The following is a 72089-nucleotide window of genomic DNA, read 5'->3' on the forward strand; positions in this document are numbered from 1 at the left end:
ACTTATGAGGTTTTATTTTGTTTCTAGACTTAACTACTTAGAACTCTAGCAATTGATAATACAGCATATCCCGGCAAGAGTTCCTTCATCCTAGGTCAGGTAACTAAACAATGGCTCAGATAAAAAGGTAGCAACATTAAAAACAACATTCATTGTCAAATTGGTAGCTTCATATGGTCAAAGATTATTTCATTTCTCTAGATTACTTTCTTCTTAAGAAAGGCAACACAAAAGAAATATGCTTTCAGATTTATTTTCTTTCTCTCTTTTTATTAATTTATTTTTGTTACAGATGTTCCTCCCCCATTGACACCCTCCTCCTGACCTGCTCCCCCCCAGCATTGTTGTCTATGTCCATTGGTTACACATACATTATGCTTTCAGTTTTTATTTAAAACCACTCCTGATCCTTGCCCTGGCAGGTTTTGGCTCAGAGGTTGGAGTGTCGGCCCGTGGATGAAAGAGTCTCGGGTTCTATTCTGGTCAAGGGCACGTACCTCGGTTGCAGTTCGGTCTCTGGCCCTGGTCGGGGTTGTGTGCGAGGCTGCCAGTTGGTATGTCTCTCTCACGTTGATGTCTCTCCCTCTCTCTCTCTCCCCCTCTCCCATTCTATCTGAAGATAAATGGAAAAATATCCTCGGAGGAGGATTAAAAAAACAAAATAAGAAACAAAGAACCATTCCTGATCCATGCAACTTGGTCTTGATAGCAACAACTTCATTAGCAGCATGATCAAAAACATATATCCCTTTTCTGTGGGATAAGTTGGTTTGGAGCTTGATGGCAATTATTCAGATTTATGGTGTAATTGTTAACTGCATGGAATCTGGAACCATCTGCCTGAGGACAAATCCTGCTTATACGACTTACTTGATCTTAGTGACCTTGGTTGCGACTTAACTTTCTGGGCCTCAGTTTTACTGTCAGTACAATGGGGACAGAGAACTCTTTTAAATGACTGTTATGATGATTCAACCAAGTCAATACATAAAAAGTGCATTGACTAGTAACCAGGACATAGTCAGTGCTAGATTTAATGTTAACTGTTATTATTTCAAAGTGATTTCTTCACCAAAGAAAGGAAGCAGTAGAGAATGTTATTGGTTTCTGTTATGGATTCCATCTCAAACTCCTTCCTCTCTGCTTTTTTTTTTTCCAGAATATGTTGGAAATAATAAGCAAACATGCAAGTGATACATGTATATTTAGTTTCACATACAACCTCATTGTTACTTCCTGACATCCTTCCAAGATATCTTACAAGTTATCAATCCCACCAGGACAGAGTGTGTTTTCTGACCACTTCCCCTTTGCAATTAAGGACTGTGACCACTCGCTTACGCACAGACTGAGACCAGCAGCCTTAACCCCAAAGGAGGTCAGAAACTCCCAGCTCTTCCCGCCGAAGGGGCTAGCTGAGAACCTGATACCGTGTGTTTTAAGGCTGTGGCTAGACTGTGACCATAGGAACTGGGAACACCCACCAACACCCTGCTTCCCCCAGCCCCACTTCCTTCGCTTCAATGCCATTAAACATGGTTGCAGTGTGTTTGTGAATGTTTTGAGTAGAGTTAAGTTTCTGGTGTTTATTATTGAATTGCTAAAGATTTGAAGAGAAGACAAACAGACAAGCAAAGAAACAGACAGAAAACAGCCTTGGACAGACTCCAGTATGAGCAGTTGTGCTCTGGGAGTCCTGGGGTCCACGAAGGTCTGGGCTCCCACCAGAGCCCCAGGATTTGGTCAGTAGCCTGCAAATGAAACCTGCCTTATTTGCATAGGAAACCTGCCAGTCTGGCCTTGCAGATAGTAGGTCACAGTCAGGGTGGTGGTGAGTTTTCCTGTTTACCCTCTACCTTCATGGAAGCAGTGAATGGGGGCCCTGAAAGGGGAGGGGGAAGCCATCTTTGCTCCTCTTTCCAGATTTTGTGTCTCGTTTAAATCCAGGGCTTTGCCTCTGCTCTCTGGGATCACCTCTCCTTCACAGCATGAAACTCACAAAGACTTCTGCTCTGAGTGTGGGAGGACTTCGGAGTGGGGCTGGTTAGGCTGGGATTGAAAGGTCAGGTTCATTGACTTGTCCACAGGCTTCCCCGTCTGACTTCATGGTGTTTCTTACACATACTCGCTCACCCACATAAACTAAATGCCATGTGGGTGGAGGCTGTGACTATGCTGTTTGCCACGATATGCCCAACATCTACCAGTGCCTGGTACATGTCGACTCTTAGTGCATATTTGTTGAATAATAAATAACTCTGTTAAGAGACATAAATACATATTAATGGCATAGTCTGGATTTAAAATATTCAGTCCCATTGTCTTTGCATGTGTCCTTGTGTGCAATCATGCTAGCCTCTCGTTTAGTCAATATGATCCCTCTATCTGTCTTCTCTCTTATATTGTTGTGAGAGAGAGCAGTCTTCCAACATCTAGGGAGAGAATGCATCTGAGAGCCGTCTGTGCAGGCTGTGTGTGATTTCGGGGAGAATGGACTCCGAAGGCTCTTCCAACATATTTGAAGAGTCTTGTAGTATGCAAGCTTCTCCACCCAAGATAGATTATACATCCCTTGGGAGTCTAGAATCTTTTCACTTCTTCAAGAGGAGCTTAAAGTTTAAAGAAACTGAAGTTACTGGGTCTGGCGAGGAGGAAGTTAAATGGCTCACGTTAAGAATATGAGAGGTGCCCAGCCAATGTGGCTTAGAGGATTGAGTGTCGTCCCATGGACTGAGAGGTCCCGGGTTCAATTCTCGGTCAGGGCACATACCCAGGTTGTAGGCTTGATCCCCAGTAGGCGGCGTGCAGGAGGTGGCCAATCAATGTTTCTCTTTCACATAGATGTTTCTATCTCTCCCTTCCTCTCACTCTAAAAATTCAATAAAAACATATTTAAAAAAAGAATATGAGAGTTTATGCTCTTTGAAGATGATGGTTGCAAGAGTATAAATTATAGCTTATAATAAGAACCAAGAGTCTTAACCTTTTACCTTTTCATTGAATAATTTTTCTAGGAATATATCCTAAAGATCAAACATGGAATTAGCGAAAGTGAAAGTTCCACAGCCAATAAAGTTCAGCACATCAGTAGATACGAGAGCCAAAAGTTGGAAATAATTTCAATGTTCAGCAATAGGCAATGGCCAAGAAAATTATGGGGTGCAGCCATTAAAGTGGAAAATAGAACACTTTGTTGTGGCTGCTGTTATACCATGGATATTTTCTGTCCCTAAGAAACAAACCATTGAACTATAAGTTGAAAACATGATGTATTTAACCCGGTCCCCATCTTTCTACCTTGACCTTACCCCAAGAACTTCAGTGACTGAGTGGGTTTTAGAAAGAGGATGAGGTTATCTGATGTTTAAATAATTTGTAATATAAAGTCAAAAGCTTAATGATTTATTTTAAGTATTACCAAATAGCTGTGGATGTTAAAATAAACATGGCAACCAAAGAAAATGGTTCAAACCTTTACTTATGATGGTGGTATTTATGAAGGGTATTTATTGATGAGGAGGAATACTTATAACAATCTCAAGTAAATAAAATAGGGCACAGAAGTGCAGGTACAGTATGATCTAAGTAATGTAAACATATTTATATACATATATACAAATATTCACGCTAAATTATTTATATGGATTTCACCAGTGAGAGATTATGAGTGATTACTTTCTTCTTAATACTTTTTTCATATAGGTATATATTGCTTTTATTTTAAAGTAAAATTTTATAATAAAATATTGAAAATAATTAAAATGACAATGTGATGGATTTGGTCAACTATGAAGAAGAACTATTTTATAAGTAAACTTTATTTCTAGAACAATTTTAAATTTACAAAACAATTGAGAAGATATTACAGAGAGTGCCCATACATCTCTCTTCACCCAATTTGCCTTATTATTGACATCTTATATTAGTGTGGTACATTTGTTATAATTAGTGAACCAATATTAGTCCAATATTGTTAAGTACAGTGTATAGTTTATTCAGATTTACTTAATTTTTACCTAATGTCCTTCTTCTTTATGGGGTTCCGATCCAGGATTCCACACTGCAATTAGTGCCCTATCTCTATAGGATACTCTTTACTGTGACAGTTTCTCTGACTTGCCTTGTTTTTGATGACCTTGACAGTTTTTCAGAGTATTGGTCAGGTATTTTTTTAATTGACACATAATCGACATACAAGTTATATTAGTTTCATGTATACAACATAATGATTCGATATTTGTATACATTGTGAAATGATCACCTCAGTAAGTCTAGTAAACATCTGTCACCATACATAGTAAGAATTTATTGATGGAAAACGTTTCTAATTACTTCAAATGAGCTCCTTAGTAAATGTGTGGCTATTTCCTCCAGAAGAATTATGAGGAAAGAATGTCCACTTTTCTCCCTGAAGAGTTAATAAATTTGAGGGGTGGGCATGTGGGTGACTGAGTAGCTCTTGTGTTCTAATTATCTGTTAAATTATGGGGACAGAGCAAGGACAGTTCAATGCTGCAAGAAATGGCCAGGTTCTCTGGCAAGTGCTTTACTAGTGAGGTGGCTCAAACACTCGTCCCAAGGGCCCAGCTCTCGAAATAAGTTTCCTATTTTTCACTACCCTTCCCCATTCAAGTTCCCTTTCCATGTACCCCTCCCCCTATCATAGATGATGGGACCCCTGAGGGCTTGAACTACGTCTCCCGTGGTCTCCCATGCTTTGCTCAGTGCTAGATGCTGATGGATTCAATAACAAATGTAGACAAAGCCAGAAACAGTCTAAGCTGAATGTTTCCTTACCTTGCACTTGGTTCTGACCCCTACTCTTAATCCCTGAGGTCTGACTCTCTCAGGGATACAGATCTAGACGAAGGTAGGTCTCAGGAGAGACCAGGAGAGTCTACTGTGGTCTCTAGTGGCCTTTGGGATTCTCAAAATATGGCCAGCTCTGTCGTACAGTGGTAATAATAGGGCAATACTGAATAGCGAAAGGAATCACATACTAGTGATGGGAAAGAAAATAAAGACATCACATCTTCTGAGTAAAACTAAAAGCAACACAATTGATTTCATTAATAATTCTGATTATGATGCTGTTCCCACGGATCCTGACAAAGTACCGGTTGGATCAGAAGCATCTGGTAAGAGCCCCTTTCCATGGCAGCCGGGGTTTTCCTACGGCCACGTTGGGAAGAATTGGCCTGAACCCTGGAAACCCTCAGAGCTTCCCTGGTCTCCCTGGGGGCAGGCTGACCCTGGCGGTGCCTTTGGGGTCTCTAAAGGCTCAATCATTCTGGGAAATGGGGAAGGAGGGAGTAAAGGGAGCGAGATATCAAATTAATTGCTACAACTTACTTGCTACATTTTGGATAAAAGTGTGCGGGGGAAGAAAATAGCTCTAACCTGGAGCAGAGGAGCGTTTCTTCTGGCTACGTGTTCAAGAGGGTAAAAGGATTCACCAGGTCAAGAGATCCTACCCTTCCAAGAAGCCCGTGGCCCTCAGAGATGGGCTGCAGGAACCTGAGGGACACTTCCAGGGCAGCTGTAAGGAGTACCGTGGGGGCGGCTCAAACCCACGCACAGTCTGGAGGCTGCAAGTCTGAGACCAAGATGTTAACTTCCATTTGACCCAGTGATCCCGCTTCTAGGAATATACCCTAAGAAGCCTGAAACACCAATCAGAAAGAATATATGTACCCCCATGTTTGTAGCAGCACTATTTACAATAGCTAAGATCTGGAAACAGCGCAAGTGTCCATCAGTAGACGAATGGATAACAAAGCAGTGGTACATATACACAATGGAGTACTATGCAGCTGTAAGAAAGAAAGATCTCTTATCCTTTGAGACGACATGGAGGGACCTGGAAAGTATCATCCTAAGTGAAACAAGCCAAAGAGAGAAAGACAAGTTTCATATGATCACTTATCTGTGGAATATAATGAACATAACAGTCTGAGGAACGGGGTAGCCCCAGACACCTGGAAGTGGGGTACAGACTGACAATCCCCAGAAGAGGAGGGTGGTTGGGGAGAGATGAACCACAGAACTTATATGCATGTATGCATGAACAATGGACATGGACAACAAACTGGGGAAAGGGCAGGGAAGGAGGGGGAGGGGGAATCAGTGGGGGAAAAAGGAGAAACATCTGTAACAAAAATTAATTAATAAAATAAAATTAAAAAAAAGATGTTAGTAGGGTTTTTTTTTTTCTGACAGCGGCATGAGAAGGATCTCTCCTTGGTTTGTAGATGGTGGTCTTCTCCCTGTGTCTTCACATCATCTTTCCTTTGTATGTATCTGTGTCCAAATGTCCTCTTTGTATAAGGAGGCCAGTCACTTCGGATTAGGGCCCACCCTAAAGACCTTTTTTTAACTGAATTACTTTGTGAAGATCCTATCTCTAAATAGAGTCACATTCTCAGGTTAGGATTTCAAAACATAAATTTTGTTAAGCACACAATTCAACCCACAACAAAGCCCGTTCATTTCTGACTATGTAATCTCTGGAACAGGAGTATTTGCCCATCATTAGTGTCTGCAGATCTGGGGTCCTCAAATCTTTACACCAGTGACAGGGGTGAAGAAAACCAACCAGCAAACATTGCATGCAAGACTCTGCCCTTACAGCAGATACTGAAGAAACCACCTACTCAGTCCCAGCCTAGATCGGACCTGCTGTCCTTCTAAATGGAGCAGTTACTGAAAAAGCAAGTTCTATGCTCTATGGTGAATCCAAAATAGTCTGAAACTATGAAGTTGGGCAGTTTGGCTATGTGGTGGAGCCCATTAATTATAGTTTGTACTGATTATGTTTATTTGTCTAAGCTCTTTTTGGTATTGCAGAGCTGTCCCCCTAGGACATTAAACAACAGGAAAGTGAGAGCCCTGGGGCTCAGGTCTGTGGTGGGGAAGACAGGGAGACAGGGGGATCTCACTAGGAAGGGGCTCTGCAGGACATGGCTTCACCAGGTTCCATGGGGACGGACCTGCCTGAGCACAATGTGGGTGACTGCAGTGGTCCCTGGGTCACCTACTATCTCACTTAACATCAGCCAAACACTTTGCAGGTTAAACTGATGGGTGTGGAGCAAGAAGGATGGGCGATGAGGCAAGAGAAACACTCGCAAGTTCTTTCCTAAATGTCTTTGTCCCTGCCCCAGACTGTGGTAAAATAGAGCAGGGATCAGCTGGCCAGCCTTGTTTGTTTAAGCTGTTGACTAATCTCTGAGTTCATGTGCTGAGCTGGTTCAAGAAGTTCTTGAACTTTTATTATCCTTGGACATTTGGCACAGGGAAAATGAAATAAGAAACTGGTACTATCTTTAAAAGAAGCCTCTGTGATCGAGTGAACTGAATATTTGACTTTGAATTAAGAAACTCAAGGAATTCAAAGAAATCTGCATAAAGTTGGTTGGCGGCCGCTCTGTGCCTGGCACTGTGCTTCCTAGGTAGCCTCTGGGATCAGAGTGAAAGTAAACTTTCTTCTCTGCTCTATAAGAACTCGACTCTCCCGGGCTGTCTTTAGAGTTATTGCACAGTACTGATCCTGTTTCTGTGAATTCAAAATACGAATAAGCAGAGATAAATCAGAGAAAAAAGTGAATATAGACCTGTGTTCTCCAAGAAGGTATCACGGGCCTTAGCGACTGGTGAGAAATGAGGAAATTAAGTTCTTCACTTGCACTGACCACCTTTTAAGTGCCCCACAGCTACAGGAGCCTAACGGCTGCCACTTCTGACAGCACAAATACAGAACGTTTTCATCATGGCAGAATGTTTGTTCTACTGGACAGAGCAAATGTAGTTAAACAAATAAACATGAATTCCTACGGAGTATTTTTATTTCAAAACATTTTGTAAACTGCTGTCTGTAATACCTGGAAGGGCCAGTTAAGATTGCTGATTTATATCTCAGGACTGGAAACAAATATAAAGAATACCCAGATTCCATTTGATGATTAATCCACTCCACGGTATCACCATCCGGACTCATTCTATGCTGGGTTTGATAATGCCGACAATAGACATTTGCCTTTTACGACAATGGATTTTACTGGTGAATTCCCCTTAGTCCAATATGGTTGGCTCTTAGAAATGCTAGTTTTTCTTTGTAAGAATTCCATATTCTTACAAATGCCTTTACGGATGAGTCACACAATTTCCATTACAATTGTGTATAAAAAGTGTAAATGTCAAATGTAAATACAAATGTCAAAAATAAAATGAGGTTATCCCATTGTCTTCCCACTTGTTCTGTGGTATGCTAATATTATAAAAAATGCGTGTGAACATATTTGCATAGCCAAATGGATGACTTATTCCTCGCAGTTACTTTACACATGTCTCAATGATTTTCTTTCTCAAAAATATTTTACCATTGAAAAATGAGAGAATTTTCCAGATACAAAAATTCAGGTTATCTTTCATCACACCCACACCTTGAGCATGATGATCAACCACGACAGAAATGTTTCCGGGGACTGTCTCTGCTTGAGTGAGTGGGACAAACTGACGGACTCTAGCTCTGTCTCAAGGTCTTGATGTTGTCGGCTGGGTGGTGCTGCACGGGGCCCGGGTTCCACTGAGACACCGGCTGCGCAGCCCTCGGCTACTCTATTCCCTCTGTGTGTGTGCCCGGCCTGCTTGGTGATTCTCTGACTCCTCCCTGCTCTCACTGGTCATTGCTCACAGCAGCTGCTATTCTTTACTACAGAGGAGATTTCCTTGCTTCAATTCTTTGGTCTCTTTTCGTGCACACTGGATTTATGTTTAAAGATAAGAACCTGAAATGACTAGTCCTTGAAGATTCCTAATTATTGCCACTAAGTAAAATGCATAGACTTTGGGAAGTCTTTTTTTCAGTGTCCTCCCTCTTACTAGTGTCCTTCCTCTTACTTTCATACTGACGGATATTAACAGAAATCTAACTGGCTGATAAATGATGCTGTGTAGTTGTCATAGTAACAACAACAACGCCAACAAGATTGATAGGAGCAGTAATACGTATATATTATACACTATTCTAAAGATTTTGGATATGTTGAGTCATATTGTATTCATCACAGCCCCATAGGGTAAATATTGTTTTCTTTATTTTCAAATGAGTGAACTAAGGCAAAGAAACATGGGCCACACAACCAATAAATGGCAGAGCCTTGATTTAATCACAGGACTCATGGTCCCAGAGTCCCTGTTTTTAACCATTTTGTTTTAAGACAGATCTCTAAAGTGTTCACTCTGTAGGAGAATATGGACATATGCATGGTAAACAATCACTTATTTCTCTCTTTTATTTTGCATGGAGACTTTGGTAAAACCCAGGTACTATTTTATGAGGCAGGTACTATTTTATGGTACAAAAGAAAGAACATGAGATCTGTAATCAGACACAGCTGATCCAACATTTGTTCAGGCATTCAGTACATATTATTTTAAACAAAGTCTCATTTGAGTATGTTCAGAAATGAATTAAAGGCTTAAATGTAAGACTCAAAACCATAAAACTCCTGGGAGTAAACAGTTGGTAAACTAAAAAAAAATTATTATTAAGAGCAATGTGAGAAAGTTAACTGCCTGTTTTCTTCTAGGAGATTTATGGTTTCCAATATTACATTCAAGTCTTTAATCCATTTTGAGTTTATTCTTGTATATAGTGTAAGAAGGTGGTAGTTTCATTTTTTTTTTTTTGCATGTACCTGTCCAGTTTCCCCAACAGCATTTATTGAATGAACTGTCTTTACTTCATTGTATGTTCTTGCCTCCTTTGTCAAAGATTAATCAACCATATAGGTGTGGGTTTATTTCTTGGCTCTCTATTCTGTTTCATTGATTTAGGTGTCTGTTTTTATGCAGCTACCATGTTGTTTTGATTACTATAGCCTTATAGTATAGTTTAATATCAGGTAACATGATAGCTCCAACTTTGCTTCTTTCTCAAGATTATTGTGGCTGTTTGAGGTTTTTTGTGGTTCCATATAAATTTTAGAATTATTTGTTCTAGTTCTGTGAAAAATGTCATCTTGATAGATATTGCATTAAATCTCTAGATTGCTTTGGGCATATTGGCATTTTAATTACTTTAATTCTTTCTCTCCATGAGCATGGTATATGCCTCCATTTATTTATATTGTCTCTAATTTCTTTCTTCAATATTTATAACTTTCTGAGTACAAGTCTTTTACCTCCTTGGTTAAATTTATTCCTAGGTTATTTATTACTGTTGATGTAATTGTCAATGATATTCTTTTCCTAATTTCTCTTTCTGATAGTTCATTATTGATTCTTAAAATGCAACTTATTTCTGAATGTTAATTTTGTATCTTGCTAATTTATTGAATTCATTTATCAGGTCTAATAGTGTTTTGATGGAATCTTTAGAGTTCTGTCTATGTAGTATCATATCACCTGCAAATAATGACAACTTTACTTTTTTCTTTTCAATTTTATGCCTCTTTTTTTTCTTATCTAATTGCTGAGGCTAGAACTTCCAATACTATGTTGAATAAGAGTGATGAAAGTGGACTTCCCTGTCTTCTTCCTGATCTTAAGGAAAAAACTTTTAGCTCTTCCCTATTGAATAAGATGTTTGCTTGGGTTTGTCATATATGGCTTGGCATTACACCTTCAGTAATGCTATAACTAACCAAAAGTTTAATGTTGTGATTAAAATTCCATGTTAAATACGTTAAACATGGAGATATTGGATCCTTACTGGAAGTATCTTACAGAAACCTTCTTTATAGAGACATGGACCATAAGGAAAAATGTATTATGAAAATACTGACACATAATGAGAATTCTCATCATCAGAAGTTGGAGGAGAGGGAGGTCAGGGAATATTGTAATTTCAGTGAAGACCAGATCTAAAATATCTGAGTTTTTTCCACATATTATCAGAGAAAAATAAAGTGGCAAGATGTAGGAAGCTAAGTTTGGGACTTCTAGTAAAACGTGATTAACAGAATAATTCTAATAATCCAGCCAAAATAATCTCTGAAGGAAAAAACAAAAAAGAGTGTTCATGAAAGAAATTGAATTGGGGAGTAGCAGGTACTTCAAATTCAGAACATCCAAGATAAAACTCAATGTTCTTTGCACCAATCATCCTATACTCGATTTTTCTCTCGTGTTCTCTCTCTTTTAGACAGTGCCACTACTCAGTCATCCATCTAGAAACCTGAGTCACCCTTGACAGTTCTCTCTTTCTTACCCCCATCAAAGCTGCCTCTTCCTTCTAAATATCTCTGTGATCAGTTACCCCTTCCATTTTGTCCATTTATGCCTTAATTTATGCATCCATCATTCCAGCTTGGACAATTGCAGCTACCATCTAACTGACCTTCCTAGTTCTCCTTTCTTCCTCTTACATGCCACCATCCTCAATTATTCAAAATAAATTTTCTTTACATAGTCAACTGGTTGTGTTGTTCCCTTGCTTAAACCTTGTCAATGGACACCTGATGTTCACAAGATAAAATCCAACTCTCTCAAGAGTTCAAAAGGCTGTCCAAGATCTGGTCTCGACCTACCAAATCAGGTTACTCTCCCCTCAGAGGCTCCTTGCACTTTAGCTGCAGTTAAATTATGCTCTTTCCCAAATGTACAACACCCTTCTGGGCCACCAACCCTTTGCCCACACTACCAGAAATGCCAACTTCACTGTGTTGACTCCACAGGTTCCTATACATCTGTGAAGATCCAGACTCATTAGTACTTTTGTGAAAACATCCTGGACTCTGTTCCCCCAGCCTCCCTAACCCCACCCCCACCCCCCCAACCAACAGAGTTAATTGAACCTTCTTTGATTACTTGTAACATTTGCTTTGGACTTCTAAGACAGCACTTAAATATCTTAATTTGACTTAAATGTCTCTTACCTATTACATTGCGAGGGAAGGAACTGGTAGAAACTTTTGCAGGCTATTAAAAATGCTTATTTATTGAACAAATGTAAGAGATTCAATGTCTTTGGCATGGGGTTTCAATGCATTTTTATAGAAAGAGAAAATATATAAAGTCAGTGACCAAACAGTTACAGACTGCTTTGTTTAAATTGTCTAGTAAGAGGATATTGGGGTGAGACTTTTGTATCACTAAAATGAGATTATAAAATATTTGTTTACTCTTTATTACAAAGACAGTGTTTGTGAGTAAATATGTGGATATATATAAGATATAATTAAAATACTTGTTTACTGCAAAGATAGCAGATATATATTATATATGTATACATATGTACATATATAAGTGATGCAATAAGAAGGAAGATCAAAGACTTTTAAAAATGAGTTAACATTTAGAAGTAGCGAGATAAATTGACTAACCAGTACAAGTAAGATGACATTTGAAATGTTAAGTTTAAGTGTGAGCTTGATTCACAGTGACTCCATCCTTTAGCATCACCAAAACCTTCTATGTTCTATATTTGGATTCATGGTACCACCATCCACCCAGTCACCCAAGCCAGAGGTTCGGGCATTAACCCTCCCACTGGCCACCTCTTGTGTCCAGTCATTAAATTCTATCTATCTTCTCTCTTAGATATTTAAAAAATATAACCAGTAATATAGTGCCTACTCTCTGCTAGGCACTATTCTAAGCACTTTATCTAAACTAACTTATTTAACCCTACCCATAATCCTATGTTGTGGGCACTCTTATTACCATCCTTATTTTATAAATGAGGGTTCAGAGAGGTTAAGTAAATTGCCCATGGTTGCATAGACAGGAAGTAGTGAAGTTAATTGAACCCAGACAGACTAGCTCTAGTTAGTATGTTTAACTCAGCACTTGATTGCCTCTTCTCAGGCCTCTTGCCCCAATCAGTCAGGATTGGATCTTTCTTCCCTGTCCCAACTAATACTCACCATCCTTCACTTAGATGCCGACACCTTCTTCACACAGGTCTACCTACCTCCAATTAGTCACATTTCAAATCCAACCTCAACTGAGCCCCCAGAGTCAGATATATAAGTTGCCTATCCAATATCACTTTCACACTTAAAATACAACCGTGGCTTCTGATTTTATTTATTTATTAAAAAATTTTTTTCTTTTATTGATTTTACAGAAAGAAGAAATGAGAGGGAGAGAGAGACAGAAACATGGATAAGGGAGAACATCGATTGGCTGCCTCCTGCATGTCCCCCCTGGGGGTCGGGTCCACAACCTGGGCATGTGTCCTGACCAGGAATCGAACCGGCAATCTCTTGGTACATGGTCGATACTCTACCACTGAGACACACTGGCTGGACTTCCTATTTTAAACTTGTTTTGTTTTTGCTATTGCTGGAAATAGTATGCTTGTTCAAGTATACTTGTTGATTTTGATCACAGGATTTCTCTTCTAGTGAAAGTTTAACAGAAAACAATAAAATATTTAACTTGACCAGTTCTGATGGAAGCTCTAACCTTGTGATAGGCCGATGGTTCAAGAAGGGGCTCTAAGGAATCCCTAAATGGAGATTTGAAAGCAGCATGAGAGATCCTTGAGAAAGCCAGGCCACTAGTTCCTGCAGCAGCCAGCCAGCTGAGAAACGACCCTGCAGGTCTAAGCGGGTAACAGACACAGCAGGCTGCTGGGGACGTGGGGCTGAGCACAGCGGGATCCCCAGCAGCTCAAGGGTGTCTCCTTTCGTCTTCGCCTCTTTCCTTTCTCTGGGCCATGGGACTTTCTTCCTTGCATCATGATTCCCAAATCCTAATGTCCCCAGACCTTCTTTCACTGTCTGCCACGTCTAGTTGAAGTGGACCGCACTGTGCAGAGCCTCGCGAAGAGATGCTTCCCTTCGACAGACACTGATTCTCAAAGAGTGGTCCTCAGACCCCGGGGTCTCAGAGACCCGTTCAGGGGATCCTCAAGATTGAAGCTATCAACATAGTAATACTAAGATCATAATTTTATTTTTCACTCTGTAGAAATTTGCACCGATAGGTAAAATGCGGGAAGCATAGCATGGCTGGCGCCAAAGCAAACCCAGCTGATGTGAAAGCAGCATCGGCAGTCTCTGAATTCTCCACTGCTACACCCATCATGGTTTACAAAAAGCCATTTTACTTAAGACTGTCCTTGATGAAGCAGGACAAATTCTTGTTTTTATTACATCTTAACCCTGGATTATACATCTTTTCAATGTTACATGAAGTGCTCCTACATAACTATCTATGATTGTCATGAGGAAAAGCACTCGTGTGATTGTTTGAGTTGCAAGATGAATAAACACCATGCAGACTCTGATTTTCAGACTTGGGTATTTGTCTGGAAAACGAACAAAGTGAGCCTGTCAATTTAAGGGAAACAATTGGCAGCACTGGTTGCCAATGATATAATTCAAGCTTTCAAGGAAAAAAATAGAATTTTTCAAAACTCCTATCTAACACTGTGAACTTAGCTTTCCAATACTAAAGACTTTCCTGATAAAATCAGTGGTGATATTAATGAGTGCATGTTTTTCATGTTGTGTAATAAAAAATGTCAACATTTGGAAGATCTGTGGAACTCAGTGAAAAAATATTTTCTAAATGACCAATGTCTGATGCAAAATTATCTCTGGGTAAGAGAGCCATTCAAAGAAAAAGACAGACCAATGGATATTATTATAACAGAGGAAGAAAACTTCACTGATGGTTTTTGAATCCACAGTGCAACTAATGGTTAAGAAATGACCACTTGTTGTGTTTTGGTGTAATAGAAAAGGAGAACTCCACAATTATCTGGAAAGACTACTAAAGTATTCCTCCTTTCTCTAACCATATGTTTGTGGGAGGCTATATTTTCTTCATACAACTCAAGAAAAAACAATGTATCACATTGGAGTGGGTGCAGAGCAGAGGGGAGAATACAATTGTCTTCTATTAAAGACATTTGCAAAATTAAACAATGCAACTCTTTTCACTAATATTTTTATTTTTATAGTTATTTTTTACAAACTATATTACATCTTACTTCAAATGAGTAAAAAAATGTTCTGTTTGAATTTCTAATATGGTAAGTATTTGATAGATATAACCCACATTTGAAAAGCTTTTGGGAGTCTTTGATTTTTAAGAGAATATAAAGGTCCTGAGACTAAAAAGTTTGAGAATTGCTACCCTGTAGATAATTATGTAAAATCTGAAAAACACTCAAGTCCAAGTTTCCTAAATTCTATAAGCCTGTTATTGGCACTAAAAATACATATATTTTCCCCTCCATATTGTCTGAACATATTATGCCCTTAAGTTTGCTGTATGCTTTCCTAGTTTAATTAGATCATCAATACATTTGGAGAGTGATATTATTTGGGAAACTTTCCTCTCTCACACTTAGCTTTCTGCTCAGCTCAGCCCTGTATTACTGAAATACCAGAAACATTGGTATATTCTTTTCTTTTACTTGTTTATTTTTTTTAAAAATCCATTAAGCACAGTGTTAAGACAATAGTACAAAGATAGCGAGTTCCTGCATGGAGTTTGCAGCCCAGTGGGTGAGACAGAGAAATACATTAAAGATGATCAAAAGAAGTGTCAGAGCTGTGATCACCACACACACACATTCAGTAACGAAGCAGAGAGCCAACCTAGGAGCAGCGGGGTAAGGCTCTTCATGAATGAAGATAAACCAGTGACCAGATGAAAAAGTCAAGGGAGGGCAATCCTGGCAGAATAGGCTGGATGGCCAGAGATACAGAGGTAAGAAATGGGAAGGTACAAGTGGTTTTGTGTTGCTGGGCATAAAGTGTGAGACTTGAGGGGACAAAATGAGGCAACAAAGGAAGCAGGGACCAGAAGGTGACATGAGCCACGATAAGGAGGTTGAGAGTAATCTGATTGACTAGTGGTTTTGAAGGGGGCTCCACGAAGCGTTAGCACAGACTGAAAACTGCAGGTCTGTGGAAATGCTTTATGGCCAAGCATGATGCTTAAAGTAGATGTGAATACATTTCTCCAGTTCACCACCGTCTTCAACATTCTCCACGGTCTTGCCTCTTCCTCTCCTCTTCCTGTTCCTTCAGTCCCCATACGTCCCCTAATTACTATTTTCCTGACACTTAGGCCATCCATGTCGTGCTGTCCATATATATCCTACAGGTGTCTCTCATCTAGTTTTTACAAATCTTGTTTAAACCCTTGATATATGAAGCCTCCCCTCCCCCAAAGATTAAATATTTTTGGACAACAGTAAATACCAAACCTCCTTTCAGGAGATTTACAATATATATTTGTACATTAATTCCATTGGTAAGATCTTCATTAAATATAGAACAACTAATGTTGCTTAACGCAGTATTTTCCAAGTTGATCTGGCCATGGGATTGCCCCTTTTATAAAGTGAATGTCAACTAACATCTCAAACAGCCCTTGTCCCAGGGTGGTCTGGGAATGTATGACCAGAGATATAGAGGTAAGAAATGGGAAGGTACAAGTGGTTTTGTGTTGCTGGGGCATAAAGTGTGAGACTTGAGGGGACATAATGAGGCCACAAAGGAAGCAGGACCAGAACGTGAGACCCTTGCAGGGGTTCTGTGCAGTCAAAGCATTTCTTAACACTAAGGAGTTATTTCCCCTTTTCACTCTCATTCTGTCAAGAGTGCACAGTGGAATGTTCTGGAGGCTGCATGATGTCCAATATTATAACATTAAATACAGAAGTGGATATGAGAATCTATTAAGCCAAATATTAAAGAGATTGTAAAAACATGTAAAACAATGTCACTTTTCTCCCTACTTAAAAAAAAAACCACACACACACACAAAAAACAAAAAACAAAAACACCAAAAAATTGTACTATGTTAACATGTTAAAAGGTTAAAAAATAATTTCTCAGTTGGGATTTCTAATATGCCAAATATTTACAAATACAACTCACATACACAGAAGCTTTTTGGGGTCCTCATTAACTTTTAAGACTGTAAATGAGTTTGAGACCAAAGAGATTGAACACTGCTGACCTAGCAGAATTACTACTAGTGAACTATTATTTATTTATTTTATTTTTTATCCTCACCCGAGGACATTTTTCCATTTTTTGTTCAGATAGAGTGGGAGGTAGAGAGAGGAAGAGAGAGAGAGAGAAACATCGATGTGAAGGGACACATCGAGTGGCTGCTACCCTCACGACCAACCAGGGCCGGGGACAAACTGCAACCGAGGTACATACCCTTAGCGGGAACCGAACCCGGGTCTCTCTGGCCGACGCTCCAACCGCTGAGCCAAACCGGCCAGGGCTGAACTATTATTTTTGCCTGCCAGCAGAACAGCATTAACTTCTTACCTTTTTTATATCTGCACTTTAATTTCCTTGGGGAATGATCTCTCCCCTCCTCTCAGCCCCCGAGGTTCAGGTTGGGTTAACTCAATCCTCTGTCTCAATCCTCCTGCCATACCTGAATCTAGACCTAACCCTACATTTCCAAATACATGAACCAACAAATATCGTCACTTGACTCCAAAGGAATCTCATCTTAATACACCAGGGCACCAGGAAATACAATTTGAGAAATGTTAATCTAATTATGTGTTGTTTGTAGCTGAGTAGTGATTAAAAACTTCACTCTTTCATTGTGTTCTTGGTCTTGTCTTATTATCTCTTTAAAATAATTTTTTTCATTTATATTGATTTTAGAGAGAGAGGGAGAGGGAGAAAGATAGAAACATCGATGAGAGAGAACATCGATTGGCCACCTCCTGCATGCTCCCCACAGGGGATCGGGCCCACAGCCTGGGCATGTGCCCTGACCCAAAATCTAACCAGTGACCTCCTGGTGCATGGGTTGATGCTCAACCACTGAGTCACACTGGCCGGGCTTTAATACATATACTAGTTTACTAGGGTCATGATTTAATTATTTTGATTTTGGTAACAAATTAACTGATAAGTTGATATATTATTATAATGATATATATATTAATGAATTCACAGTAAGACATACAAGTCCAACAGGGAACATATATATTAAACCAATGATTACAATAGCACAACCATCCTCTGTTTAAGATAGCCCCCTGGTCACTTTCTCCTTGGGTGGCTATTACTTAGGTGTTAGTTTTAATCATTATCTTTGCCCAAGAAGCCTTTTCTGACTTTCCAGAGTAGGGTAGGCCCCCATTATTTTCAAAATGTTTTCATTATTCTTGCACTTTGCCTTCAAAACAGTTATCATGATTTTAGCTCATTCTTTGTTACATGATTTGTTCAATATAATTTTCTTCCCACTGTAGTGTAAACCCTATGTTCTAGGGTCCAGCTTAGAGCTTGGTATATTGTGGGTTCCCACTAATGTATCGGTAGAGTGAGTGAATGAGTCCCTGAGTGTCATGAGAGGAGAAGTGAAGGGTGCTATTAAAACAGGGAGCCAGCCCGGGCTGAGGGAACAGGGAAGGGCTGAGAGGAGGGGTGGTAGGGAAGTCACCCAGAGTGGGGGATGGGAGAGAGGTGGACAACAGCTCAGCAGAGTCTTTGAAGCTGATGTAGAAAAGAGTCTTGAGCCAGATTGTGAAGGGCCATTTGAGGTATTTATCTCAAATTTAGACTTTATACTTAGAAGTCACTGAAAGATTGGAAATAGAGAAATGATAGACCTTTTTGCTTTAATAGGAAATCTTGATCAGTGTGTACAAAACGGTTCAGGGGCAAACAAGGCTGGAGGCAGTGGGCCGGTTGGGTGATGTGATTAATTCAGGTGCGAAAAGGTGTGGCTTTGACTGGGGTAGTGGCAGAGGCTCTGTGGGTCCCTTCGGTCCTTTTTTATTCCACATGTATTTACTGTGCACCTACTATGTACCACACAACAGTCCATGAAATGGGTATATAGTGGTGAGTAATACAGATAAAGTCCTTGAAGACATGGGGTTTATATATTAACTGGGGAGTGGAATGCTGACAAATGAGTATATAAATAAATAGACAGAAAGAAAGGTTCATTACCTTTGAAGGAGCAACAGGTAGACTGAAAGTGCAGTTTCCAAGGAGCCTGTGGGTGTCAGAATGCAGGGGGGCGGCAACTTTGGGGTAATAAAGGCATGCAACTACTCAGCAGTAGGAACGTCACATGAGGGACTGTAGCAATGTAACATATGGTCCCATACATGAAGTTTCTGGACCAAACATACCTGAACATGATTCAGAGATCTGAGGAGCCTTCTTGCAGTCTGAGTATCAAGATGTGAAGGAATAAAAACTGTGGATAAAACACTGAGGAAAAATGGAAGGGGCTGCAGTAAAGTCATTGTGGGTTAGTTAAAACACATTTTATTTATTTTATTTTATCCTCACCCAAGGACATTTTTTGCATTTATCTTCAGATAGGGCAGGAAGGAGAGAGGGAGGAAGAGAGAGAGAGAAACATTGATGTGAGAGAGACACATCGAGTGACTGCCACCCACATGACCCCAACCTGGGCCGGGGACAAACTGCAACCAAGGTGTGTGCCCTTAGCGAGAACCGAACCCAGGACTCTCCGGTTCGCAGGCCAACGCTCCAATCTCTAAGCCAAACTGGCCAAGGCTATAACATATTTTCAAAATCTATATTCCTGCCTGGCCAGTGTGGCTTGGTGGTTGAGCACTGACCCATGAACCAAGAGGTCACCGGTTCAATTCCCAGTCAGGGCCCAGGCCCAGGATGTGGGCCAAATCCCCAGTGGAGGGCATGCAGGAGGCGGCCAATTGATGTTCTCTTTCTATCGCTCTCTCCCTCTCCCTTTCTACCTCTCTAAAATCAGTAAAGAAAAAACATTTAAAAAAAAATTTTGTTCTTGATAAATGTTTAGATAAAATTTGAAATGTAGAATTGTTTACCTAAAGGAGAACAAGGAGGAGAGGAAAACAACCCCTACTTCCTAAAGTTAACAGGAGGTAGGAAGAAGACCAGGATTGCAAGGAGCAGAAGATTAATGTGAATTGTTTCTATATTAGAGTTTGAAAAATTTCCCCTCTCTTTCCCTATGAAACTGATATACACACACAATAAATGCTAAAAACACTTTTGAATTTGAACAAATCATTCCATTGGTACGAGTGCTTTTTTTATCCAACCTGGCTGATCTTCCTTCGTGTGTGCCGAGTTCTAAGTGTTCAGCTGAGGTCGCAGATGTGTCATTTGTGACAAATTTTGCCTATAGAAGTGCCCGTTAGAGAACTATGCAGAAAGAGGACACAACATTAAGAAGCATTAATGAAAAGTGGAAACATCTGAAGTTTTTATAGGTGTTTAAATTGGCCAGAACCTCCTTTACGTCCTGCTGAAGATGTATCAGAATTTGTGAGCAATGGTCATATTTTCATTTTCTCACCAAGGGGCACAATTCTGAATAGAGGCTTTAAAAAAACAGGGAAAGTTTTCTTTAGCGATGACAGTAACATTTAACTACACCACCAGCTTTGTGTAACATCCCATTTTCCTGATTGACAGTTGGATGAGCACCCCTGGGGTTGCTTACATTGGGTGTAGACCGCTCTTACCTTTAAAGTACTGAAGGAAAATAACTGCCAAGCAGTAGGGTAGCATATGGCGAACTCTGTAAGAACGTAATACATGATTTTATATAAGAAGCTACTGGGTCTTATCCCTCTCTCTGTACTCTTGCTTTTAAAAGTCAGAGTTGGTGCCTATAGGCTCTCTGCTGCCACATTCAAAACCTGCCTCACCCTGGCCAGTTTGGCTCAGTGATTAGAGCGTCAACCTGCAGTCCAGAGAGACCTGGGTTTGGTTCCCGCTAAGGGCAAGAACCTCGGTTGCATTTTGTCCCCAGCCCTGGTTGGGTCCTGCGGGAGGCAGCCACTTGATGTGTCTCTTTCACGTCGATGTTTCTCTCTCTCTCTCTCTTCCTCTCTCTAATGGAAAAAAGTCCTCAGGTGAGGATTAAAAAACAACAACAACAACAAAAACCTGCCTCGCTCAAAGCCACTTAAAGGGTGCAGAAACGGGGATTTGGGAAGAAGGATTCTGGTTTTCTAAGTCTGCCAAAATACTAATTCAGAACCTATGTTTGGAACCATGAGAGAGACTGCATTCTCAGGATCCCTGAGGATGGTCCTTGCTGATTTATGTTTTGGGGTGGGGTGGGAGGGGCGGGGAGGAAAAAGATAGGAAGGGCCTTCAGAGATCTCCAAGTCCAACTGTCAAAATCTTGTAGGAGACACTGAGGTTCAGGAATGCAAAGTGCCTGAGGAATATCTGATGTCACCTTTATCCTTAACCAAGACATGGCATCTGCATCTCCCCTGGCCCATCGCTTGGACCTCCAAAATGGCAGAGGATGGACAAGAGGTGTCTGTAACCACTGTGACAACCCACAGACTCCTCCTCGGAGGGCCCGACGGGGGAGGAGACCTTTCAGCCAGGGACTAAGAAAGAAGGGAGGCGAAAGGAAGGAAGGGGAGCCAGAGGTGGGAGTGGAAGAGGCAGCCTCGCCCAGGGCTGATTGGCTCCCGAGGCCAGCCCTCTCGAAGCGGTTTATAAGAGTTGGGGCGGCCGGGCGGCCCGCCCGCTCGCCCGCGCGCCCAGGAGCAGCGCCCGGCTCTGAGCGCTCCACGTCGAGGCCCGCCTGGCCCCGCGCCGGCCCCCGGCCTTGGAGTGGGCGAGCGCCGACTGGCAGGGAAGACGCGGGAAGAGGCGAGCGCCCGAGAGAGTGGGCGGAGCGCCATGCGCCGCGCCAGCCGCGACTACACCAAGTACCTGCGCGGCTCCGAGGAGATGGGCAGCGGCGGCTCCGGCGCCCCGCACGAGGGCCCCCTGCACGCCCCGCCGCCGCCCGCGCCGCCCGCCCCGCACCAGCCCGCCGCCTCCCGGTTCATGTTCGTGGCCCTGCTGGGGCTGGGGCTGGGCCAGGTCGTCTGCAGCGTCGCCCTGTTCCTCTACTTCCGAGCGCAGGTGAGTGCTCGCTCCCCAGGGGCGCGCGCGCCGGGCGCACCCACCTTGTTCCTGCCTCCCGCACTGGTGGGAAACGGAGTCCGGCCGTCCGGCGAGGCTCACCAGAGCTGCAGATTTTAGGAGAAGCAATGACTCCAAAGACGGAGCGTCCGCTCGGGGACAGCCTGGCGCAGAGCCGCTGGTGCCCGCGCACGCACCGGGTCTCCAGACGCGCGGAGGCTGAGCCCGCCGGGCCTGGCGCATTTGAATTTCCCCCGGCGAGACGGCATTGGCCGCTCACCTCCTCTGGAAACGATTACACACGTTCCCCCCTTCCATGTCTCACTGGGAGCTGAGAAATAACTTCTGTCCGATTAGGAAAAAATATGAGCGCCTTCTCTTAAGCATCGAGCCTTTCTCTCCCTTTCCGCCTAGCAGAGTTTGGATTTGGTTGCTTTGAAGGTGTGCTCGCGGCCGCGGTGCCAGTGCTTCCGCAGGCGCTGGAGCCCCGGGTGGTGATGTCCTAGTTGTCACAAGGGCCGAGTGACTGTGCGACCAGAGAAACCTGGTCGCGCGACCGGGGCTCTGCTTGCGCGGGGTAAAAGAGGGAAGGACCCACGTGCCTTCCAACTAAGGTGAGCAGAGTTAGGAAGCAAGGTACACGTAACGGTGGTGAAGTTCTCCCCCTTGACGTAGCTTCACTACAATCTAGCAAATCACCAACCTTTTACAAGATGAGGGAGACGGCTTGGAACTGCAGAGAGAAAGAAAGGAAGGGGTAAATTTGTAATATTATGCTTTCTGGTGGTTTATGCTCTTGTGTTTTCTTGGAAATTGCAGTGCAGTTGGTTGGATTCATTCAAGTATTCTTGTCTGGTGCTGTGAACTCTTTCTCAGAGGAAGTGGAGGGCTGACTATGCATTTTAATTTTTTTTTTTTTTTATGGGAAAAGAGAGTTGGGTTTGGACTTCATTGGTTTTCAGATTCAAAGGTGATTACTAAACCCAACTGGATGTATCAAAACATGGCAATGCTTGGGTCCATTGATTTTTGACACGTGCCAGAGTCTTGAATTCCATGACTTGGTATCCTAGGCTTTTTGTTAAGTTTTCATTGTACACTAGTTTGTGTTTTATAGAACTGGCTTGATTATAACCTAAAACAAAGGTAAAAATACTATGAGCAATGCTTTAGAAAACATGTACTTGTGTAGTAAAAAACAATCTATTCAGAGAATTTTTTTCTGAAAACACAACTTTGAGTGGTTTATTTGCAACACAAATCTATATGAAAGTGCTGAAATGTTTTTCTTTCTTGGGAGTATGCTGAGGTCAAGAATGAGTGATTTATCCACTTTCCTATCCAGCATGTTATCCCCCCACCCCTATTTAATGCTTGTGCATTGAGTGCCTGCATTGCACACAGCACTATTAAGTGCTATGGAATATGAGTGAATCATCATTTATTCAGCCCTGTCTGGTGTGGCTCAGTTGGCTGGCTGGGCACCAGCCAGTGACTGAAAGGTTGCGGGTCCTATCAGATAGGGCACTTGTCCAGGTTGTGGGCTTGATCCCTGGTAGAAGGCATGCAGGAGGCAGCAGATCACATCAGTGTTTGTCTCTTTCCTTCTGTCTTTCTCTCTTTCTAAAAATCAATTAAAAATCTTTTAAAAAAGGATTCATTTATTCAACATACAATGCCTATTGACTGTGTGCATGGCATGATGCCAGGTAAGGGAGAAGTCTGCAACAAAATACTTAAAATTCTTAGTCAAACAAAAGAGCAGCATTCAGAAAAGGGCCAGAAGATGAACTAGTTCTCTACCTTTTATCTTTTCTAACATGTTTGGTGTAGGACATCTTTGTAGCCGTGATGGTGAAGCGGGTGTTCAGCATTGAAGGAGCAGTAGGGAATCAATGAGTTCTGGGGACCATGCGAAGTTTAGGTTGGCGGGAACCATGCAAACTGGTGTGGCCACATAGGAAAGAATGACATGCTGTGTTCTTATTACAGTTGTTCAGCCTCTTGGTAGGAATTCTCAATATTAATGGTCGGGCATTATGATAGGTGATTCTGATGATCACCTATCATAACTTACAGTTTTGATGTCACATGGATAATAGTGACACCCTTTTCCAAAGTAAACATGTAAGTTAGCCTACCTAGAAAATTTTCATTTGGAGCATGTAATGTCATGACATTTCTGGGTACAATTTTCTTAAATGGCATGAAAATTGGTTTTTTCTAAGACTTATGCAAAATATATATTCCATTACTCTGAACCCAATTTTGTACTGCATTTTTAAAAGGTCATCTTCTTCAGTAAAGAAGTAGTCTTAGGAGCAATGTGTTCATAAGAATACACCACTAGGTCTGGTTGCATTTTATTGAGAATGATATCTAAGTTTGATAACTACAGGACATCTAATAATTTAGGAATACATTTTGAAGTAGTTACAAATTAATGCTATGATGTCTAGAGTCTGTTTCAGAATAATGGTGCAGTGGGTAGGGGAAGGGAAGTGGTTATTTAGAGATGAAGCAAGATTGGCCATGCCTTGGCAATTGTTGAAGCTCATGCTGGGGATGTGAGAGTTCACTCTACAGTTTTTTCCACTTTTGTATATGCTGGAGGCCTTCTTTCAAAGTTCTAGTTAAGAGAATAGACTCAATTTGACCTGCCACTGATTTAACACTTTCACTTATATTAGCTGTTTTCAATTAGAACTTGGTACCAAATAACAGATAGTTTTTTGACTACCACTAAAGTTGTGAGTCATCAACTACTTGGGGTATGTGAATACATTTGAATGAGAATGAAATCATCTAGTATCAGTTAACACTGCAGTTTACAGGACAGAGAGAGAGAGAGAGAGAGAGAGAGAGAGAGAAGGCAATTTTATTGTTTTTGTTTAGGGAAGGTGGAGAGGGCATACAAAACCCTAACAAAAAACAAAACAACAGAAAAACAGTTTAATTTAATTTTAAATGTATTTAGAAGAATGCCAAAAGTAGTATAAAAATTTATAGTGACTTAAAAATGTTTTTTCCTTCTCAACTCATATTTGAATAGTTAGAGGTGAATCAGCTCCTTCATGTTTGCAGATCACCAGTGCTTAGATTGGAAAAAGAAAAAGGGCACTACATCCAGTGTAGATTGGCTTCCCCCCACCAACTTGCCAAAAAAAAAAAAAATAGCATGCGGCTTGTGCCATGTACTTACCACATAGTATTCATATTTTGGTTTACAGAAAAAAGAAAAAAAGAAACAAAAACCTTCCAAAAAGTTGCTTGTAAAATGTATGTGCACTTTTTAAACATTCCTACAACCATATTCAAAGTTGAGATAAGATTTTCAGAAAACTCAGTTTCTGTTGCCCTTTTAACTGCTTCCCCCAAACCCTCAATAAGCACACCAACCTCTTTGGCTGTTTGCTACCCGAACAGGAGAGCAGTCACCACTGCAAATCTGATGTAGAGGTAACAGGAGAGCAGTCACCACTGCAAATCTGATGTAGAGGTGTGCAGGCTGCTTGTTTGTCAAAACAGATAACGAAATAGCACAAATGTCAAGCATCCTGCCTCATTTAACCCTATAAGTGATTAAATTTCAGGGAAGTTGTTTTTGAAATGATCGAGTTCAATGAACTACATCATCTGAAAAATGCATTTAAAAAGTCCATTTTAAATCAAATATTCAAGATTTATTTAATCCTTTCAGACATTTGTAGGTACAGTGAACTTATTCATAACTAAGTTTACTGTGATTTAAAAAATTCATTTCTGTGTTTCTCTGTCGAGTTTAAGCTCCATGAAGGTGAGGACTGTCTGTTTTGCTCACTGTCTTATTCACAGCATCTAGCCCAGTATCTGACAGGTTTAATTTACTGAAAAAGCTGTTCAAATGATTTGCAACACTACAAATATATCTATTTCTAATTTATTATATGTGAATTATCTAATTATTGACTAAAATAGACTAAAAAGTATCATTTTTTAGTCATTCAAATCCTCTATCCAGACTGCTTTGTTAAGAGCTGGGTGGGGTAGGAGATACATTCTGAAACAGTGGTACTCAGTGAAACATTTGTGGAAATTCAGCTGGCCCCACCCATAGGGATGTTGATAAGACTGGAGGGAGGAATGTGGGCATGGACATTTTTATGAGAGAGGGGACAAAAATCTTTGCATTATATTTCTTTGCATCAAACCATTAACCATTATTAAGTGCTACAGTATTTTGGTACTAATTACTGTTATTTGTGAAAATATTTTAAAATTGGTGTCCAAAGAAGTTACTTTAATAGCAGATAATTTTTTTTTGACATTTAAAAACATTACTTGTCACCCGGCTGGTGTGGCTCAGTGGATTGAGCATCATCCTATGGACTAAAAGGTCCTGGTTCGATTCCCAATCAGGGCACATGCCTGGGTTTCAGGCTCCATCTCCAGTAGGGGATGTGGGGATGTGCAGGAAGCAGTTGATTGATGTTTTTCTCTCACATCGATGATCTCTCTCTCTCTCTCTCTCTCCCCCCCTTCATTTCTCTCTAAAAATCAATACAAAACGTATTTTAAAAAAGTAAAAGCATTACTTGTCAAACTTTAATGTGCATCAGAATCACTTGGGATTTAGGTAGAACGCAGACTTCTAGCAGTGAACAGATGGGGCTGGGGGTGGGGGCTATGATTCAGCATTCCTCACAAGCTCCCCCTGAGCTCGAGATGCTGCAGGTGTTTGGGCCACACTGTCAGTAGTGAGAGTGTTCTGGACTGCTCTTCTGTTAGATGCTGCTGCTTCTGTTAGATGCTGCTTCGCTTGTTGGCAGGACTTGAGCTGACCCAAAATTAGGCTTACCAGCCATTCCTCACTGACATCATAGTATTCCTTTAGCTCAGCAGTTTTCTGGTGGTGTCTGCTGAGGACCTTGCAGGATTCTTTTTTCCTGAGGTCTGAACTCAGTGACCCTTCCTATCAGTTGTCAGGCTTCCCTGGTTTTGTGGGAAACTTACTGGCATAAGTGAGCTTTTTATTTAAAAACAAAACAAAACACAACACGTGGTTGAAAGCTCTCCTACTACACAAAATCACATATTCTTATTTGTACTAATTATTTTAAAATATGAAAGTAAATATGGGTTGCAAATAATTTTGCTTTATGAGTGCTAGCTTCCCCATGATTGTAGATAATCTTCATATTTTGCAAGACTGGACTAATACAGTTCACATCAGTGGATGCGCACTTGCTGAAAGACCATCAGCTCATCTTGAGAATTTCAGATGCGGATAGGGTACTTTCCAGTTTGTCTGATGATTTTTCAATACATTTGAACATCTTTTTGATTGCTTTTAAAAAGACAGTTAAACCTGGGCACAGAGCCTTAGTATATCAGCCGAGCTTTGGTTACTGTAAACTTATGTAACTTTTCCTTTTTGTTGTCTTGTCTGTACCTACTAAAAAGTAAATGCACATGAAGTACCTTGAATTTTTGAAATAAAAGGACAACAAATTACAAATTAAACTATTATTATTAAAACAATTGATAGCTAATTATCTCTACCCTTTACCTGACAGTTGAAACTGCTACAAAGGCTTGTCAGAGCCTGGGACAAGTGGGCAGAGAAATTAAGGAAAGAGTAATACTTAAATGATTGCGTTGACACCTGGTTTAATCAGATGACCAGCTAGTAAGGTGATGGGGATATTTGGGTGGGGCAGTCTGCACATGACATAATTCTGGCATCCCCTCGGTACACATCCACAGAGCCTCTGCACCCACGCAGCCCTCCTCGGCCCCAGGGGACCGCATCTCATGCCTGCAATCCCCAGGTACCCCGACAGCCGCACCGCTCCAGGTGGAGAAACCTGGGAAGAGGCTCAGCGGAAAGGAGAATTATGCTCCGGCTTTCATTTGCTTTGGGGCTCGGCGGTGGATTTCTCCTGCCCTTCTTCATAAGCCTATCGAGCATGTAGCTTTCCCTCCCTGCCCTGGCCCCAGGGACTCCCGCGACGCCCCTGTGCTCTGCAAGGACTTGTACCTTGTCAGGCGATTTTGATAATTTCCCCATGAATCACATGTGTACACTTGTGTTGAGGATGATGACTACTTATAAAAACAGAGTAGAATTCAATGTCTTACCTGAAACCTATGTATTTTATTAACTAACATCACCCCACTCAATTCAATACAAATAAATACATTTTTTAAAAAAATCAATGTTTTTAACAATTTGAGGGTAATTGTATTAACTGTTAATTATTGGGGACATAAAGACACTTGCAAAAATAATTTTTGTTTGGGTTCTTAAATCATACTTTATTAAAAAGCAGAATGGTTACTGTTAAACACGCTAATGCCCTTACTTTTTTTGTTTCTCAGATGGATCCCAATAGAATATCAGAAGATGACACTCACTGCATTAATAGAATTTTCAAACTCCATGAAAACGCAGATTTGCAAGACACAAGTTTGGAGAGTCAAGGCACAAAATTAATACCCGATTCGTGTAAGAGAATTAAACAGGCCTTTCAAGCAGCTGTGGGGAAGGTGAGCCCTCGTTAATTTCACTCCTAATGAAATTGAAACCGGCTAAGTGCGGTGGACTTTGTTCTTTTTTATTTTGAGAATTTGTAAAAGAGCTAAGGAGAATTGTTTTAAGGGATTAGCAGAATTGTTTTGAAGTTGTTGGTTGAATATGGTGACCAGAGACATTCATGTTCATGGAAATATTCTTTTCTTTCCTTTCCCTTCTTTCTCTCTTTTTCTTTTTTAGAGAAGATATTTAAATTCACACTTGGATGGTTTTTGGGAGTCCGTGGGTCAGTGAGCTAGTTTGAATTCCCTGCCCTAGAACCAGGACTCTGCTAGCCATTTACTTTGCACCTGTTTTTGTAGTGGTAGGATCTCCTATTGTACATCTGTTAATCCAGGGTTCTGCTGAGAATAACTGGTCCATTGTTGTCGTTTGTGGTGAGGAGGTGAGCAAGCAGAAGAGGAAATGATGTGATGGGCAACATGTCCTGAGTCCATTTTCTCACTTTCTGGGAGAGCTGGGTGAGAGAGGAAACAGGATAGAGAAGACCAGCGCCGTCCCTTGTACCAACAGCTCCGACTGAGAAACGCTGTAATAACTGCCTGTTTCACTTTCCTGGATAAAGTCACTTGAGAATCCATTAGCCTTGGAATTATTTTACTTACTGACTCCACGCCAGGCTGGGTAGAGCCAGTGACCACAGTGCATGCACACCTGTGCACACCTGCGTGGCTTCTTGCATCCACTTTTCTATCCCAACCTCTAGTTGGCAACTCCCTGAGCTGTCTCTGATCATTTCTCTTAAAGTCTAAACCTTAAGGGTCTCAAGTTCCTTAAATCTACATTGAATTTTAATTCAGTTAATTTTTAAAAAGTTGAATGTAGTAATATTGTTTTTTTAAAAAGAGAATTCGGGTTAGAGACAGAGATAGGGAGATGAAGCTGTTTGTGTAACCCTTAGAGTGGATATTCGCTTTATTTTACCAAATCGAAGATACCACCAATTTTTAACTGACTTTATTATTTCATGCATCGTGAAGAAACAAAAAAAGTTGACTAAGAGATTAAACATAATCGTTATAAATTCTAGTTGCATCTTAATTTCAGCTTACATCTAAAATATAAAAAAAGTGCATCATAGAATCAATAAAGTGCAGATGGCTTTTATATCTATGAGAACATATTGTTTATAAGTATTACATTTTTATTATACTTAATGTGTAGGTGCTTAGCTTCATGCAGTAGATGTTCATTTTAAAATGTGGGTTTAAACTCAATCTCATTTTCTTACGGTTTTCGAGGTATAACAGAGCAATGTTGCTAGTCTATTTATTTGTATTGTTTTCTTTTATATTTCATTTTCATTAGTCTGCTTTTTAATATATTTCCCAAAAACTTAGCAATCTACCTACAGACAAATATTTACATGTACTAGAAGTAATCTATTAGTTCAAAACTGAACCCCTAATTAAGGTAATTCTGGTTAGGTAAATGGTTGTTTTCTAATTATCTGTTTAGATTGACCCAGATTGTATATTCTTACAATGAAGGAAAACTTTTAATTCCATTGGCTTGGTCTTAAAAATTGTCCTCTGTGTTTCTTCTGTAAAAATAAGTATGCAAGATCTGATGATTTTTAAAACAAATAATGTTAAGAAGAACAGATACTATCAGCATTTATCTGAAAATGCAAGAATGGTCCATCTTAACAGGTCAAAGGAGAAAAATAATGTTATCTCATAAAACAAAGAAGTGATGGCAAACACTTATCTTTCGTTTCTGATGTTTAAAATCTGTTAGAAAATAAAACTAGATAGGTTCTTAATGTTATCCCCAAGTGTTCACACTAAAGTTAGCTAATGGCGAAAGCAGAAGCATTTCTCTAAAGTCAGGAGCAGGCCGAAGGTGCCCAGTGTCCCCATGTTATTTACCACTCAGAATGTACTAGCTAGTGTAATTACACAAAAGAATAAAATAGGAAAAAATACATATGTGGAGAAGGCAGAATGAGTATGTCGTGTGATTGTATTCTTGGGAAAATTTAAAAAAAAAGACTAAAAGCAAAATATAATTGTTTGCAACAATTAATAAACAATAATCACCAGCTGCCCCATCTCAAACAATAATTAGAAAACATAAATGAAAGAGTTCATTCATAACTTTAAAAAATCCCTAAAAATAAACTTAATGAGGAATGTACAAAGTTTATGGAAATGAAACTAGGAAACTCTACAGGAGCTTTTAAAATTGGATGGGCTGGTGTAAAGGTGTAACTATGCAAAGTCATAATCCATGAAAAGGGGTGGAACTTCCTGCAGGTGTAATAGAATATAAAGTTATCTTAAATAACTATTATAGTTGGAATTATTCAAAAATGGTGCTGGAAACATTTATTTACAATTTGTAATGAATTTGCAATGCGTTTAATACATTTAATATGTAATAGTGATTTAATACATTTATAATTTGTTAAAAAGCATTTCCTACGGGAAAACTGATCTCAGATGGAGAGCACTTGTCCGAATGCTGTTCCCTGGCAGCTGCTCACTCCCCCGGCTGCGTCAGGGACGGGCTGCCCTCACTGCCCCACCACCGCCTACCTGTTCGCTGTCCCCCTTCCTTTGAGCTTTCTAAGCGACTGCCAAGACAGTGTGATAAACCAGTTTGTTCTTAAAGATGTTGAGGAGCAATAATGGCAGAATTTTTACTATTTAAGGAGTCTTTTGGAGACACGGTGCCTCATTCCAAACGAGTAACGTTAAGGATAAGAGATCCAGTCCCTAGCAAGCCAGAAGGAGACAGGTGTGCGGGCAGACGGGAACAGTCAGCTGCTCTTATTAAAGGCACGGAGTCTTCATTACACTAATAGGTTGCTATGACTCACAAGATGAGTAGAACTTTATCAATTTCACATTTGTTTTTGTAGTGTTACAGGACTTTACCTATTTAGCACGGGTAAGAAGATTGCACAAGGAGTACTTTTTAAAGAGAAAGGGCTGTCATGATATATCAGTGTGTATTTGGAGGTGGAATATTTCTTCTCCCAGACAAGAGGATCTTTAGGAAGGAGACGAGCTTTATCCATACCTTATCATTACAATCAAGCAATGTTGATTAACTGCACATACTATTCTAGGCACTTTGCCATGACTTCTCCTATGCCTAATGATTTACGCTTCTCTTACCCTTGCCAAGTAATGATTTTCCGAATGTGTTATCCTTTGATAAGGATTATTGGTTAATGTGACAGTCGGCACATCTTGCCAAAACAATCCGATTTCTCATTTCTCTTGCCAATGCTGAAAATAGGATGCATATATGAGGCATTTACAAGTAGGTTTGTATCTTAGTTTTAGTTCTAATATAAGATATTGTGTGAACTCGTGAAACAAAATTACTTGTGTGGCTGCAATCAATATTGAGGGATCAACCAATCCAGTGGTAACAAATGCTAGACATAAGCACAATATCACATTGTATGTGTGCAGAAATTGGTGTTTACCCAGCCTGTCTTTGGTCAGACAAGTAATGCTGTTTTTTCCCCCTTTTTTGTTTGTGGCTGGATTTTCTTGGCTTTTTTTCCCCCTTAGCACAGAACTCTGAAGCCTCTTAGTGATCCAGCCCTACCAACCACAATTTTCAAAGTCTATCGTAACAGTCTATGACAATAAAGAAAACAGCAGTACAAACATGGTGTCCGATTTATAAAGCAATTCCTGTTTCCAGCTTTGGCAGCCCCTGCGGCCTCTGCCAGCCTGCGGAGCAGAGCGGAGAGCTCAGGACTGAACGCGGGCAGGAGGCAGGAGGCCCGCACACCTCCTGGCCAGTCTGATCAGAAAGCCTTCTGCGTATGCACTCAATATACATTCTGAGCTCGCGGGGCCATGGCTCTACTTGATTTTAGTATGCCAGATTGTTGATTTCACATTGCACACCTATTTGTGAAGAACTTCCTGAAACTTACTTTCGAAGGTATTTGAAAAAGCAATATGCAAGAAAGAGATCAATATACTAATTGCACAATCATTTTACTCTCCAAAGTGAGATCTTCAGTATATTCAAGACGATCCCGGGAAGGAAGCATGGGACTTACATGTATATGCACTTTTTAGTATTAGCTTTTCTAAAAAAAAATTTTCTTTTCTTTATTGATTTTAGAAAGAGAGGAAGGGAAAGAGAGACAGAGATAGAAACATTCATGACAGAGAACATTGACTGGCCGACTCCTGCATGCCCCGCACTGGGGATTGGGCCTACAACCTGGGCACGTGGCCTGACCCGGAATCAAACCGGTGACCTCGTGGTGCAGGGTCGATGCTCAACCACTGAGCCACACCGGCTGGGCTAGTTTTAGCTTTTTTTAAAGGCTATGTTTTTGTGACTCCTTGATAATGCACCTAATGTACAGGGGTAGGTAAAAGTAGGTTTACAGTTATTATGGGAAAATAATTAATATATAAATTAATCACATCATCACAACTGTAAACCTGTTTTTGTTGACCCCTGTATAGGAGAGTTTTTATTTAATATTTAAGTAAGTAAAACGCACGTTTGGGAGTGTTAGAATATTTTTCCTGAATGAGCTGCGCAGTCAGAAATATTTAGAGATTCTTGAATGAAGCAAACTCCACCAGGACAAGAATGACAGCCATTGTACTCATACTGTAGTATATCACACCCCATTTAGTCTCAAGAATGAAGGAAAAGAACAAATAAATGTTTGATGACTTATTAGACTCTGTAAACTAATATTTGGACATAAAAACAAACATTGGCCAACTCATAAGGCTGTTTGGAATGTAACAGACCTAGTTCTCATTGATCTGATGTCTTTCCAATGCTAGAATTGCCAATTGCCAATATTATAGCCTGGGGCAATAATGCAGGTTCATATTTTTTATTTATTTTTGTTATTGTTGAAAGTTTTACAGACACCCCTTTCCCCCCTATAATCCCCTCCTTCCCGCTCCACAACCCTCCTGCCTTCCCCAGCCTAGTGTCAGTAGGTTGTGCATATGTGCATATCAGTTCTTTAGCTTATCTCTCCCCACCCCTCCCAGCCCCCATCCCTCTGAGGTTTGTCAGTCTGTTCCCTGCCTCCTTGACTCTGGATCTCTTTTAGTCAACAGCTTATTTTGTTCACTATATTCCACAAATAGGTGAGATCTTGTGGTATTTGTCTTTGATTGGCTTATTTTGCTTAGCATAACACACTCCAGGTCCCTCCATGTTGTCTCAAAGGATAGAGATCTTTCTTTCATACAGCTGCATAGTACTCCATTGTGTACATGTACCACAGCTTTTTTATCCACCCATCTGCTGATGGGCACTTGGGCTCTTTCCAGATCTTAGCAATTGTAAATAGCACTGCTATGAACATGGGGGTAAATGCTGGTTAATTTTTGTTGCGAGTTACCTTCATCCTGATTTCTCCCCTGAGTCATGATCTTCTCAGGTCTCTTCACCTGTCCATAGGCTGTGAACTACAAAGAAGCAGGTCTGTAATGTGAATTAAAAACATGGCTCTGGCTCCTTTTATGAGTACACTTTTATAAACCTCTCCAATTTTACTACAGAATATGAAAAACCAATGACAACTACCAGTAAGTTATTTTGTTGGCATATTCTTGACTAACTACATTTGACCCTTAAACAACACAGGTTTGCACTGAGCAGGTCCATTTATATGTGATTTTTTTTTTTAAGTAAACATTGTAAACATATCTTCTCTTCCTTCTGATTTTCTTTTTTTTCCTCCAATTTTTATTGATTTATTTTTGTTACAGATGTTTCTCCTTCTGATTTTCTTAATAATGTCTTCTTTTCTCTAGCTTACTTTACAGAAAGTAATATATAATACATATAACATGCAAAAATGTGTTGATCGACTGTTTTTGTTATTGGTAAGGCTTCCTATTAACAGTAGGCTATTAGTAGTTAAGTGTTTGGGGAGTTGAAAATTGTATGTGGATTTTCAACTGCTCAGGGATTAGTGCCCTCAACCCCCATGTTTTTAAGGATCAACTATTTTTCCTGGACTCAGTATGCCTCTGAGCTTCCAAATACTTACTGGAAGTGGGGAGTAAGGTCAGAGAGCCATCATTATTGAACAATGTATTCTTTCTTGAAATTCTTCTTTTATTTCCTTGAGATCAGTACATACTTAATCTCATTTTTTGCAGCATTCACAACGTAAATGCAAAATATCCCCTGATATTAAGAACTGTGTCCTGAAAGATTATCAAGCTTTGATCCTCAATGAAATATTTAGTATAGTCTATGCAGCTGTAACAAAAAGACCTATCATTCAGTGAACTAAATAAGATAAAAGTTTTTCTCTTGCATGCAATAATCTAGAGGTGAGCAGTTCAGATCTGGTGGGAAGGCCCTTCTGTCCTCAACAGGTACCGTCCATCTCCGGGACCACGCTGGCTTCTTTATTTGTTGTCATTTCCAGACAGAGGAAAGGGAGAAAGAAAAAGTGGGTGCAGAACCTGGGAACCAACACATCCTCGCTTCCAGCAGTATCCTGTTGGTGGACCTTATGCATAAGACCACCCCTTACTACCAGGGAAGCTGCGCAATGTCTGCAGCTGAATGGCCATGACCCACCAAAGCCTGAGGAAGGGGATTGCCTATAACTATTTGGGAAAGGAGAGGATGGATTCTAGGGGACAAGGACAGTCTCTGATATTCACTAGACCCTATTTAAGCAAGAAAATGGGCTCACTACATGAACAAGAGCTAATTAACTCTGTGAATACACAAATCCATGAAAACTTTGAATGGTCAAGATTTTATTTTCTAAAGCATAAAATAATTTAGAATTATTTAGATTGTAGGAAAGAGAAATTTAAAAGTAGATTTAACAGCATGCATCTTTTTGAGGAACTTTCAAGTCTGTTTAGGCATATGCCGCTGTGATCTTTGAACAAACCTTGATCATCTTCTACTATAAAACCTTGTAGTAGGTTTTGTGGATTCAAGAACATTAACTTAAAACCAGAAAGTTCATCAGATAAAGTGGTTTTTTTCTGTATGTAAAGCTGTTTCCTTAGAATTATAGTGTCAATTATTTTAAGAAGTCTATTTCTATTTTTAAAATAAAGTTCATAAGAAATCAATTAGAATTTGAGTAGATCGTAGCTGCTTATAAGCATTGGAGTTGTTATACAGACATTATTTCTTGTTTGTTTTCTAGTTAGACACACACATGCACGTGTGCACGCACACACGCACACACACACACACACACAAAACAAGGGGAAAAAATTAAACTCCATTCATTATCTCTTTGCCTTTGTACATAAGAGTATGTATCCCAAGAAAGTTTCTTGTAAACCCACAAGGAAACTTGGGGTTTGGGACACTGATGTTCCCAAATCAAGATGTTAGTCATGTAGTGGTTTTCCAATGGGATTTCATCTGTTTGCCATAACAGTTTTGGGAACTGCAATTCAATCAACCCCAGTCATATCTAACATTTATAAAATCTGTCTTTATGGGAAAGCTGAAGTAAGACCCACAGAATTTTCCTACAACTTTAAGACCATCTACAGCCTTTGCCCAACCATAGGCTGCTGGCTGTGATGTGCGTAATTTCAGGGAGACCTGGGGACAAAGGGAGGATGGTTTGCAGGAGGGAAATAACCAGTGAGTGGTGTCGGCGGCGGCGGGCTCATCTTCGTGCTGGAAGTACTCCAGGATGGAAGAACAGATATTGTGGACCGACGCTTTTTAAGAAACAGAGAAGGAGGACATGCCTGATAGAGGAGCACCCACTTACGTGGCATGGACTGTTGGGCTAAGATTTCAGAAGTGAGCAAAACTGAGGGTCCTGGGTTGGAGCGGAAGGTGGCAAAGGCTAAGACTGGATTGCCCCCCCTCTAGGAGTGGCTTATCTTAGGAGCAGTGCAGCCTGTGAAATTGGAGAGGAAGATGCCCTAGAACAGTGTTCCCCAAACCTGCTTCTCGTAATCACTTGGGGCCCTTGTTTAAAATTAAAAAAAAAAAAATAAGGGGCTCCCAAATCTGTCACAAAGACTCTGATTTGGATATCAGAACTAGATTCTGTGACTTTGGAAATCCTCTCCTTGAAGGGCTGGGCTGCCTTTGAAGGAGAGCTTTGTAGAGCACCCGGGACTAAGAAGGTGTTGTAAGCATCCTAAGAGGGGAGAGCCACTGGACCACAGGGAAACCAGGGCGAACGGGGCAACAGTGTTTGAGGAGTAGCATCAACCCTGTGTGGTGTGAAACGGTCGGTCGTGGAAAGTGCAGAGAGCAATCTGCATCAGATGTCCACACAACAGATGTCTGCTTTAACCTTTTGAGGTTCAGGGTCTGGGAGAGTTCCGTTCCCACATAGTTTCCTCATCACTGGGATGCTACCCCAGTCCTCTGTCTTTATCCTTCAAGAACCCTGGTTGGCGTGGCTCAGCTGGTTGAGCTTCATCATCCCCTGCACTGGGAGGTTACTGGTTCAGTTCCTGGTTCGGGCACATGCCCGGGTTTTGAGCTCGATCCCTAGAAGAGGGTGTGCAGGAGGCAGCCGATCAATGTTACTCTCTCATTGATGTTTCTCTTTCTCTCCCTAAATAAAAATCAATAATTTTTTTTTAAAAGAACACTCACTCGTGGTGGTGGTTGTGGTAAAAGCAGTAGCAGCAGCAGTAGGAAAACTAATAACGATAAGTATAAACCATAAGGTGCGTACTGATCAGAAAGTGGCGGTGAACTCAGAATCTTCTCTCCTCTGTGCCTCTCCCTGATTTACCTTTTCATGGTGGATGACAGTACCACCACCTCCATCACCCCAAACCGAAACCACAGACGGCCTCACACTCTGATTCTGAGTCTTCCCCTCACCCCCATCCTGGGAATTCTGCCTTCTCACAAAATCTTCAGATACTTCTCTCTACTCTGTCACTACTCTTGTCACCTTAACATAGTTGTCACCACCATTTCTTGCCCTGATTAGTGCAGTGACCACCCATCCATGGTCTCAAAACCTGTGGTCCATTTCTCCACAGCTGAGTGAGTCCTAAAATGCAAATCTCAACATGCCGCTTCCTTTCCTGATTAAAAAACATCTTGATGGACTCCTCAGGCTAAGGTCTGAGCTGCTGAACAGGGAACGCGAAGTCCTCTGTGTTCTGGAAACCCTCATGCCGACCGCCGATCTCCAGGCTCTCTGCCTGTGCTCCGTCTCACCACCAGCCCAGTGGCCCCACAACGAGCCACCTGAGGCCCCTGACGGGCTGTGCCCGTGCCCCTCTGTGCTCCCTGCTGTGACCCTGGCCCCTCAGCCATCGGCAGACTTTGTGGAATGGATGGATGAATAATTATGGGTCTTTGTGTGTGGTCCTTTTCGTAACATTCCAGGCTATTCTTTGTGTAGTCAGTTTTCTAACTGTCTTTCCAAATTCAGTTCAGGCATCACTTCTGAAGGAGGCCCCACCTTTGGGGCTCGGAGCCCTTCGGCGCATGCCCACGGCCTTGCAGTCCCCCCGTCCTCGCATGGGTTGTCCGAGTCTGGCTGGGCGGCTCGCCACGTGTGAGCTTTCCCCGGACGGACTGTGTCATGTCTAGGTTCCCTCCCCACCGGCAGGCTCGACGGGAGGTTGATGAATGAGTGAGTGATCTCCGCCAGCCTATGTTTGTCGCGGAGTGCTGGTGGTTCCATATTGTCAGAAGCTGGCCACGTTAGGGACGTCCAGAGAGATGTGTAAGGGCCAGAGGTCACCCCAAGCGGGTGTCTTTCCTGCCTCTTCGAGAGGGGAGCCCCGTCCCTCGTTGGAGCATGAACACATTGGGAACCTCGCGGGCGGAGGCCCTTCCCTGGCCACTGTGCCCTCCTGCGCGGCCGCCCACAGAGGCTGGCCGGCACCTCGTTCCTCTCCAAGTCCCAGCCCAGCCGCAGACGTCGAGGGTCAGCCTTCGGGGACAGAGGCTTGTCGCGTTGACAGCCGGCCGTGTCGGGTGGAGTGTGCTCGGTGGCAGGAGGAAGCAGCGACGTGGTCAGCCGCGGTCAGCCCAGGACATCCACCGCGTCCCTCTGCCAAGCCCCCGCCTCACGCTGTTTAACAAGGACCATAGCACCAGACAGTTTAAAACTGGCCTGTGGATGAAGACTAATGTTGCTGTCCGAAGGCTGCTTCACGAAAACCCAAGGGGACCTTTAACTGTAGCAGAAGCTTCCTCATTTCAACCATGAAGGTTAAACAATAAAAACGAACCTCCTATTCCCGGCACAGCCATCGCTCTGCCAGGAAAGCATCCCTGGGCCTCAGGACAAGGGCCCTCTCCCCTCGGCCTGCGGGGAGCGCTCTGCAAAGTCGTCTCTGCCAGCCAGCGGGCTTCTGGGAGGAGTGGCCCTGGAGACCGTGCTGGGGGGCGTGGGGTGCGGGAGGCCGCCGTCCGCGCCTGGTGAAGTTCTTCAGCCGATGCTCAGAGACGGTCGTGGGCGGTGGCAGCCGATTCGGTTCGGTGAGGAGATGAGGGGGTGCAGAGGGGGCACTCCAGTGGGAGGGAGGCAGAATGCACACGAAGAAGACTTTGTTTTCAGGAGAATTTTTAAAATCAGTAATTTATATTAAGAAATAAGGTATTTAGGGATTAAAATGTAAAGTTACAAATTATAACTGAAGATGGCTCTTACCTTCGGGATTAGAGGGCGGGGCTCTGGGTACCGTGTCTACCTTCTCCCCTCCCCCTCTCCCTGCCAGGCCGGAGGTGACCCCCTTCTGCCTGTGCTCCCGTCCTCTCCAGTCCTGGAACCCTGTAGGGTTCTGCTCCAGGGGACCTGCCCTGGCCAGCACAGGCTTCACGACACCGGTCGTAATGTATCCCTGAGTGACAGATCATATTCTCATCTTCGCTTTGAGGTATTTTTGAACCATCACCATTGACTCTTCCTAGGGCACCCCGGTGCATACGGAGTGCCCCCCACATTCTGTGGATTTGGAGGTCAGTGCGAGCTCTAGGGGAGGAGGAAGGCAAGTGACTGAGACATCGGTTCTCATCCTGTCTCCCTAGCGCTGCCCAGCACCTGTGAGGATTCCTTCCGTGCCTTGAACTCCAAGAACACCGTGGAGGTGACGTCTTGGAGATTAAGCCGGATCCGCGGGAGGGAGCAGTTGTGCACAAAGCCGCGTGGACCGGAGGGCAGGAGACCTGCAGGGAAACCTCTCAGTAGTTCCATGTGGCTGGCGCCGTTGGTGTCCGGCGTGGTCTTTAGGAGCAGTGGGGTTTGGGGGCACAGGGGAGGAACAGCAAGAGAGCCTGGAGCAGCATGCAGCCCAGTCATGTAAGGCCCGTTAAACAAAAAGATCAACTTCCGTGGCTGAAAGTCTTTTTTAAAGGATGCATTTATAAGGCCAATGCTAACCAAACAAAACAGAAAAGGACTGGGCCTGGTGCAAGGCCTGCTGGGAGAGACACGTCCATCTTCGGGTAGTTTGCAGGCATTTCTATACCTCAAGGAGCGGGCACTCGGGAGAAAGATGCGGGCCCGCTGGGAGAATTTCCATTAGCCATAGGCAGAGGGGTGGGGGAAGGTGAAGAGGGGAACGTCCGCTCCTGTGGACTGGCTGTGGCAGCGTCCGGAAAGCCCACGGATAACGAGGAGCAGAGGCTCCTGGGGGATGGCGTCCGGCTCAGAAATCTACGGAAAGAGCCACCCGGACATTAACCCGAAGTTCCGGCGGACATACAGGGATGTGGGCAGTCATTGCCAGAGCTGGTCCACAGCTATTAACAAGTCCAACGGTTCTGTCTCTTTCACTCTCGCAGTCCTGTTAATTGACATCATCTCAGAATGTTCTCCTCCTCCGGCCTTATGAGCCCTGTCAGGAAAGTGGCGTCGTTCCTGACGTTTGCAGTCCCTGGAGGGTTTTCAGAGGAGAAGACACGCTGCCATGGGGACCGTCTCGGTTTGAGGAGAGCAGGAGGCCAGGCGAGGCGGTAGAGCCTATTGCTGTAATCCTAGTGACAAGTGCTGGAGAGGCGGGGGTGGAAGTCTGCAAGACTTCTTTGCAGGAATGGGAAACTGGTTATTCATTTTCAGAAAGAACTCATGTGGCATTCATGTGCTAACTTGGCTGATGAATACACTATTGTAACTAGGTTGGAGAAGAATTACATGAAGGGTATCATTAAGATGTTAAAATAAATGCATTACATATGTTAACAAGTGTATGAACCCTGTATTATATCTGGCAAACGGGGTGTTAAATCCTTGTTCAACCAGCCAGATGTCCCTGCAGCTGCTGCTGGAATTGCGAGGGAGGCAGCCACCTGAGACCCTGGCTTCGAGCTGGTGCCAGTGGTTTGGGAAGCATCTGGCTGTACAGATTTCTCCTCTGTGCTCAGACTGACAGGTACCCACGGATCTCACAGTGCACGTCACAATGCACAGGTGGGACTCGAAATCTAATAAACCCAGACTCTGGCAATTTGACCTTTTCAGGGAATCTTTACAGCTGGGGATGTCCTTGGTGGGAGCTTTAGTCTATTTACATGATTTTGTAAGAGCAGAACCCCACTGCAGTCGAACAAACTTAAGACCCTTTTAATAACATCATTCTTGAACTGGAGTGTTATCACAGTGCTGGGGCAGTCATACAGCGGAGTTTGCTGAAATTCCCTGGAGCAAAATTCCCACAACTGCCCAAAGGAGCCGAACGTACTCACAGGTGTTTGTATTTATGCGGAGACAGTACCATCTCTCTAAATGGCCCAGATTTACCGAGACTGAGCCAGTTCTGGGATGTCTCTCTCCTCTTATGTTTGGCAAAAGATCCAAAAACATTTAAAAAGATGAACACCACCCTGGCTGTTTCCAGCAGACCGAAGACACAGCCTGACCTCTCCGTTTCCCTGTCACACCCCCCGGGACTACACTTCTTGGATGTTGAGTTCAGGAGAAGTTGAAGAAAAGCAGTGTGAGAGACCACAGTTACACAATCCCATCGATCCTTCGTGTACTTTCTTTCCTGGAGGAGAAATTGTGAAATCCCAACATTTTTTCTGTGAGTGAAATAAAAGTTGAGATTTAAAAAAAATCATCATCATTTGTTTTCCTGTCTGTTCAAATGTACCCTGACAGCAAAGATGAAAAGTTAACGCAGTCTAAATAGGAAAATGCCACAAGGAGAAGATTTTAAAAATGTTGTGAAATTTCCTCAGCTCGATTATTTTTAGACCTTGGGGTGGGGGCAGAGGGCAGTTTCATCTGCAGCCTGGCTGTGGCGCCTCAGGCTTGTCAATGTTGGACAGCGTCCACTAGGTGGCAGTATGTCAGAGGATTTCTTTTATCCCTGAATTGGCAGGGATTTCTTTGGCTGCCTACCAGTGGTTCCGTTTTCCTTTTGCCCTGTTTTGAAGGGTGAAATGAAGCTGTCACAATTTAGGCCCCAATTTTGCTTATCTAAAATTGCATAAATTGCTTAAAAGCCTACTTGTTATAGTGTGACCATAAATAAGTTCATTCATTCATGTGAATTTTCTTAGTAACGTATAGGTAATAATCCTAAATTGTCATCAATAGTTTATAGAACCCAGAGGCAATTCCTTTGGTCCCTTGAATGTAACAGATGCTAAACATGCTGTACTCTGAGAAGGCAGATTTCTAGTCTTCTTGGGGAGCAGGACACTGGGTTCTATTTCATGGCTCTTAGCCAGGAGAAGGTTGCAGGGTGGGCCGTGTGCCCAGCTTCCTCACTCTGGAGGCTGCTTCTGGCTTCAGCGGGAAGCTGTGTGCTGGGAGCTGTGTCGGTGCTGTCTACGCTCCTGTGCAAGGCTGTGGGCATTCTGATAACGTAGAGAACACAGAATTGCATTGGATGTTTATCCAGAGAGTTAACTGACTGGTTTTTAAAAATTAATGAACAGCTGGGTTTAAAATAAGATAAAACACTTTATAAAAAAGATATCTTGCATCTGAATAATTTGTTCAGAGGAGAGGAATTAGGATGTTCTTTGTAGTGTTTTCCCCAAATTAGATGATCAGAACTTTCTGAATTTAAAATAACCAGAAATAATGTCTGGATGATAAGATTGGGGAATAAAGGACTCTGCAAATTTTAAAACACTCCAGTTAATGTGACAGAAGTAGAGGACTAATGTGGATGAAAATACACGTAAATTCAAAGCTTAAAAAGTAATTGGAATTGTCAGTTGGAGTGAATTTAGATACTGCTTCAGAAGGGGTTCCTATGATCTTGAAAACAAAAAATATAAATTAGGAGGGAATTCAAGAAAGATCCATGCTCGGGTGTACAGAGTAAAGTATCTGACTTGGAGAGAAATGACAGAATGGCTTTTGCTCCAGAGAGTGGACTTAGAGACACGATGTCCCTCATGCCCAGATCTGCAATGACTTAATTTGGGGGGCTCACCAGCCAAGGCCTGAACATGGCGTGGTCAGTTCGGAGCCCGTTGTTTTCTGAAGCCCCTGAGAATTCTGAGACTGTATCTCCTGACGTGGAGGCCCCTTGTTTGTCAGCTCCCCAGTCAAGCTGTACCTCCTTTCTGAGTCATCACTTCAGGGCGGCACCCCCTTCTTGACAGGTGTGGGGAAGGAAAAGAAGATCTTTTCCCTTTTCCCTCCCATCTGGAGCTCCAGCTGGAGCTCTGAACGTTAGCCGGCGAAAGACAGACGAACAGAGAGAGGCACGCAGATTGACATGCTTTATGTGAAATGGGACGTTCCTACGGAAACGAAGACCTGAAGACAGGGTTGACCTGGACGCTCATCCCAGGTCTGTGAAGAGTGGATGGTGTGGGGAGTGGGACAGGACAGAAGGGCACGAGCCAAGGGCAGTGCGTGGGGGAAACTGAGCAAGGCCTGTGAGTGCTGGTTTTTCTTAGCATCCTTTGGTCTTAAAGATAAGAATGTTTCTTCCGGATTCGGAGAGGGCATCTCTCACGTGACGGTCTTATGACCTGCTTCAGGGGAGCAGGAGAAGGTCAGGCAGTCCTTCCTGCCCCTGATGTGTCTCAGATTCCTTCAGCTTAAAGTATTCAGTATGCCAAGGGACTATTTTAGGGGGTAGCATGTTCTGAACCCCGTCACTGGCCATTGATACTTTTTTTCTCAACTGTGAGTATATTTGATTACTGTGTCTTAAAAAGGGGTATGGACTCTGAGCTCTAGAAAAAGAATTGGAAGGCATAGGTTCAAGTCCCAGTTTTATAAGGTTGGTTCTTATTCTCTGTCTGCCTTCATTTCCCAGTCTGAAAAATGATAGTAATAGTTACCCAGTCTTTGATTCAAATAAGAACCAAATATAATATAAAGGAAAACACTTTGTTGGCTATGGATGTAAGATATTATTTAATTTTTAATTTGTGGAATATATGGAAAGTGTGAGAGTATCATAAATCCATGACTGAACAGAGATGTCACCAAACAGCTGTTCGTGGGAGCACTAAATTAGAATGTTTCTCAGTCCCTGCTACATATTAGAATCACCTGGAGGAGTTTCTTTTAAAAACTGCCAAGTCAGACTGGCTGGGTTTGGGGCCAGGGCACCCTAAAACTGTAGTCTCACATAGAAAAGAGTACAGTTCAGACTGACAAACCTCAGAGGAGGGGGGTGGGGGGGAGGGATGAGATCAACCACAGAACTTATATGCATGTATCGTAACCAGTGGACATAGACAACAATGCTGGAGCGTGGGGGGGTGATGGGGAGGAGGCTGTCTAGGGGGGAAAAGGGAGAAACATCTGTAGCAAAAATAAATTAATAAAAATTGAAAAAAGAATAAACAAAAGTGTAGTGTCAGAAGAATGTCGTCTGTGGTTGTTATCTACACAGTTAAATAACAATGAGCTTAGGGTACACAAAATTGGGGGTGAAGTGGAGATACAAGAACAGATATTGAGAACATACTTTTTTTGTTGCCTGAGGTTATTAGACACATTATGCCCCCCCGCCGCCCTTCACAGGAAAACGTCCCTGTAGAGTTTCTGAGAGGAATAGCAATCTGTGGACACCCACCAACAGATATAACATGAAGGCAGCATTACCTTATGAGCCTCTAGCTCGAGTTTTAATTCACCCTTGGCTATGACACTGGTTTTGTTTTTCTCTAGCACACATAGAAAGTGCTTCTGAGTGGAGCTGGTTATGAAATCACCCTGTAACAGAAAGAATCTGTGATAGCTCTGACCTAGAAACCACGGATGAAATGGGCAGGAGGAGTTCATTGCCACGTGGGAAAGAACACACTTTCCCTGCCCACCACCCAGTGACTGGAGCCCGCCGCCTCTTTGGCTAGGCCTCAGGCTTCCAGAACACCTCGGATTTGCCTGTCTCGGATGTCTTTGGGGATGTGAGAGGGGTTGCTGCTCTCAGATTGAGGTCCAAGCCAGCAGCACCAGCTCACCTGTTAAAAATGCAAATTCTCAGACCCTACCCCAGACCTACCTGATCAGATACATGTTTCAACATAACCTTTGAGAGACTGTGATGGATGCTCAAGTGTGAAAACCACTGAGCTAGCCCAAAGGCTCTTTCTTTGTTTTGCTCAAGAATAAGCGTGTATTTCTCAATAGAAAAGCATGAAGTAGGAATCTGTAGGCCATACTTGCTTTGCCTCCTTCTCTCCTCCTCCTCTGACGATGAGGCACAGCAGGGCTAGAGGGAAATGAGGGGCAGAAAATTTCTCAATTACTCTGTCATCAAGGTTCCTATTCCATCCTTTTAGAGAAAGTAATCAGGTAAACATATATTGTATAGGTAAATATATAAAGATATGTTGTATTATAAATATATAAATATATATATACACTATGTCTTTATTATAAATGTATAAGGAGCTATGTAAGTATGTGTATACACACACACACACATATCTATATTTTATGTGGATACATAAAATGTATAAAGATACATTGTGCATATATAAAGTCTGTTGTAAATGCAAGAGAAGCCAAATCAGGGAATTCCAGAAATCAGGGTGCCGTTGGGACTCTGAAGGTCACGAGAAGAGGCTTGGGAGCTAGGAGGTCAGCAGAGAAAGACAGAAAGCTCGGATGGAGTGGGGAGACCAGTGCCTGGGAGGGGCTGCTGCCTTGCACCACCCGAGGGGCCCCGAGTTCCTGCAGATGGTGCCCCCGGAGCTGAGCAGTGCGGAGCCCCGCATCAGAGCAAGGGCAGAGTGTGGCCTGGACAAGCCTCTGAGGGTTCTCTTACAAGCCTGTGATTTCTGTAGGCCTTTGGACCAGGCAACTGAAGACAGCTGTGCTGTCTCCTCCAAAGGTCTTTACAAACGGAGCAGATTCTCCTCTCTTGGGGGCCCTGAAGGCAGGGAAAAGAACCCATGTTGTCTTATCTCTAGAACTATTCCAACTGGTCACAGTTGAAGTTGTGTTTTTGGATCAATCTATCATCTATATCTGCCGTCTGTCTGTCTGTCTGTCTGCTCTATCTCTGTCATGTTTCTCAAAGCAAATTTCTCCAGACATTCAAAGAACCTAAGTTCTATGGCCTACCTTTTAAACATCATGGAAGCGGGGATGATTAGCATGCACGGTCATCCCAATAACAGAAATTAAGTCTCTCTCCTGATTCTAGTATTTACATACATGAATTTACACTCTGCTAAGAGCCAATATGCATCATCTCAGTGAATCTTCACAATCTTCTTATGATAGAGTTGCTACTAATGTTGCGGTATAAGTAGGTGGCTGGGCAGGATTTGAACTGAAGTCAAAGCCCAGGGTTTTATTCACTCCACCTATTTAATAGTAGCTAAGATCTTGATTCAGGTGAGCATGGAGTTACCTGTTGGGTCCTTCATTCAAGGGCTCAAATTGAGATACAATTACCTGTGCTTCTTGTGGACTCGTGTCTTTCCTTTTCTGAGTGATGCTTCTCACCCTCTGAGAGCAGCACTATCTTCAGTTAATTATCGGCACTCTAAAAGCTCTTAGACTTCCATGTGGCATTTTAACACACGTGACTTTTTAAATAACATGCTAACATGGGGGCTAGGGATCATTTTCTTTCCTATAGCGCAATAACAGAAACTTACTATGAAATAGACATAAAAAGAGCCTCCCTAAAATTTAAAAGGGTCTTGTACCCTGTGGTAATCATTATTTTTTCTAGTTAACTTCATCTCCATTTGTGTACCTGCTACAAATTTTTAATTATGTTCAATTATTCTGTATTATAATTTACATTGTCTTTTATTTCCTCTTATTGTCCAAAGTATTTTGTTAGGTAGTATCCATGTAGTCTACTTTTTAAGCACATCAACATAATTCTTTGGGGTGCATTTCCCTTGATAACTACCTAGAACATGAAGGAATTATTTTTCCTTTATTGATTTTAAACAGAGAGGAAGTGAGAGGAGGAGAGAGATAGAAACATTGATTGGCCGCCTCCTGCATGCCCCCCACTGGGGATCAGGCCCACAAACTGGGCATGTGTCCCAACTGGGAATCGAACTGGTGACCTCTTGGTGCACGGGTCGATGCTCAACCGCTGAACCACACGGGCTGGACACATGAAGGAATTTTACTTGCTATGTACGTCTGGCATATTTTAAAGGAGAGAGGGTTCATTTATGGTATGTCCAACAGTCCTGAATCCTTACTGTTTTATTGAAAGAATGTAAAATAAGATTCTTTATTTTTATTTCAGGAATTACAGCATATTGTTAGATCTCAACACATCAGAGCAGAAAAACGTAAGTATGGACCTATATGAATATTTGAAATCCTGTAAGGTCATGACTCGTTGGGCTAACATAGTGTCTCTCATATACAGCTATGGTGGAAGGTTCATGGTTGGATCTGGCCAGAAGGAGCAAGCCTGATACTCAACCTTATGCTCATCTCACTATTAATGCCACTGACATCCCATCGGGTAAGTTTCATTTGCAACCAGCTTGAAAAAAATGTCAAGAGTCATTTATCAGTCCCATTTGAATACTCAGACCTATTATTAACCTTTTACTAAATTTTTGAGAGCCCTTAACTTCCAGATCAGAAGAAAGATCGTTTAGTCTTCAGCTGGTGATCCACACTGTGGAAACAGTGATGGGCAATCATGCCAGCGTGGACATCATTACTGTGGTCATTTGCAGATCATCAGAGTGTGTTTATTTTAAATGACTGCCAGTTAGGATTGCAGAACTGGGAGTTACACTCTCTTATTATGCTCATCTAGATACCTGAGCTAAAGGTGACACATCCCCATCGCTGACCTGTGAGGTGCAAGAATTCACCCAGGGAGTCATTTACCCAGCCGTCTGCTGCAGGGCTCCAGTTAGGGGCTTGACAGAATGCTATTTCAGAGGCAGGAGCCCTCCAGAAAATGAAACATACTCTTCCTTCTTCAGCAGGTTATCATTTTCTCTGGGTGGGAATTAGCTAATGGACTAGAGATTTGATTATCTTTTGGAAATGAGGAAAGCCAGAGCCCTGTGCCTACATTTATGAGACTACCCCAGCTATTTCATCAACTACTATCCACGGCTAACTCCATCTTGGAATATTTGAGCATCAGAAAGATTACAAAGAACATTATGATCGAGTGAATTGACCATGATGATGATGATGATGATGTCGTTTATTCAACACACACTATGTATCAGGCATTTCTGTATTTCTTATCTCTGAGCCTTACTACACCCCTGCAAGGTAGTGATCATTATTCAGATTTGCAGATAGGGAAACTGAGGTTCACACAGTGTACTTGCTTAAGGTCACAGTGGAGGCAGGATTAAAAGTTGAATTCTGCCCTGGCCGGTTTGGCTCAGCGGTTAGAGCATCGACCTGCGGTCCGGAGAGACCCGGGTTCGGTTCCCACTAAGGGCATGTACCTCGGTTGCAGTTTGTCCCCAGCCCTGGTTGGTCGTGCGGGTGGCGGCCACTCGATGTGTCCCTTTCACGTCGATGTTTCTCTCTCTCTCTCTCTCTCTCTCTCTCTCTCTCTTCCTCTCTCTCCCTCCCACTCTGTCTGTACAAAAAAAAAAGTAGAATTCCACTCCAGTTGATTCCCAAGTTTATGCTTTCACACTGTAGGTATCATCTAAGTACCTCGAGGCCAACCGGGTTAGTCCGAGGGAAGTAAATCCAGAGCTCTTATGTTCCTCTTTTTCTGTAAAAAGTAGGTTAATGTAGTTTTAACAGGCAAGGGCCCTAATGTCTGACTGCCTGGGTTTGTGGCCTCACTGTGTCTGCTCACTGTGACCTTGTGCAAATTATTGGAATCATTTGTGCCTCAGCCTCTGCACTGGGGTGCTGGTAGTAGCTACCTCACGGGAGCTCTGAAGACTTAATGAGGTAATGTACTGACATTCCTGTGTGGCCGCTGACATTGAGTAAGCACCTAGTGAACAGAATTTGTTGTTATTATTTGAGTTTAATTAAATAATTATGCATGTTCCACTGTGCTCTAAAAATGGTTTAAGGCAGATATTTCCTGGAGTTTACAAAACATCCAGGTTTGGTAAACAGTTTTGAAGCCACTATCATCATCGCACGAGCCATGGAGGGTTTTCCTGACTGCAGGCAGGGTGAGAAAACACCTCTTCCAGTTTTTAGATTTCCCTAACCTATCTATCCTGTCCCAGATATTTGCTTCGTAAACAGATTTTCTCCTTGTGTGCACATGTGTGCCTTACGAGGGAGCTATACCAATTTTCTGGGTGTAAAGTGATTTTGCATGTTAGCAAAGGCAATCAGATTAGTACTGATGTATCAGCTGTGTGTGCTGTGGATGTACTTTGCATTGATCTCTTTAGTTCATTTTAAAGGGCAGATGAGAAGTATTGCATTAGACTGTGTGCCAAAGTCTGTTTGGCAACAGCAAGCTTGTTTTAGTTTCAAATCTCTCTCTCCAGGCACCTAGCATCAAATAATTGCCAAAAAAAACAAGGCAAACTTTCTGGTTATTTTCCCATGGTTATTGAGTTTGAGACGGGGTGAAGTGAGTGAGTGTGTGCTTCTGTCTAAGGAAATAGAATTTGCTCCTTAGCAACCCCTGGAGACCATTTATCTCCCAGTTTTGGCCAGTACTAGATACTTTACAGAAAGATGGCTTTCATTTTGCATGTTCTTTTTGGGCCTCTGCTTCGTAGTTATTTACATACACAAAAAATCAGAATCTGCTTTATATTGACTGTTAGTTTATGCGTGGCAAAACTTCCTGAATAAAATGAATTGGGAAGTATTTTGTGAGGTCAGAATGTAGGGCTTTCTGTAGGGGGCTCGTCAGGCTAAATATCTGCAGAGGTCTCCCCTCCAACATATAACAGCAGTGACAATAGAGACTGGGGGAGGGGGCTGGGGTAAGGTGACATCAACATGCCTCACTGATGATGGAAACCCAGATTTGCCACGAGACGCCGTTCTCCCCGAGCGCAGCATGACCTTCACATCTGGTCTCCCACTGTTGTCTGTTCAGGAGTCCTCCCTCCTCGGTGGAATGTGTGCTCCAGCCTCTGCTCGAACAGTTTCCCCGATAGTCTCTCCCTTTTCTCAGCCCACCGATACTGGATCCACGTCCTCCCTGTGCTCCGGTTCCTTCGTTTCCTCCCGGGCTGAGCTCTGACTGCCGTGAATTTCTGCAGCTTTCACTTGCAGTTGCTGTCACTGAACTTCAGCCATGTGCTGTGTGACACGCAAATAAAAATGTCATATGTTTTATTGTCTACGCCCATTTCTCATGTTGTCCACTACTAGTGGTGAGTGCCTTGGGGATACACTCCCTGCTATAATTCTCAGTTGTGGGCAGCAGGAATGCCCATAGAAAGTACAACGGTCATTGATGGAATGACTGATCAACTAAATTGATCAGCGAATGGATGGGTGAGGGGATAAAAGCAGAGATGTCCTTTGCAGAAATTACACTCCTTCCCCCCGACTTTAGCTAACAGTGGGTGTGGTGTGCAGTCAAGTCCTGTCTTCTCTCTCTAGTTCATGTTCCTTCCTTGCCTTCCCAGGCCGTATCTCTGAGCCCTTGGGTTAACACCGGCTGGTCTCTCCCATTAAGAAGGTAGACTTCACCTGGGTCATTCTGCTTCTCTTAACAGCCGTCAGAGGAGATAAACTGTAAGACAAATAATTGATTGAATTCAGGAGCAGGGTAAAAAGGAAGAAAATGTGATCATTTGACATGGAAGGCGTCTTGCATTTTGTTGTGTAGCTATTTATCTTGTGTGGAATTACTTTACTCGTATTTATGAGGATGTGATAAATAGTCCTGTAGTCTTATCTTGACTCCTTTGGGACCATGGGATGGCATTTACATTTGGGCTGTTTTCATCTGGGATGACCTGAGGCAGGACCTTCAGTGAGAAAGGGTGTGGCGGGTCCTGGAGGCAGCGATGCCTGTAAGGTCTTCTAAGGCTTCTGGATGAGATGTGGATTTCAGTGAGTATACTGGCCCTGGACAGGAGGATGGCAACCACGGGCCTAAAGATGGGCTGCCCCACTGGGGCTTGCTTGGTCTCTGTGCACTTTTTCCCATTTGCCCCACCACCTGCTTTGTTCTTGGAACAGCCTACCTTTGCGACCTCCAGACCATATTCCAGGCTGCCTAGTGGTCTTCCAGAATTAGTAGAGCATCGTCCTTTCCGTGGCTCTCCAGAGAAAGCTTCAGGCACCCCAGCCTCCCCAGGATGCAGACTAGACTGGGAAGGTAGCCAGTGTGGGTTTTGATTCTGCAAGACTCTCCCGAGGACCCGCTGTGACCAGAGGGTTGTCAGCTCCGGTGGACCTGTGCAATCTGCATTAAGCCTAAGTCCCATCATGGGCTGACTTTCTGTGGGTGGCAGGCAGCATCGGGCTTCTCCTTGGTGGTCTTGGTTGCAGAGGCTAATCTGAACCCCAATCTTAGACTCCTCAGCTCTTGTTGAAATCGTAACAGATGCTAGCCTTCATTTAGCCTAAGTATTTACAGTCTTCTGGAGCAAAAATGTGTTTTTGAACTTTCCATGATATAACAACTGTCCCCCCACTAGTTGATACCTAGTTGAATACTATATGTCCACAGAAGCGTAATGATTGATCAACTGGGTTTATCATATAGGTATTGACAATTTTTAGAGCCCTAATAAGATACATTGAAGACCTAAAATATTCAAAGCCCTGGACACACTGCTGATTTAGAAGATTCTGTAGAACCTTGCACTGCTCCAGAAGAGTTGTGTGAGGACAGTTGTCACTACATTTCAGGGGGCGAAGGGATAAATTCCGGTCGATCAGGAGGGCTTTTCTGATACTTCGGTCCAAAGGATCCTGTGAAGTTGTGAATTTGGGAGTGCAATGTCAGGACTGTTTTTTTTTCACGAACTTCTCTAGGAGCAGCTTTTCAGCTGTGTGAGCCTGGGAGGCATTTCGGCTGTTGGAGGAGAGGAAAATTGGTGATGAGAATAGAGTTTTAGGGGTTTGACCTTTTGTTCAAAGTCATTGTGACCCAGACTTTCATCTCCTTCTACATACCATCCTCCATGAATTAAAAAAAGAAGAGCCCAGCCAGTGTGGCTCAGTGGTTGAGCATTGACCCATGTACCGAGAGGGTGCTGGTTCGATTCTCGGTCAGGGCACATGCCCAGGTGTGGGCCCAATTCCCAGTGGGGGGCATACAGGAGGGGGCCAGTCGATGTTCTCTCTTGTTGATGTTTCTAAGTCTCTCTCCCTTTCCTTTCCTTTCTCTCTAAAATCAAAGAGAGAGAGAGAGAGAGAGAGAGAGAAGATGGAATCCAGTGAAGCATGGAGGTTCTCTGCCTATACTTATTTCAGACTTCCTGTCTCAAATGCATCTGGCTCATTCTCTTCCTTCAACCTTGAATGACTTTCTGCTTCCGCTGGCTGCATTTTATTTCTCCTGTGTGTTCTCAGGCGTAGGAGTAACTCAGCGAAGTCGCTCTTGGTCCTCTGGGGTATCAGCTCTCCTTCTTTTGAATTCCCACAGTGATGAGCTGCAACTTTCCAGTCAGGGTTCCTGCCAGGGTTCACACCTTGTTTCTTACCTGAACACATGCCATGCTCAGCCCTGAGGGCAGGAACAAGGAGTTTTTGTCTTTGTGCCTCTCAGCTGCCCAGCAGAGAGCAATGAGCACATCTAAATGTATTTCTCCCCTTTTAGAAGGTACGTTCTGAAAGTTATTCTCCCGTTGGAATGACTGTTATGCTTTGTTTTTATTTTTTTTCAACCTCATAGAATTGTGAGGCTGTCCTTGCCATTGAAGGGGTAGGTTTAAATCACATGCCTCTGCTCTCCTCAGGTTCCCACAAAGTGAGTCTGTCCTCCTGGTATCATGACCGAGGTTGGGCCAAGATCTCCAACATGACCTTCAGCAACGGAAAACTAATAGTCAACCAAGATGGCTTTTATTACCTCTACGCCAACATTTGCTTCCGTCATCATGAAACCTCAGGAGCCCTCGACACGGAGTATCTGCAGCTGATGGTATACGTCACTAAAACCAGCATCAAAATCCCGAGTTCTCAAACCCTGATGAAAGGAGGAAGCACCAAGTACTGGTCAGGGAGTTCTGAATTCCACTTCTACTCCATCAACGTTGGAGGGTTCTTTAAGTTACGGTCTGGTGAGGAAATTAGCATCGAGGTATCCAACCCTTCACTACTGGATCCAGATCAGGATGCGACGTACTTTGGGGCTTTCAAAGTTCGAGATATTGATTGACCCCGCCTCCGTTTGGTGGAGCATTACCATTTATTTCCTAGGATGTAAGGAAACTTTTCTTTTAAGCAAGCCAAGAAAGATGTACGTAAGTGTGTGAGACTACTAAGAGGTGTGGCCCACGCGGTGTAAGAGGACTCTGTCCAAGCTTTCGACTCTGTAGAGAACACGTGTATTTACAAAGGGAAATGTTGGATAAAAGGTGTGTCACAGTCTGAGGGCTTTCTTACACAATGGTTTTACATTTTGTAATGAATTCCTAGAATTAAGCCGGATTGGAGCAATTATGGTTGCCTTTATGGAAAACTGCATTTGGGTCATGGGAGAGAGGTTGACTCTCTGGATCTAGCCCTTGTTTATGTGGAGCTGAAGGAGAGGGTGCCATCTAATGGCACATGGATGATCATCCGAAGGGTTACGTTCTTTCGAATTGTTACATCATGCTGGAACCTGCAAATAAATACTTGTTTTTCTAATGAGAGAAAATATATGTATTTTTATAAAATATCTAAAGTTATATTTCAGATGTAATGTTTTCTGTGCAAAGTATTGTAAATTATATTTGTGCTATAGTATTTGATTCAAAATATTTAAAAATGTCTTACTGTTGACATATTTAATGTTTAAATGTACAGACATATTTAACTGGTGCACTTTGTAAATCCCCTGGGGAAAACTTGCAGCTAAGGGGAAAAAATGTTGTTTGTTAATATCAACTGTATTATATTTCTTCCTTCTTTTTAACTTAATAGATTTTTCAGACTTGTCAAGCCTCTGCAAAAATAAAAAATAAAATAAAAGAGATGCCTTGAATAATAAGCAGAATCTTGGCCACCAGGTGCCTTTCAAATTTAGAAGCTAATTGACTTTAGAAAGCTGACACTGCCAAAAAGGATACATAATGTGGGACTGGAATCTGTCGAGAGTATTTATATAATTATTGAACAAGTGTTTTTTTCTACGTATGCTGCAAATTGTAAATTTTGTTTTTATTTTAAATGGAAAAGTTATCAGTGGCTTAGGAGCAAAAACATCCCATTTTTAATTTAGTGGAAGTTATTTTATACTGTACAATAAAAACATTGCCTTTGAATGTTAATTTTTTTTTTTTTTGGTACGAAAATAAATTTCTAAGGAAATCTGCCTTGTGATTTTGTGCTTCTCTTTTATATCTGCCTTGCTCTGTGATCCTGTGCTCCAATATGGTGATGTAGCTTCTGTCTTTCCAAAGGTTACCGAGAAATGCAGATTTAATTAAAAATTAATAATAGATTCAATTAAATTAATGAACCTTGGAATTTGGAAAATAATTTGCAAGGGATTTGTGTGCAAGAATATAGCCAGATAGCAAACAGAGGCTTCTTTACTCGAAAAAGAAAATTTTTTGTAATGCTTAAGAGGAAAAAAATGGTACTTTGCGTAAGTTCATAATGCCTTGCGGAACAACCGGTTGGCCTGGAGGAAGCCCTGAACTGTCTAGACTGTGTATACATTACCACGGTGAAGAAGGGTTTGCAGCAACTGAGGCTTATCCTCACCGGAACGTAAGTGGACGAGCTTTTCAACTCCCCTTGAGAGAGACGAAGAAACGATGGGCTTTCGGAGCCCCAGGAAGCCATAATTTCAGGCACCTGGATTTTTGTGGCTAAATGTTTCTTGATGGTTGTGACAGGATGGATGGAGAAAAGAAACAGCAGATGTTATAAAGAAGAACTTGTAAATTTTAAACAGCTGAGTTTTGGTGGAGGGACTTAATCATTGACCAAAATACACCTATTGCTTAAAAACTATTAGTAAATCTAAGGTAGATTGGTACAGGATATGGTTTCAGTATTGTATAACCTTTGGGCTGAGTTTTGGGTTAAGGAAGATTAATTTTGGCAAGCAGCCAGGGAGTTCCTCTGCTCCCCACTGACACCCTGCCTGCTGTGACGTGATTCTGTCGTTGCCAAAGGTGAGTAACACACGTTCGTTCTGTGTTATTTACTGAGTGCCAACTATGTGCTCGGCACTGTGCCGGGCGCTGGGGATACTGTAGTACTCCTCTGCCCTTGAGTAGTTTCCATTCCGGTGTGGTCGGCCCTAGGGTATGGGCATGTTGTGGGAGCAGACAGGCCGCCACTGAATCCAACCTAGGGTGTCACAGAAGGTCTAGAAATCAGGCTGGATAGGAGGTGGGCTGAAAGATCCGAAAGTGAATACAGAATACACGTTACTATTTTAACTTATGGCAACTAACTTGCAGTCTCTCAAAAGATGAGCCAAAACTCAAAGTCTAGGCATGGGAAGAACCAGCCGGACCGGGGACCTGTCAGGGCGGATGGTCTGCAATGCTAAAGCAGATCCTCTACAGAAGCCCTTTTGATGGTTAAAGGGATTTTAGCACTTTGTTGGGATGAGTCTATGACGATGAAATGGTGTGCACTGGCCTGTGTCTCAGAGGAGGCAAGTGTATTAGTGGAGGTGTCAGGGGGTGTGGAGAAGGCCTGTTCTCTTTCCTAGTGATGCCCAAGGCTCTGCTAGTTCCGAGAAGCAGGATTGAAACCCCGATGTTTCCCACTCACATGCTACTTTTTACTCCTGCTTCCTCCTTCTCACTTATCCCCTTTCCCACTTCCACTCTTCGTACGTGTGGTAACCCTTCCCCTTTCTTCTTCCCCCACCCAGATCCCGGGCTCCTGCCTCAGGGGACCATCTGGTTTCTCGGTGGCCCTTGGGGAACAAGGAGGCCCCTGCATCTGACAGAGGGAACCAGATGGTGGCCACCCTCAGCGACAGCTAACTAAACGTGCTGAGGAGTAACAAGATCATGTCAGAAAACCACATACTGGATGCCAGGCAAAAGGAATGGTTTCCTCATTTTAACTACTATGTTTCAATCTTCTTCCCAACACATGTGAAATCTGAAGAGAGGAAAGCAGGAAAATTTAAAGTCACCCGTCTTCTTGAGTCAACTCACACACCTATCCCAGGGTGAGGCACACCGCAGCTCTTTCCAAAGCACCACATGCTCAGCAATTCCTGTTCAGTGCGGTTCCTTCCCCCACCTGCCCCTTTTCTTCTGCTTTCTTGTGTGTCAATCATCTCCATCAGACCATCCTGGAAAACTATCCAGATGAGATGATCTATTTCCCCAGGGGCTTAGCTGGGGATTGGAGCATCTCAAGCCTCACACTTTTTCCGTGTCCAGCTATTGATTTGGTTTGAGATAGTGACATCGGGTTATATTTGTACATTTGGGGAACACAACTCTGATTCAACTTTCAGTTCCACGGTTGGCTGTGAAGTCATTCTGGGCACACCAAGAATGTCCTCCCTTGGCTCTTGGCTTTGTTAATAGATTCTTTAACTTCCTGGCTATGAAATTGAAATATGTTTCCCAGTAGCTGCATTTATAAATGCTAATTAGTTATTGATTCACATTATTATGATTTAACCTTGTGTCACTTTTTACAATGAAATATTTGTACATCTCGAATGTTAGAGTTTAGCTATAAACAGAACTCTATCCTTTTGATTAATAACACTTTCATGATACTTGTACTCTGCTATACTTCAAATTTATTTTTCTATTTTTTATTTTATTTATTTATTTTTGTTACAGATGTTTCTCCTTTTCCCCCCATTGACACCCTCCTTCCCCTCCATCCCCGCACTGTCCCCAGCTTTGTTGTCCATGTCCATTGGTTATGCGTACATGCATAGAAGTTCTGTGGCTTATCTCTCCCCCTCCACCCCCTCTTCTGGGGATTGTCAGTCTGTACCCTACTTCCACATCTCTGGGACTACCTTGTTCTTCAGACTGTTATGTTCATTATATTCCACAAATAACTGAGATCATATGATATTTGTCTTTCTCCGTTTGGCTCGTTTCACTTAGGATAATACTTTCTAGGTCCCTCCATGCCATCCCTCCATTCTTTCTTACAGCTGCATAGTACTCCGTTGTGTATATGTACCACAGCTTTATTATCCATTCGTCTACTGAAGGACACTTGGGCTGTTTCCAGATCTCAGCTAATGTAAATAGTGCTACTATGAACATGGCGGTACATATATTCTTTCTGATTGATGTTTCAGGTTCTTAGGGTATATTCCTAGAAGTGGGATCACTGGGTAAAATGGCAGTTCAATTTTTAATTTTTTGAGGTAACACCATATTGTTTTCCATAGTGGCTGCACCAGTCTGCATTCCCACCAGTAGTGTACTAGAGTCCCCTTTTCTCCACACCCTCGCCAACGCTTGTTGTTTGATGATTTGTTGATGGTGGCCATTCTGACAGGTGTGAGGTGATAACTCATTGTTGTTTTATTTTGCATCTCTCTGATGATTAGTGATGTTGAGCATATCTTCATATGTTTCTTAGCCATTTGTATGTCCTGTTTGGAGAGATGTCTATTTAGTTCCTCTGCCCATTTTTTAATTGGATTCTTTGTCTTCCTTTTGTTGAGCTGTTATAGTCTCCCATAGAGTGGGTTGTCTTCCCATTTTGGTGGTTGTTTCTTTTGCTGTGCAGAAGCTTTTGAGTTTGATTAAGTACCATGTGTTCCTTTTCTCCTTTGTTTCTGTTGCCTTCGGTGATGTATCACTGAAAATTCTGCTGCATATGATGTCTGAGATTTTGTTGCTTACATTTTCTTCCAGGATTTTTTATGGATTCATGGGTCACATTTAAGTCTTTTATCCATTTTGAGTTTATTCTTGTGTATGGTGTAAGTTGATGGTCTAGTTTTATTTTTTTGCATGTAGCTATCCAATTTTCCCAACGCCATTTATTAAAGAGGCTGTCTTTACTCCACTGTATGCTCTTGTCAACTTTGTTGCATATTAATTGAGAATAATGTTTTAGGTCCATTTCTGGGTTCTCTGTTCTATTTCATTGATCTATGTGCCTTTTTTTGTGCCATACCAGGGTGTTTTGATTACAGTAGCTTTGTAGTATAACCTCATATCCGGTATTGTGATCCCACCTACTTTGTTCTTCTTTTTCTTTTCTTTTTTTTTATCCTCACCCCAGGATATTTTTCCATTTTTTGTACAGATAGAGTGGGAGGGAGAGAGAGGAAGGGAGAGAGAGAGAGAAACATCGACGTGAAGGGACACATTGAGTGGCTGCCACCCGCATGACAAACCAGGGCCGGGGACAAACTGCAACCAAAGTACGTGCCCTTAGCGGGAACCGAACCCGTGTCTCTCCAGACTGCAGGCCGACGCTCTATCCGCTGAGCCAAACTGGCCAGGGCTGTTCTTCTTTTTCAAGATTGCTGTGGTTATTCGAGGTCTTTTTTGGTTCCATATGAACTTTTGAAGTATTTGTTCTAGTTTTCTGAAGTATGTCATTGGTATTTTGATGGGGATTGCATTGACTCTATAGATTGCTTTGGGCAGTATGGACATTTTAATGATGTTAATTCTTCCAATCCATGAAAAAGGTATGTGCTTCCACTTTTTTATATCTTCCTCTATTTATTTTTTCAATGTCCTGTAGTTTTCTGTGAATAAGTCCTTTATTTCTTTGGTTAAGTTTATTCCTAGGTATCTTAATCTTTTGCCCCAATGGTAAATGGGATTGTTTTTTCAGTTTCTGTTTCTGTGAGTTCATCATTGGTGTATAAGAATGCCATTGATTTCTTGACATTAATTTTGTATCCTGCTACTTTGCTAAATTCATCATTAAGTCTAGTACATTTTTGATGGAGTCTTTGGGGTTTTCTATGTATAATATCATGTCATCTGCGAATAATGACAGTTTCATTTCCTCCTTTTCAATTTGGATCCCTTTTATATTTTCTTCATGTGTGATTGCTGTGGCTAAGACTTCCAGTACAATGTTAAATAAGAGTGGCAAAAGTGGGCATCCTTGTCTTGTTCTTGCTCTTAAGGGAAATGCTTTTAGTTTTTGTCCATTGAGTATGATGTTGGTGTAGGTCTTTCATATATGGCCTTTATTATGTCAATATATGATCCCTCTATTCCCACACTGCTGAGCGTTTTTATCAGAAATGAATGCTGGATTTTGTCGAATGCTTTTTCGGCATCTATTGATATGATTATGTGGTTTTTATTCTTCATTTTGTTTATGTGGTGTATCACATTTATTGATTTGTGAATATTGTACCAGCCTTGCATCCCTGGGATGAATCCCACTTGGTTATGGTGAATAATTTTCTTGATGTATTGCTGGATCCAATTTGCTAGTATTTTGTTCAGGATTTTGGCATTTATGTTCACCAGGGATATTGACCTGTAGTTTTCTTTCTTTGTAGTGTCTTTTTCTGGTTTTGGAATTAGAATTATGCAGGTCTCATAAAATGAGTTTGGAAGTCTTCTTCTTCTTTTGAAATAGTTTGAGGGGAATGGGTATTAGTACTTCTTTGAATGTTTGGTAAAACTCCCCCATGAAGCCATCCAGGCCTGGGCTTTTGTTTGCTGGGAGAGTCTTGATTGCATCTTCAATTTCCTTTGTTGTTATTGGTCTGTTCAAGTTTTCTAGCTCTTCCCGGTTCAGTTTTGGGAGACTATGTATTTCTAGAAATTTGTGCATTTCACTTAGATTGTCAAATTTGCTGCCATTTGATTGTTCATAATATTTGTAAACAATCTTTTGTATTTCTGTGGTGTCAGTTATTATTTCTCCTCTTTCATTTCTGATTTTGAGTATTTGGGTTGTCTCTCTTTGTTTCTTGGTTAGTCTAGCTAAGGGTCCATCAATCTTGTTTATCTTTTCAAAGAACCAGCTCTTTGTTTCATTGATCCTTTGAATTGATTTTTGGTCTCCATGTCATTTATTTCTGCTCTGATCTTTACTATTTCCTTCCTTCTATTTACTCTGAGGTTTTCTTTTTGCTTTCTAGTTCTTTAAGTTGTGAGGTTAGATAGTCAATTAGAAATTTTTCTCATTTTTTGAGGTGGGCTTGGAGTGCTATGAACTTCCCTCTCAGAACTGCATTTGCTGCATCCCATAGATTTTGTGTTGTTGTGTGTTCATTTTCATCTGTTTCCAAGAATTTTTAAATTTCTTCCTTGATTTCCCTGGTAACCCCTTCATTGTTCAATAACATGCTATTTAGCCTCCATGTGTTCAAATGTTTTGCATGTTCTTGTTGCAATTAATTTCTAGTTTCATGCCATTGTGATCTGAGAAGAAGCTTGATATAATTTCAATGTTCTTGAACTTGTAGAGACTTAGTTTGTGCCTTAACATGTAGTCTATCTTTGAGAATGTCCCATGTGCACTTGAGAAGAATGTGAATTCTGTAGTTTTGGGGTGTAATTCTCTGTAGATATCTATGCAATCCATTTGATCTAACGCTTCATTTGGAGTCTGTGTTTCCTTGTTAATTTTTTGTCTAGATGATCTATCCAGTGATGTCAGCAGGGTGTTGAAGTCCCCTGCTATGATTATATTGCTGTCGATTTCTCCTTTGAAGTCCTCCAGAAGATTTTTAATATATTTTGGTGCTCCTATATTGGGTGCATATATGTTTATCAAGGTTATATCTTCCTGTTGGATAGAGCCTTTTAATATTATGTAGTGGCCTTTTTTGTCTCTAGTTATGGCCTTTATTTTGAAATCTAATTTATCAGATATGAATATTGCTACCCCAGTTTTTTTCCCTTTCCGTTTGCTTGAAAGATTTTTTTCCATCCCTTCACTTTCAACCTTTGTGAGTCTTTTGTTGTGAGGTGGGTTTCTTGTAAACAACATATGTGAGTCATGTTTTCTTATCCAGTCAGCTATACTGTATCTTTTTATCGGAGCATTCAAACCATTTACATTTAAGTTGATTACTGATATGTACTTATTTATTGCCATTTTTGTTTAGTGTCGTTATATATTTCTTCCAATTTCTTCTACTAATTACAGCAGTTCTTTTAACATATCTTGCATTGCTGGTTTGGTGCTAATGTATTTCCTAGCCTTTTTTTTTTTTTTTTTGTCTGGGAAGCTCTTTATTTGACCATCTATGTTGAATGATAACCTTGCTGGATAGAGTAATCTTGGATTCAGATCCTTGTTTTTCATGACCTTGATTACTTCATGCCATTCCCTTCTGGCCTGTAGCATTTATGTTGAGAAGTCAGCTGATAGCCTTACAGGGGTTCCTTTATAAGCAACCTGTTGCTTATCTCTTGCTGCCTTTAAGATTCTCTTTTGTCTTAATTTTTGGCATTTTAATTGTTATGTGTCTTGGTGTGGGCCTGTTTGGGTCTTCTTACTTGGGGCTCTGTGATTCTTGAACTTGAATGCCTTCTTCCTTCACCAAGTTAGGAAAGTTTTCTGTCACTGTTTCTTCAAAAATATTCTCTAACCTTTGCCCATTTTCTTCCTCTTTGGGGACTCCTATGAGGCGAATATTATTACACTTTCAGTTGTTCCACAGTTCTCTTAAGCTATTTTCCTGTTTTTTCATTGTTTTTTTTCTTTTCATTTTCTGATTGGTTGACTTTATCTACCCTGTCTTCTAATTCACTGATCCTGTCCTCAGCTTCCTCTACTCTGCTGGTTTGTCCTTCCAATGTGTTCTTAATTTCTGCTATGTCATTTTTCATTTCCCCTTGGTTGTTTTTCAATGTTTCTATATCTTTACTCATGGTGTTGATATCCTTACTCATGCTGTAGAGCTTCCTCAAGATCATGGCTCTGAACTCTATATCTGTTAATTTGCTTAACTTCATTTCACTTATCTCATCTTCGATAGAGTTCTCTTGTTTTTTCATTTGGGATTTCTTTGTTTCACCATTTTGGCTATCTTTGTGGGTTTTGGAGCCTGCCAAATTTTCCCTGTGGGTGTTGGTGTTCTGCCGTTTGTGGCTCCCTCTACTGTGTTTGGATAAGCCTGGGTGGGCCCATGTTAAAAACACCACTGTCAAGTCTTACTTTCCTGGGTAGATTTGCAAGCTCAGGAAAGGTTCAGTTATCCTTTAGCTTTTTGCCTGGAGGCTAGTAGTCTCAGTTACTCAGAGCCTTGGAATGTAGCCCTGGTGTTCTGCATAAGAGTATTTCCAGAGGGTAGGACAGATGCTTGTTGGTAATGAGCCTCAATTTGCATTTCTTTGCCTCACCTGGAAGGGGCTGAATCTCTGAGGGAGGGGCTGCTGCTGTTCCCCACAGCTCTGGGAAGGAACAAGCTGGCCACTGTCCTTTGTGGCCACAACTCAGCAAAAACTCTGAGTGCCCTCCAAATCCCGGGTGTCCCCACAGAGTTCCAGTCCAGTCTGCCCTCCTTCTGCCGGAGCCCCAGGTGAGTGGCTGTAGCCAATCTAGTCCTCTGTTCCAGCTCTCTGTGCTGTGGAACAGGCTTGGTCTATTATCCCGGAGGGCACTGCTCACATCTAAGACCGCTGCTGTCTGTGGCCTCCCAGCCTGCCACCCTCTTATGCCTCCACAGATTCTATCAGTATCCCTAATTATATGGTCCTGTTCTGCTGCTTTTCTGTTGGGTTTTTTTTTTTTTTTTTGGACGATTTGTCTTTATTTTAGTTGTAATTCTCATTTGGTCTTGGGAAATCGTCTGTGTAGCTTCCATTCACTCCTCGATCATTTTCACATCCCTATTCCTGTAATTTAAAGAATCTATTTTCTAATCATCTACCTTCCCCTCCCCTCCCCTTTGTGGACTGTTTTTGTTTTTGTTGTTTTGACAGGAGCTAGTTTTATTGCATTTTGACCAGTACTGTAGCTGTTTGTTGTGACAATTTCTTTGATTTTATCATATGTGGACTATTTATAACATTGTTTATATTGCCACTGGTTTTCAACATCCTTAGAGAAATCCTGTATAATCATTTTAAAAAAATTAAAGTACAGTGGACGTACAATGTTACATTAGTTTTAGGTGTCCAACATAGTTATTCAACATTTATGTTCATTACAAAGTGGTCTACACACTAAGTCTGGAAACCATCTATCATGACATATGGATGGACCTAGAGGGTACTGCTCTAAGTGAGATAAGTTAGACAGTGAAGGATAAAAACCATATTATTTCACTTATATATGAAAAACAAAACAAACAAAATAAAATAGAATGTTTTGTTTTAAAAATTCGAAGAGGTGTCCCTTCCTGTTGGAAAGAAATGAACTAGAAGTTACTTACTCCATGAGTAGCACCCAGAGCTAACTGGGGATCAGAGCCAGTTTTAGAGACAATAATTTCTCTTAGGAATTAATAAATGTTTCATGTTTATATATAAGGGTTCTAAAATCATAGGATGTCACTCTCTTGGACAAAAAACATTTTTTTCCTTTTTTAAAAAAATAGATTCTGCAGTTTCATTTTCTCAAAAGCTTCACCTCAGCAATCTCAGATTGGTGGAATGAAAGTTCCTCATGAGACATGAACATCTTTTGAAAGAATGATCACAGATTTGGGCGTCAACCAGGACTGGACTCTAAGGTCCTCTGTGTAACCTTGGGCAGGTGGCCATCATTGGACTTTACTTTCTTGCCTTGTGAAGCAGGAGTCACCCTGTCTGTGTGGAAGAGCTGGAGGACCGACTGGCACGTGGGAGTGGCTCAGCACGTAGGAGTCACCATTATTATCCTTCCTTCCCATCGGCTACATCCTCAGTCCTAGGCTCAAGCAAGCAGCTTGACCTCTTTCTTTCTAGCTGCTCTGGCCCGTACCAAGCAAAGCACTGTGCTCTGCCTTGTGGGAGACACTAGGGTCGACACTGTATCAATTTCCTAGGGCTGCCTAGGTAACAATTACCACAAACTGGGTGGCTTAAAATGACAGAAATGTATTTCCTCACCACTCTAGAGGCTAGAAATCTGAAGCCAAGGTGTCCCACTCCTTCTGAAGGCGCTGGGGAAGAACCCTGCCTTGCGCTTCCCGCTTCGGGTGGTGGCGACCCTGGGTGGTCCTCCGCTTGTAGCTGCATCCCGTCCCGCGCTGCTCTGGTCATCATGAGGCCATTTTCGCTGCGTCTTCACAAGTGCCTTCTTCCTTGTGCGTCTGTGTGTCCCCACATCTTCCTCGCTTCTTACAAACAACAGTCTTTGGATATAGGGTCTGTGTTAATCCAGTATGACTTCACCTTACCCTGCTTACATTTGCAAAGACCCTATTTCCAATTAAGGTCGCGGGTTCTAGGTGGACATGGAGTATTGGACCACATTATTCAACCCAGTATAGATATCAAAGGACTTAGAGTGAAATAAATATCTCAGCTCAACCATAAATAAACTAGAATGAAATGAATGCCACAGTAGAAGTACTTCTTGTAAACACCTAAGTGAGGGCTTATTTTCATTGAAATATGAATGAAATCTTTTTGGCTTTGAATAACTATGGTGTGATCGTGTTGGCTATGTATTTTCACGAGATTTCGCCGGGGTTGGGACAAGACTGTTATCTGCTCTTATACCCTCCCTCCCTGTGAAGTCTCCCTGCCACCCCTCCCCCAGCCTAGCCACCCTCCACTGGGGCTGATGGCCACTCCCCAGGTTTGTACTTGCTCTTTAGTTCTAATGGTAAATGTGATTTTGCTCAAGGAATAGGAGTCAAAGGGAATCGATTTGAAAGAGTTCATCTCTCCACTAAACCTGTAACAACCTGGAGAAATGTTACTCTCCTGAAGTCCCCCAGGGCCGAGGAAGGCAGACCAGCTTGATGGAGCTTTTCCCAGCGACACCCACCGGTAGGGGGGGGCATTAGCAAGGAGTTCTGCCTGTGTGCTAGGGTGTTGCAGCGTGTTGTGTGGGTTTGTCACTGTTGCATGTTGGCTGGCAGCCAGTGGGAGGAAACATCGACCCAGACAGTGTGAGATGCAGAAAGGAGCAGCCTGCACACCAGAAGCAGAGGGGTGTGTAAGACCACAGCCACGACCCTGGGGAGTGGTGCTGGTGCTTTTAGGTGGTGTCCTTGAACCTTCTCTGGGTGGGAAAGCCTGCGCTGAGGATATTGGGCAGGTTTAAAGTATTTTGAAGGAAAATATCCTAGACTACAATAATGGAAAGAAAAAAGTTCACACTGAGCTCTAGGGAAACACAAATAATGGACAAGACTTATCGAAAATACCAAAATCAGGACATGAGTCATGAAATAGGAGAGGAGTGTCTAGAGGAGATTTGCCAAATCTCAAGGTTCAGAGACACTGTGATAATGGTGAGCGAGAAGAGACACCAGACAGGAGCAGCGCCTGCCATCTCCTCTTTCACAAAAATTCCAACACAGGTGGCCCATCGTCCAAAAGGCAAGTCCTGTCCAAGTTCAGGCTCAGGTCAATAGTGCAGGAAAGGCGAGGAGAGTCAGGTAGGGGGTGTAACAGGAACACAACTTGGCGGTGAGGTTCCGCGTCAGCTCAGGGCTGTGACCGCCATCTGTCAGGGGCTTGAGAAGGATTCGGCTCTGGAAGAAGACCAGCTGCCTGGGGCTTGGGTGATGCTGCCCAAGACTGGGGAGCCCCAGGGCGGGAAACTACCATGCAATCCTGTCCCTGAAACTGTGAGAGGCTGTCACCCTTCTGTCCTGGAGCTGCTGTAACAAATTACCACAAACTCGGTGGCTTAAGACAAAAACATTTTATTCTCTCAGAGGTCTGGAGCCAAAAATCAAGTCACCTAGAGGGTCACGCTCGCCCTGGGGTCTTGGAGAGACACCTCCCTGCCTCTTCCAGCTTCCGGCTGCTTTCAGAGTTCCCTGTGGCCGCTTCATGCCGTTCTCTGCCTCTGTCCCTGGCCAGCCCCTCTTCCCCCTGGGTGTTCTCTGCTTCTGTTTCTTCAAGGACACTTGTCATTAGATTTAGGTCCCCCACCCTGATAAGCCAGGAGGATTCCATCCGAGATATTTAGTTATGTCTGCATGACCCATTTCCTAAACAGGGTCACATTCACAGACCCCAAGGTTAGGATGTGGACAGATCTTTGAGAAGCCACCATCCAACCTACTACAGGCTCCAAGTGACTGTGGCCAAATCCTGATGGTTAATGGGGCCAGTCACCCTGATATCCTCCTCTTTGGGATGACGGCTTCCAGGGAGGAATGAGGATGCCAGTGAGAAGTGGCCGAGATTGGGAGAAGAATGAATAAATAAAGTACTAAAGGATGAAAACCCCGGATCTGCAGCTTTCTAAAACGGGTTGCCTGGAGGGGGGTCCCAGAGAGGTAGACAAATACGAGAATGTTGCTGTGCTGGGGAGATGGGATGATGGATGTTTTCTCTTCAAAATTTTCCTAACTGTTGCTGCTGCCATTGGTTTCAATAATAGGGAGCATTAACACTGATCCTTGCAACGGAGAGATGACGTTGCAGGTCTCAACGCTACATGGATCTAGGGTCCACTGTGTGCTCCAGAGTTCGAACACCTGGAGGCTGGAGAAAGTGCACCGGCCGGAGGAGCGGGAGCCTGCTTCTGAGACCAGGAAGAAGGGACTTCTCCCCAGGTGCCGCCCTTCACTCTTTGCAGCATTTGTCTTAGATTGTGTCTGAAATTCTGGGCTGAAAAACTGCAGGAACCAGGCCTCACATGCAGCATTCCCTCATTTCCTCCTAACACTGATTTTTCATCATTTGTCCGGAAGACAAGATAAAGCAGGACAGTTTCAAAGGAGAATGTTGTCTTGAACACCTTAAACAAACCCACAGGCTCAGAGTTAATTTTTAAAAGATGACTTGACAACTTGTTCCCCTTGTTTTCTGCCCTCAACAAGGGAATAAGCTTGACAGACAGAGACAAGTTAATTGAAATATTCCCTTAGCAAGCAAGCTGCTTGGGAAAAGATTGTATCCTGTGGCATAGCTATTAAATAAGGTGTGTGTGTGTGTGTGTGTGTGTGTGTGTGTGTGTGTGTTTATTGGATTGTTGAAAGGAACTCAAAGTCAGCTGAACATTTTTTATGTAATATAAGGGTTGGTGATATAGTCTTTCTTTTAAAACAGAAATTTGGTATTTAAAAACCTAAGAATTTACCATGCTGGTGTGACTTAGTGGATTGAGCATCCTCCCATGGACTGAGAGGTACCAGTTCAATTCCCGATCAAGGCATATGCCTGGTTGCAGGCTTGATCCCCAGTAGGGGGCATGCAGGAGGCAGCCAATCAGTGTTTCTCTCTCACATTGATGTTTCTATCTCTCTCTCTAAAAAATTCAATAAAAGCATATTTAAAAAAATCCTAAGAATTCTTTTTATTTTTTCTTATTGATTTTAGAGAGAAAGGGAGATAGAAACATCAATGAAAGAGAACATCGACTGGCCGCCTCCTGCATGCCCCCCACTGGGGATCAGGCTCACAACCTGGGCATGTGCTCTGACCGGGAATCGAACCAGTGACCTCTTGGTGCATGGGTCAATGCTCAACCAGTGAGCTACACCGGCTGGGCCTAAAAATTCTTATTTAAGCCTGATACATTGGCTCATAGAAGTCCAACCCTACAAGCTACAATATCCGTAGAAACATCCACTAGCCTGAAAAGAGGGTGAACCTTCTGGCCTAACACGGTGGCAAGGATTCTGGTTTTCTATCAGTAAAAGCTGACAAAGGGGAGGAAAAAAAGCAAACATGGTTAGAGAACCTTTCTCATCTGTGTGTTAAAGTAAAATACTTTGGAATTTGTTGTGTACTCTTAATATTAATGTCTACAGCCTTTGACTCATGTTTATAGGGGACGTAGGGAGTTTCCTGTGGTCACTGGTGTCCCTGAAAGGAAAGAAATGATTCTTGCCCTGGGTCTGCCAGAAAGCAGATGCTGAACCAAAGGGACAGGTCAATGCAACCTGCTTTAAGTGAATATTTTAAAGTAGTTCTTCAGGATATTTTTGGGAGAGAAGGAACTCGATGCATATGAAGGGTAGAGAAGGGGTTACTTGTGGCAGCAGTAAGTCTTCTTGAGGCTGCCCCAGATGGTTCAGACCTGGTCCAATCTGATGCCAACTTGCATATCCCACTCAGGAAAAGATTTCCTACAGTTCGTCAGAATCCCCCTGCATAGTTCCTTTTGTTAGAGGGACATGCTTAGGAGTCGGACCCTTATAAATGGCCCCAGGGGCCAAAAATGAATTCCTTCCTGGTACACAGAGAAGTCAATATTCTCTTCCTCTCTGTCTTACATTTCAAGTCCCCCAGGCACCTGCCCCTTCAGCCCACCCAAGTTGGCTCTGTAAAACATAGCACTGTCGTCACCAGTCTTTCCACAAAAGAGAATCTGCCTTCTCATCACTGAAAAGGGCTTATGGGCTACATCACATCAAATTGCCAAACTTATCAATAGAGTATTAGCGCATTTCCATGCATTTTTCTTTGCCTGAACCAATGATTAAGAAATATCTGCATTTGTTTTCTCTCTTTCAGGATACCACTTGCCAGAATACATCCCATGGTTAAAAGTTGCAGATTAGGCAATAGCAAGACATGCTTCTGTTCTCTCCGGTTCAGCCCAGACATGTTGAGAACCTTCCATGCATTGGACATTCTGCTAGGGCTGTTCTTATCCAAAAGCTCACTTAACCCTCGCTACAATTCTATGCAGTGACTGTCACTCACCCATTATAAACTCAAATATTAAATGACATCTGAAGTGTGTGTGTGTGTGTGTTTGAGATATGAATGTAAGAATACTATGTTTCTTCTTCCGCATTCCTGTGACTGATGTGGTTCCTTCTATTGGAAATGTTTTTCCACTTCTTACCTGGCATGATTCTCACCATCCTTCAAACCCTGTGTTATCCCCACCACCCCCATGCGCATATCCGTCACCTTTTCCTTGTGAACTCCTATTGTGTTTTCACCACATAATGTAAGACTCAGTTATCTCTTGTCTTCTACCACTTTTTGTGTTGTTTCTTGTCTCAGTCCTGCCTCCCAAGAGGGGTGCGAGCTACTCCAGTACCAGGAGGGTCTGTTCTCCATGCTTCTCTTGCATTCCCAAGGGTGCTTGATCAGGTGATGGGGGCAGACAAAAACTCAGTGTGAGCTTATGAACACATGATTGATAAATTCATCGTGTCCTCTGTCAATTGTGAGCATCCACAGCCCAGCTTTTGTTGTGTGACTTTTAAGGACCCGTTGAATTTTTGCCCCAATTTTTTGCTGAGGCTACATAGAGTTGGGTGAGTAGTGGGAGGGGCAATGAAGCCACGGGGCCATTGTGGCATTCTGGGCTTCTTCAACTATAGTGCCTTTACACCGAATCCCATGGCAAGGAAGACTGGAAAGATGAGCAAATCTAATGTTGAGAGATCAGAGATCTAGTCTTGTCTCATCAATAATTGTTTCATAACGTTGGCTATGACACTGAATTTCTTGTAACTCCATTTTTTTATTCATAACATTGAAACAATAATAGCCCTATCATTTATCTTGTGTTGTTGAGGGTTTAAGTAAAACAATAAATGAGAAAACATGTCATAAAGATGTAATATGGGTTGAATAGTGTCATTATTCTTGAAGTCAGTGAGAGCAGTGACACAATTTGACCTGCCCGACATCCAGCAGCCCTCCTGAGGCTGTCCCCATGCCAGCTCATTCACAACCCTCAGGTGCCACCTCCCAAACCAGCCATCATTTCTAGGACGATTTCAGGGGTCAGTGGGGTTAATTCATGCCCCGGTCTCTATGTTGACCCAGTTCTTCAAATTAATTCTCCTTTGATTTGACATTTCAAGTGGTTTTTCTCCTGTTGAGCTCTTTTCAATTCAATAGACTGAGCTTACCTCTTCCAAGCTTTTTCTTTTCTGAAATAGAAGAGATCAGGGAAAGAGAACAGGGAATGTACTTCAGTCACAGTAGTAATGGATCACTTTCTCTTTCCTGCAGGCAAAGTAAAAATGTCCTTGAAGTAGCAATGATTTGGAGTCTCAGAGCCAAACCCATCTTCTCCCTCTCCACGGAGCACATCTATAACCTTCCTCTCTCAGCTGGTGAGCCAATCAGCCTGTGCTGAGCCTGTGCTGAAATGTGCTGGCCCAGATAATTTGTTTCATCATTTAAAAAACCCAGTTCCTTTACGACCACACCTGTCCATTGGCCCTTTTCCTTAACCTAAAATCCTCACAGTCTAGAGTGTCTGGCACTTGGTACAGATACAATCAAATATTGAATAAAATTTAAACCAATTTTTAGAAAAATGAAAACACCTAAAGAGATACATGTGTTCTAGTGGAAAGAAGTCTCCAATTAAAAGAATGGCTCATTGAAGGAGAAGAATTTCAGATAACAAGGATTGCTTAGGGAAGAGACTTTATTTTGGGGTTGATGGTGTGTGTGTGTGTGTGTGTGTGTGTGTGTGTGTGTGTGTGTGAGAGAGAGAGAGAGAGAGAGAGAGAGAGAGTTAGTTTATGTTTATTTTGGCAGTGTAACTTAGGATGTTTTATCTGTAACAGAAAGCTTCAACTCAAAGTGGCTTCTGCAATGAAGAAATTAGAAAATTTTTCTTGCCTCATAAGAAATCGAGAGTTGGATCAGGAAGCAGGCATAACATGTCAAGCTGTTGTTTCCTATTGTTCTCTTCTACCTGTTCTTCTTCATGTGTTGGCTTCACCTCTTGGTGTTAGTCAAATAGTGACAGCACTTCTGGGCATCAACAGTGTTCAGAGGAAGAAAGGACTGTCTCTTCACATCACATCCTAAGGAGCAGAGCAACCTTTCTTAGAGCATCCCAGGCAGCAGCGTCCTTCTTCTGACTGCCCGGAGACTGGGTCAGGGTCCACTCTGAAATCCTATGTAGCGCTGGCCATCAAAGACATGCATGTTTAAAGTGTAGGACTAGTTTTCACATCTTAAATTCTCTATTTCTGCCCAACTGGTGTGGCTCATTGGTTGAGCATCGACCCATGCACCAAGAAGTCACCAATTAGATTCCCAATCAGGGCACATGCTCAGGTTGTGGGCCAGATCCCCGGGGGGGAGGCATGCAGGAGGCAACCAATCGATGTTCTTTCTCATAGATGTTTCTATCTCTCTCTCCCTCCCTCTCCCTTCATCTCTCTCTAAAATCAATAAAGGAAAAAAATTCTCTATTTCTAACACAGAGTTTCAATGCTTTGGGACCAATCTGAATTTTGAAGACAACATATCTCATGGTTGATGTTTTCCAATCCTTCTACCAAGTCATTTGAAAGCATGAGAGCTTTGAGTGAGAACTGAATTCTAACAAGTTTCTCTAACTGACCATGGCTGCGCAGACACCTAACTGCTAATTGTTCATCAGAAGTGTGTCTCCACTTTCTGGGGTTGTTGCTGAGAAGTGTCTGCCCAGCTAGTGTCTATATTTTCTAATCCCTATGTCATGGAACCACATTGTAAATTCTCAGTAATGACGTGAGCAGAGTGGAATGCCACTTCAAGCCAAGTTGTCAAGAAGCCTTCCTTCCTCTCTGTGCTGACAGAAAGCAAGAAGACTCGAAGGGTCTAAGGACTAGCAGACTCACAAGGTGGAAGGAGTCTGGACCTCTGAGTCTTCAAGTGAAGGAAAGCCATCAGTACACCTGCTATGTGAGTGAGAAGTAAACTCCTATTGTGTGGAGCCACTGATATTTTGAGGTTTACTTGTTACTGTATCTGGCAACACTACTTTAGCTAACATGCCACATGTCAAGACAAAAGACAGGAGTTAACCTCTTTAAAGTTTCTGTCCTGAAGACCAAAATCTCAGTTATTTCTATGCCCCCAATGCCTCTGTGTCGGTCTCCTGATCTGAAATACCCACTTATCAAGAAACCTTTCCTCCCAGCACCGTGCTCACAAGCAGTGATGTGTCCAACTTTGGTAGATGCCAGAAGACAGTTCTTACCTGGTCTCTGGCCATACAAGTCCTTCGGAATAGTCTGGGAACAAGCCCAGTCTCCTTCCAGATCTCTGCACAGTGGGAATGCAAACAATGCTCTATAGTCAACTACTTGTTCGGTGAATAACTGCTAAGTGAGGTGCGCGTACACACACACACACACACACACACACACCCCTCCCCCAAACAAGTAAATTATTAGGCTCACATAGTCTGAATCCATTGTGAAGAAGGAAAACATATTACCACCTTGCACACGATTTGCAAGACTGCCTTCTCACAATGGCATAACAGGGGGACTAGTTCTCACAACAGCCACATGTCC

The 72089-nt window shown here is 42.4% G+C and overlaps 1 protein-coding gene across 1 annotated transcript; it reads left to right on the forward strand.

The window, feature by feature from the left end:
- The first annotated feature begins 21599 nt into the window (after positions 1 to 21599).
- Positions 21600 to 53229, forward strand: TNFSF11 (TNF superfamily member 11). The gene is made up of 5 exons (XM_036250283.1): positions 21600 to 21854; positions 28215 to 28382; positions 47022 to 47067; positions 47148 to 47246; positions 52615 to 53229. The coding sequence occupies exons 1-5, from the start codon at positions 21627 to 21629 to the stop codon at positions 53034 to 53036; spliced, it is 963 nt and encodes a 320-aa protein (XP_036106176.1). The 5' UTR covers positions 21600 to 21626; the 3' UTR covers positions 53037 to 53229.
- The last annotated feature ends 18860 nt before the right edge of the window (positions 53230 to 72089 follow it).

Source organism: Molossus molossus, unplaced genomic scaffold, assembly GCF_014108415.1.
Source record: "Molossus molossus isolate mMolMol1 unplaced genomic scaffold, mMolMol1.p scaffold_m16_p_9, whole genome shotgun sequence".
Taxonomy (NCBI): domain Eukaryota; kingdom Metazoa; phylum Chordata; class Mammalia; order Chiroptera; family Molossidae; genus Molossus; species Molossus molossus.

What these genes read in the sequence shown, in the direction of transcription:
- TNFSF11 (XM_036250283.1), top strand. Translation starts at nt 21,627, where the DNA reads ATGCGCCGCGCCAGCCGCGACTACACCAAGTACCTGCGCGGCTCCGAG. An exon ending in TCCTCTACTTCCGAGCGCAG is followed by an intron (nt 21,855 to 28,214) that starts GTGAGTGCTCGC and finishes TTTGTTTCTCAG; the next exon opens with ATGGATCCCAATAGAATATC. An exon ending in TGCCACTGACATCCCATCGG is followed by an intron (nt 47,247 to 52,614) that starts GTAAGTTTCATT and finishes TGCTCTCCTCAG; the next exon opens with GTTCCCACAAAGTGAGTCTG.